At 40.6% G+C, this 72,089-nt stretch overlaps 4 protein-coding genes and 1 pseudogene across 4 annotated transcripts in view; all 5 read left to right on the top strand.

The window, feature by feature from the left end:
- Positions 1-20,310: 20,310 nt before the first annotated feature.
- Positions 20,311-26,301, top strand: LOC148815831 (B-type lectin plumieribetin-like). The gene is made up of 4 exons (XM_088904803.1): positions 20,311-20,368; positions 21,578-21,661; positions 25,196-25,289; positions 25,932-26,301. The coding sequence occupies exons 2-4, from the start codon at positions 21,585-21,587 to the stop codon at positions 26,202-26,204; spliced, it is 444 nt and encodes a 147-aa protein (XP_088760929.1). The 5' UTR covers positions 20,311-20,368; positions 21,578-21,584; the 3' UTR covers positions 26,205-26,301.
- A 786-nt stretch (positions 26,302-27,087) lies between these two features.
- LOC148815830 (angiogenin-4-like) lies at positions 27,088-34,833 on the top strand. Its single transcript, XM_088904805.1, has 2 exons — positions 27,088-27,175; positions 33,610-34,833. Exon 2 carries the CDS (start codon positions 33,616-33,618, stop codon positions 34,066-34,068), a length of 453 nt encoding a protein of 150 aa, XP_088760931.1. The 5' UTR covers positions 27,088-27,175; positions 33,610-33,615; the 3' UTR covers positions 34,069-34,833.
- A 4,176-nt stretch (positions 34,834-39,009) lies between these two features.
- Positions 39,010-39,477, top strand: LOC148815829 (angiogenin-4-like; annotated as a pseudogene).
- A 13,062-nt stretch (positions 39,478-52,539) lies between these two features.
- On the top strand, positions 52,540-67,603 carry LOC148815828 (uncharacterized). The gene is made up of 3 exons (XM_088904802.1): positions 52,540-52,628; positions 59,294-59,401; positions 66,306-67,603. The coding sequence occupies exons 2-3, from the start codon at positions 59,304-59,306 to the stop codon at positions 67,306-67,308; spliced, it is 1,101 nt and encodes a 366-aa protein (XP_088760928.1). The 5' UTR covers positions 52,540-52,628; positions 59,294-59,303; the 3' UTR covers positions 67,309-67,603.
- Positions 67,604-71,100: 3,497 nt separating this feature from the next.
- Positions 71,101-72,089, top strand: part of LOC148815827 (uncharacterized) — a 6,195-nt gene continuing 5,206 nt past the window's right edge. Inside the window, exon 1 of the mRNA XM_088904799.1 lies at positions 71,101-71,570. Coding sequence (XP_088760925.1) covers positions 71,192-71,570 — 379 coding nt within the window. The 5' untranslated portion in view covers positions 71,101-71,191. The remainder of the gene's footprint in view (positions 71,571-72,089) is intronic.

Below are 72,089 nucleotides of genomic sequence, written 5' to 3'. Positions count from 1 at the left end.
AGAGGATACTCTGAGGAACTTTCCTATTGCCTTATCTGGGAAGGGGGTTGGAATGGAGAGGCTTTTCTAAACAGTAAAGTAACTGTGATGACGTTTAACTGTGTGAGAGTCCCCTCTGCTGCAATAACAGTATCCTCTGTTTTGCTGCCAGATTTGACTAAATAATCCATTAATTTGGTTGACGAACTCTCTCCTCGAATTGCCTTTTTGTGTTTGTCTGAGTCAACATGAGCTTGCAAGTTAAGTACACCTTTATTAGCCATGGAGACAAAAGTACCAGGCTTACACACCAAACATTCAGCTTCCCAGTCTTCTCTGCCTTTTCGAAAACATGGAAATTTATTTTTTAGTTCTGCTGTGAATTTACACTTTTTCTTTGGCATTGTGTTTGAGGGTAGGAAAACGAGAAACAAAATAGGGAGCCTTTAATAAGGTAGCCCATGCAGAGTGCTAATGTGGACCTCAGCACTGAAGACCCATGTAGAGATCCATTGTTCACGATAAGGGTTCTGCTCAACTCCGCTCTTGAGAGAATAAACAGCATTCCAAAGGATGAACACCTCAGGATGTTGAGCAAATCACCCCTTACAAAGTAAACTACAGATGCAGCCATTCAAAATGGGTGGGGTATTTCGGGGCATACCCCGGTGGGCGTGTCACGGTATCACGCGGTTAATCGCGTCATTTGACGTCATGCCGGAAACTATCTGGCGTCACCTTGTAAAACCGCCAGGGGGAGCTTAACCTCTCATGTACAGCATTTGAGCTTTTAATTTTGAACTGTGTATTACAGCATGTTAATCATCAGTCATTAAAATGTTGGTATATTTTATGAAAGCAAGATTGCTCAGTTGGACAAAAGTACACAACCTACCTTTATCAGAAATATTTATGCATCAAAGCCTTTTCCGAAGATATTACTAATAGTATTAATAATGAATGACTTTGGACAAGCTGTATACTCAAAGTATAATTTCTTTAGCACATTTGTACAAGCACTTGGAATCTGTCCAAGCCATACTTTGTCAGGCATTTTGTTTTACTTCAACGGGCATAAAAACTCCCTTGCTTTTAACAGGGCGTTTCATAATTTCTAACTACGAAAATGATTTAAAATGCGACACTTATCATTCAACTAGAGCTCAAAATATCACAAGGATCCTCAAGAGCACAGCAAAGAGTGTATTAAAAGACACTTGTATTTATTAACGCTTTCTTTTCCGTATACCAGATTTTATGGAACCACTTCAGAAGGGTGTCAGCCAGTCAGATTCCAGGAATCGGTACTTTAAAGGAAAAATACACACCGGTATTCCATTTCTCCCTAACGATTTTAAGCATCGAAGTATTTAACTAGCATGTGAAATAGCGTGTGAAAAGGTGGTAGTTTTAAGCTTTTCTGCCAATATAATATGGAATCGCGTATCTAAAGAATTTAATAACGGTATGATTATATTCGTGTACTGCTGTAAGTGTAAACTCAAAGTATTGCCCTGGTCAACATTCTTTTTTTCATTGACCGTCTTTGTAAAAGTAACACCACAGCATTTCGCAATCACGCATTTGTTTCCAATCATGCAAAGTACAGTGATTCACCATGCCTTTCACATGCTCATAAAAGAGATTGATTTAGGAACATAAACATATTACTGTATGAAAACTGTACTGTATACAGTATGTATATGTATATTTAATGTCTTAACTGTGCCCGTTTAAGTATTGAATATTCATATCTAATTTTACCACTGAAGGGAAATCTTAGTGCCTGAGCATAAAAAGAATAGGAGCATACTGCAACGCGTGTGAAGGCCATAAACGATATTAATTTTGGAACATAAACATACAGTATATGGCTGGTCTCGGTACTTTAAAGAAAACACACACGAAACATGGTTACATTATGACCAGAATCGGTCTTGAGATATTTTTAACTTGATTTACAGTATTTGAGAGGTATGTCTTAACACCGATACTACAGTGCGTAAATACTGCTCACGTATATGTTTCTAGGTTTATATTATCCATTTCATATGGTCAAATTACTTTTGAGCAACTAATAAGAAGCGCGAAACGGTATGCGTTTTAGTTTCGTTTTGTGCTGGGACCCGTGGATTGATTAGAGATATCAAGTACATACAAGTCATTTTTTAAATGTTGTAGTTCGTCTTGAAAAAATGTTACGAGTACATCATCTATCAACAATTACACAGGTTCTGTTTCCATATTGCGGATTTTGGTTACGTAATATTATTTTCTAGATTTCACATTGTGAATATATGAGTTGGGCAAACAGAGCCGCAAAGAAGTACATTATGGGTTGTTGTTTTTTTTTTTGCAGTTTTATCTAGAACAAGCGATGCTTAAACCTTTGTCTGATTCTTGTGAAACTATCCACATGACAGTTACAGTACCTAGGAGTTGACTTCAGTGATGTCACTGATGGGATGTTTCTAAAAATCCATCCTCTGTAAAACGTCTTCTCTAGTTGTCCTGCATATGTATTCGCTAATGAATCTGTGTGTTCTGAGCCTGGATCTCTACATTTCTGTATGAACCAGCTTAGAGGGCTAAAGACAGCTTGTGTTTAAATTGAGTGTAAGGCAATTTATGCTTCTAAAGTCATGGTCAGCATTTATTATTGTACTGTGCTGTAAACTTGTTCTGTGCCAAGTCACATTATTTTATAGCGTTATCAAATCCGGTGGCGCTGTGTGTTAGTTTCCTGACTCCCATGTCACATGGTCTGTGATTGAAACCTGTAATACCAGTTTAATTCGTCACAGCCAGCACTCCGGTTGTAAAGTAGAAGCAGGCGAGATTTCCAGCGAAAAACACCTCCCCCTTCTTCAGGTGTGAGGGTCTTCTGCTCAGAATGAAATGCTAAAATGTAATGTAGGCTCTGAATGGGTTCAATTGTGATTTGGGCTTGATTAAGGTCGCTGCCTTTCATCTAAAACCCTACTTGAATCCTTCTAAACTAAAAATCAGTGTTAGTGAGTTCTAAATAAAGAGGTATCCAGGTAAGAGTGAAACGGGCGGACAGTCTGGGGAGATCGCCCGTTTTCCATGTAAATAGTTCCCTGGTTCCGCACCCCTTGGTGTTTCTCTCGCTCTCTCTCAGGTCACCTGATCATTAGCTCGAAAGATTTGAGTGCTTTGTGTATATTCTAATGGTAGTGGGGGCAGGGTGTGTGGGAACAGGTTTGGTTGAAATTGCATTGGAGATCTATGTTCTTCACACCTGAAACATTTTCTCTGAAAGCATTTTCTTCGCAGTTTAACCGATCTTGTTACAGCATGTTACAGTTTACTATTATTAACCGTATTAATTTTAAGTGCTTAATGTAAAATCTTGTAAAAATATATTTTCATTGTTTAAATATACATTAAGTCTGACTATCATATAATAAGTTAAATACAAAACTAAAGAAAAAATAGGGTTAAATATAATTCAAAATATTTTGCTAACAATGTTAACTGTTTATGAATAATAAAATGTATTAACTAAGGAGTAGGATGGCACAGTTGTTAGTATGTTTTTTGTTTTGTTTCTTTTTCATAAATACAACAGTAGTACCTGATGTCTCAGTGGCTTTCAAAATTAAATTATGCATGCAAACCTGTGAACTAGAAAGATAACTAAGATATCCATCCATTTATAATGGTGGCAAAGTGGTTAGCATTGCTATCTTGCAGCACTGGGGTCCTAGGTTCAATTCCTGCCATCCTGTGTGTGTGGGGTTTACATGTTCTCTCTGGGTTACATGGTTTTTCTCCATATGTGTGATAGGACTCCCTCTCGCACTCCAAAACATACTGGTAAGTTAATTGGTTTATGGGAAAACTGGCCCTGGTGTGTGTGTGTTTGTGTCTGTCTGTCCTGTGATGGACTGGCGCTATGTCCAGGGTGTATTCTGCCTTGTGTCCGTTGCTTACTGGGATAGGCTCCAAATCCTCTGTACTGGATAAAGAGATTAGAAATGGAAGTAAAGGCACTGTGTGGATGGAACTATACACAGTGTTAGAAACCCACTATGAAATGGCAGCATCTCACTGAGAATAAAATATTTTATACTGCTGGCTTAAGGAAACAGCCTTTCCACCTCTCTTGCACATCAGTATCCATACCTAGTTATTTAAACAAATTGCCAATAATTATAAACATCTTAATATGCTGGCTCTGTGGATCCGCATCAGCTATGTTTGCCCATTCCTTCAATTCATGTGCATCCAACACACAGTTCAATGCCAGCAACTATACATAATCTAAAATACAATCCTTATTTCAGTATCTATGTAAACATATAGTCTGTTAACTTCATCATCTTCATCAAAAGTATGCCTAACCCCATTAGGAAGTGTTCTTGTTATAAGTGTATTCCTCAGCTTTCCCCAAACTATCTTCTTCTTGCCAACATCTCTAGTCTTTTATCCTGCAATAACTCAGCCAACACTTAAATCTCCAAAAGCTGCTTGTGTTAATTTCTTTAAATCACAAATATCATGTGTAAATACTGGCCATGTAATACTCTGCATTGTGGAATAATAGTTTATTTTAAAGGGAACTAGAGAAACTAAGAACTAGAGAAATCAAGAAAGGCTTTTTTTCTAGAATTAATAAATGCACATCCTGTTCACTGGGGAAATTAAATCCACACTGAGCAATCTTCAATATGTTCAGAATATGACAGCAAGAATCCTATCAGGGATGCATTACACCTGTTTTCAAGTCCTTGCACTGGTTACCTATCAGATTTCGAGTCAACTTCAAAATCCTTATCCTCCTTATATACTGTCCTACAACTGTTATTATTGATCTCCGAATTATTGTACTTGACATGACTTCATTCAGCCTTTCCTGAACGTCTATGACAGGCAGAGAGAGTGCTGTTTCTGGTGCGATCTTTTGCAGCTGACATTTCACTGTTTTAAACGAACAAGAAATTAGATTGCTCATAAATCACTTATTCTATATAAACACAGCGTAATTGCCCTCCGAAAATCTTCTTTTTCTTGTTCGTTTTAGAGACCTTGATCGAAACTGATTTTAGATGTCAGAAAGGATTTATTTTCTCTGTATTTCCTACATTGCTTTGTCGAGATTTTAACTTTATATCTAACTTTATATCTAGGCTCAGATTTCAACTATAAATCGTACAGTAATTAATAGCAGTAAATACTGATGTTTATACATAAAAAAGTCATGCCTTGGAGTATAGACCCCCAAAGGAATGCCATAGACTCAAACTGCAAAATAAACACATACAGAAAGAAAGTATTTGTATTGTAATTGCAAATCCTGGTACTGTATGAGTGATTGGTATGACTTTCCTCATTACAAATCTCTTATTAGAATTTAAATTTCTCTGTAACTCCAGGTCAGAACAGAGAAAATGTAACTGCCTTAAGGAGTTTACGATTATGAAAAATAGAAGGATAAGTATGATACGTATGTCTTCTGTCATTTTCTAAGTCATGTTACTGAGCACCAAATCTTATTGAGAATATGAATCCATTTAAGGTTTATACCATTAAAGTAACGGTTTATTCCATGCTGAAAATGTTTGTACCAGACTTTTTTGAGGCCTGTTTAATTGTGTCTGAAGTCTGATGTTGTAAATTTTATTGTTAAAAAGATCCATGAAAATGTCACTACTAAAGTTAGCTGGTACTGTTGGTACTGTAAGTGGCAAGTAGAGCTCATATTTTAGATTTTGTGTAGTTGCTAGCGTTGAACTGTGTGTTGGATGCACATGAATTGAAGGAATAGGCAAACATAGCTGATGCGGATCCACAGAGCCAGCATATTAAGATGTTTATAATTAGAGGCAATTTGTTTAAATAACTAGGTATGGATACTGATGTGCAAGAGAGGTGGAAAGGCTGTTTCCTTAAGCCAGCAGTATAAAATGTTTTATTTTCAGTGAGATGCTGCCATTTCATAGTGGGTTTCTAACACTGTGTATAGTTCCATCCACACAGTGCCTTTACTTCCATCCATTTCTAATCTCTTTATCCAGTACAGAGGATTTGGAGCCTATCCCAGTAAGCGACGGACACAAGGCAGAATACACCCTGGACATAGCGCCAGTCCATCACAGGACAGACAGACACAAACACACACACACCAGGGCCAGTTTAAATCTAACCTCAGAACCTTTCTTTTCAGAAGACTTAGTGTCTGTATCTGCTTCATTTTCTAATTTTGGTAGCACCTCTAACTGCTTGTCTTTCTTATATGCATTTACTTTGTAATCTGTGGTCCTTTTATCTGTTTTTACATCTACTGTATTGCTTTGAGATGCCACCTTTAATGGTGATATATCAAATAAAGTTTTTTATTATTGTTATAGGGAAACATGATCAGATTGTCCCTGGTTCGGAAAAAAAGATCTAAAGTATACTAGTTTGTCACTCTTCTAATTCCCTTTGCTAAATGACTTTTCATACTAATCTGATCAATCTAACTGCCAGTTTTCTGTGCTTTCTCTATCCTGCTAGATTTGCAATTATTCTGAAAATTTTCATCTTGAAATAACTCATTTCTAAATACCTTTTTCACTGTTAACATCTTGCAGCAACTCTGTGACAAAATATACACTCTGACAGTTCATCTTGCTACCAACATTAAATAAAACAAATCTTAAGATTTCTATATTTATGTCTTTATTTAGTGGTTTCATTAGTGACAAAGGCTAAACTTTCTTGGAAAAATGTCTTTTATGTGTTGCGGAAAAAACTGACTTGCTTTAACAAAATATGTTTACCAATCCTTTCACCTGGCATTTTCGTAGTTAGAAATTATGGAACGCTCTGTTAAAAGCAAGGGAGTTTTTATGTCCGTTGCAGTTCTTTTGCAACATGAATATAATTATATCGTTATTAATTTCTTGAGATACGCGATTCCATATTATATTCCCTTTTAATCAAATTCTAAAAGTATGCTTGTTGACTCCGGTATCGCGTTAGTTAAAGACTTCGATGCTTAAAATGTTTAGGGAGAAATGGAATACTGGTGTGTATGTTTTCTTTAAAGTACCGAGACCAGCCATATACTGTATGTTTAAGTTCCAAAATTATTATCGTTTATGGACTTCACACCCGTTGCAGTATGCTCCTATTCTTTTTATGCTCAGGCACTAAGTAAAAGGAGATGCTTCATATTGCTTGACTAATTTTAAAAACTAAGTTAGAAATGCAGACGCTCCCTCGGTGCGCTGCTCTGGTGCGCCGGCTCTTACACAGTGCCTGTCTGCCGTAAGCGTTACAATATACATACCCAACACTGCTTGTACCCATCTGTCATGCAAATAAAACACCTTGAATTGAATTGAATTGAGGGGAGAGGGGGGGAATACTAAAGCCAATACTGGCTCAATACCCTCGATGGGCTTTGACGTGCTAATGCGTTGGTTTAACAGTCCGGGTGTGGCAGGCTTCCAATGTCAACTCGACTCGATTGGAAGACAATGAACGTATTTTGTGATATTTAGAAATATAAATTTGTTTGGTGCGAGTGAGATTTTATTTAATCTCTGACCAAGGGAAACGTTTCATTTTTTCAAAGAAATGTTTGTTAAAAAATAAAGTCATAGTTCTATGGGATTCAATCACAGACCATGTGACATGGGAGTCAGGAAACTAACACACAGCGCCACCGGATTTAATAACGCAATAAAAACGCTATAAAATAATGTGACTAGGCACAGAAAAAGTTTACAGCACAGTACAATAATAAATGCTGACCATGACTTTAGAAGCATAAATTACCTTACACTCAATTTAAACACAAGCTGTCTTTCTGTATGAACCTCTAAGCTGGTTCATACAGAAAATGTAGAAATGCATTAGCCTGATTATGATTAAAAAACACATAATTAAACACGTGTTTGCGATTTAAATCAGGACACGATTTAAATCAATATAAATGTTTATATTGTAACGCATACTGTCCAGCCTCTATTTCTCTATTAAAATTTACTCTGTTGCACACAAACACACACTAGAAGCAGGAACCGCTGTCAGAAGGGAAGATATGTTCAAAATATCGCAAATATCGATCATGTTGCGATATTTTGAAATATAAAAGTCAATTGATTGTCCATAATATCGCTATTCTATTTTTTCGAAGAAATGTTTGTTAAAAGAAAAGTCCAGAACCAGCTGGATTAGAACACACAACCTGCCAGTTACTAGTCAGGCACATAGACCAGTAGGCTACAAGACAGCTCGCATGAACAGGGAGGCGAAACAGCCCTACACAGCCCTGTCGCAGTACACAAATACAATCATACCGTTATTAAATTCTTTAGATATGCGATTCCATATTATATTCCCTATTAATCAAATTCTAAAAGTATGCTTGTTGACTCCGGTATAAAAATAATGTATTTTTTTCTTTAAAGTACCAAGACCAGCTATATACTGTATGTTTATGTTCCAAAATTAATATCGTTTATGACCTTCAGATGCGTTATGCTCCTCTTCTTTTTATGCTTAGCTACTAAAATTTACCTTTAGTGGTAAAATTCCATATAAATATTCAAAACTAAGCGGATTGAAATGTGCACAGTAAAGACATTGAATGATTAAATCTTTTCACTACCAACCAATGCACCACGAGTGCCCCTGTCGGTCATTTTGGCCAGCCAATCACTTACCGCGGTGCCCTGCGGGTTGGTTACTGCACCGCGGGTTTTTACCGCTCATTTTGAATGGCTGCATCTGTATGTGTATGTATGTGTTCATGTGGATACCTCACGAGTGCCAGGTGATCTGGAAACAGAGTCTCCAGTCATGCAAAGCCTTGTATTTTTGCCTTGTTCAAAGCCTTGTGTCCATCAGGGCACATCCTGCATCTCCCTTTTACAGACAGGATTTGGTAGGTACTGATTCCATCATAGCCCCTTTCATCTATAGGTCATGGGACCCTTGGCTGCTTGACAATCCTCACTGGTGCATCATTCTCATTCCCTGGGGAAGGCCAGGCTCTTTTTTGCTTTTCTGGATAGATGAGACCTTTGGCAACATCTAGCCTGAAAGCCTTCAGTTGCTTCAGCTTTACTTGACCAATTGCTGTTGCGTCATACTGATAGAGCAACCGTGCATTATTGATAGCAATGTCTATCAGCTGCCAGAATATAATAATGATAATAAACTTTATTTTATATAGCGCCTTTAAAGGCGGCTTCTCAAAGCCCTTTATAGAATGACAACAACAATAAATAAAAAGAATACACAAGATACAACACAATTACAATACACGTAAGAGACCGTGGATGGTGGTCCTAATATAGTAGGAGCAGAGGGGTAAAGAATGGAACCAGTTAAATAAAGGCTCTACTAAAGAAGAAGGTTTTGAGTCTGAATTTGAAGGAGTTTAGAGAAGGTAACCCTCTGATATCCTTGGGGAGAGAGCTTCTGAGCTTGGGGGCATAACAGGAGAAGGCCCTGTCACCCATAGATTGTAGACAGGCTTGGGGGACAGTTAGGAGACCAGAATTAGAAGAGCAAAGGTTGCGAGGTGGGGAGTAGGGCGATAATAGTTCAGGCAGGTACTGAGGTGCCAAGCCATGCAGAGCTTTATAGGCGAGCATGAGGATTTTAAAGTCCACACGGAATTTGACAGGAAGCCAGTGCAAGGACTCAATGATAGGAGTAATGTGATCACTTGCACTAGACCTGGTCAGGATTCTGGCAGCCGAATTTTGGACATACTGCAGAATATGCAAAGATACCAACAATGGGACTTGGCTGGAGTGTGATATGATACAATCATCACATCAGCCAAGTCCACACCTCCCATGTGATGGTTGTATTCTGCCACAATCTATGGAGATGGGACAGATATCTGTCTTCCCTTCTTTGAGAAGTGCTTCACCTTACCTACAGGCATCACAGAAGCAAATGTGCTCACCAAGGTCACTGTTTTTGTCAGCCAATTTGATGTACATCGTTGTCAACTCGATAGTCAAAACTACTTCTTCCTCTTTTCAGTAGTTCCCGATCATCTTCCAGTTTGCAGCCCATCAAGCGATTATTTCGAATGGTTCCCAAACTTCTGAGGCTCATGGAATTCTTCAAATTGGTTAGCATGCTGAGAGATGTGAAGAAGTTGTCAAAGTAGACCAGACAGTCAGGGGGCTTCTGATGGTTTTGCAAAGATGCAAAACTACATTGGCCCCTAAACCAAACTATCTGAGTGGAATTTGTGTAGCACCATCAAATGTAGATGTCCCTGTGTAGACCAAAATGTCATACATGAAACCAGATACCCCAGCACACACAAAGATCTTAATACCCCATTTCTTGGGTTTGGCAGGTAGGTACTGGCGTAGACTTCCTGCTTTTCGACCTTTGTAAGGCCACATCATTTCATCAATTGAGAACTGATTTTTACTTTCAATTTGAGTGCATTTCTTTCTCATATGGTCTATCAGGGGCCTGATTTTCACCAGCCAGTGTTTGCAAGACTCGGGGACCAGGTTATTTTGAAAGTGGAGCGTTTTGGACAAACATTTGAAACGCCTGATTAGAAATCTGCTACTTTGTCATATCTTGTATCACTGGCCCAGTAATTTTCAACTACAGGCATTTTCACTACACCGATGATCAATTTGATTCCTATGAATGCTTTGATTTCACTGATGTTGGTGTTTATGCTACCAGCAGTCAGTTGGCATGAATACAGATTGGTCTGATCAACAATTAGTTCAAAGATCTCATTATCAAAGAATTTGGAAAAATAGGTTAGTGGAAAAGAGATTTAATCTGGTGCCATGGAATATTTTGGTGCAGCTGACTGGTGTTCAAAATCTGCTTTTTCCACCTAGAAAGGAATAAAATATATAATGGTATTATTGAAAACCATTCACACTCCCCTTTTCTCCCACTATACATTCTATAAACAACATGTATTACTTCCATGGACACATTATCTGTGGTCAGTAAGCAGTCTTGGACATAAAAGATTTATGTCTGGTCTCCAATCCACATGCATACATTCATGTAAGTCAGGGGTGGGGAATCTTTTTTCTGCCAAGGGCCATTTGGATATTTATAACATCATTCATGGGCCATACAAAATTATCAATTTAAAAATTAGCCTGCTATATTTGGTCAAACATTTAATTAACTCACCCCTAATGTGATGGCTGGAACTGCTTCTCTTTGGTGAGGCATGTGATGTTAGCTGGTATTGATGATGTTGCTACTTGCAACTGCTTTTCCAGGTTTGCGTGGGTCAGTCTGGAGCGCAGTTGATTCTTTGTGATGGTAAGTTTTGAAAAGAACTGCTCACAACAGTAAGTTGTTCCGAACACAGATGCATATTTCAATGCATGTCTCCTCAAAGTGGGGAATTCATCAGTGCTTATGTAACGTTTATAGAACTCAAGCAGTGGGAGGTTGTTGTACCTAGCTTTCAGCTCATCATCGCTTTTCCGATGAATGATTTCGTGTTGTAGGTTATCAGGCACATCAGCTGGTCCAGATTGAACGGTGTAGCAAAGATGTTCAATTCCATTTGTTTACCTTTCACGTCCTTGAATCTTTCATTAAATGCCTCAATTAGTTTCGCACATTCACCAGCATATTTAAGTGTCGTAGAAGGCTTTTGTCCTTCCAGAGTGGAGAAATGCACCATGTTATTCCTTTCGAGTTGCACTTTCCACAGCCTTAATTTAGCTTCAAATGATTTTACGTTTGAAAGCAGGGAGCTGAGAAGCTGGTTGGGGCCCTGCAGCTTGACGTTCAGCTCTGAGAGGTACTTGGTAATGCCCACCATGAATGCTAGATCACACAGCCACTTGCTATCATTGAGTTCCCTGACAGGTTTTCCCTTCATCTCCATGAACTGCTTGACTTCATCCCACAGTTCGTAAAAACCGAACTGAACCGAACCGAAAGCCACCGCACTTCACAGTGATAAACAAGATCACCATACTCAGAGTCAAGATCATTCAGTAACTCCTTAAACTGGCGGCTGTTAAACCCTCTGCTTTTGACAAAATGTATGCATGACACTACTGTTGACATCACACTGTTGAGCCACAACGACTGTGCACAGAGACTTTCTTGGTGTATGATGCAGTGGCATATAATTAAATCACTTGGATCAAGACTGAGACGATTCAGTTCTTTCTTGACAAATGCAATTAACCCTTTTTGCGAGCCAACCATGGCTGGAGCTCCATCTGTAGTAAGGCCCTTTAACTTTTCAAATGTTAGCTCAAGTTTTTTCATTGATAAAACAAGTCTCTCAAACAAGTCCTCACCTCTTGTAGTGCCATGCATGGCTTCCAGTGACAGCAGTTCCTCTCGCGTGTCAAACTCTGCAGTTATCCCACGAACGAGCATGGCCAGTTGGGCAGTATTTGTTATGTCCGTTGTCTCGTCACAAGCCAGAGAGAAAAATTGGAAATCTCCTGCAGAATCCTCCAGTGTTTTTTCAATATCTTGTGCTAAGTCACTAATCCGATCTGAGACGGTTCTCCAAGACAAACTAACACTCTGAAACAATTTTACTTTGTCTGGTGCTAAAAACTCCGCAGCAGCCACCATGCACTCTTTCACAAACTCTCCCTCTACATGAGGCCTCAGCTTCTTTGCGATTAGCTCGCTCACTACATAACTCGTCTGAATAACGTTGTCTCTGTCACAACGAGGCCTAGTGAAAGCGGCTTGTTGCGATTCCAAACTCCGCTGAAGAGCATTGATTTTATCCAGACGCATTTGGCCTCCCAATTCATTAAGTTTAGCATGTTTTGAGCTGTAATGACGCTCCAGATTGGCTTTTTTCATTACTGCTAACGCATCGCCACAAACTAGGCATACAGGTTTTCCTTTGACTTCAACAAAAAAATAATAATTTGTCCATTTCTCTTGGAAAGATCGACACTCTGCATCAACTTTTCTTTTCTTTGTAGTCGCCATTTGTAGGATGTCACACCACTTAAGTTTTAATAACTATCCAGTGTGTGTCGCCAGCGACGCGATTATTTTGCTTTGATCGCTGTTCTAATCCTGCATCTTGGATTTGGAACATATCCAACGTTCGTATCATTGACTCTTGAGGTCTTTTCTGTGTACTGTAATTTCCTTAGTCTTCATCTGAGATTCAGTTTTTTCGAGGATTGTTGATCGTGGACGTTTGGATAATGGTTGGATTGAAGTTATCATCTGTGTCGACAAAGAAGTCGACAACATCGTTGTCAATCATTGGAGGCAAGGTCATCAACGTCGTGAGGAATCATCTCATCGCATCTCGTCTCATCATCACCGGATCGCCGTAGTTTCGCCACAGTGTGTTAACACTTTCGCAACGTGTACACTCCCAGCCTGCCTGGCCTCTGAGTCACCACAATACAGGCAGACGGGCCGCGGGCAGCCAACGAGAAGCATACGTGTCTGTCCCGTCATGTACTCGTATGTGTCCTGTCTATCCCGTAATGGACGTTCCTTGCTTGTCCCTCTAAATTTACGTTATTATTATGGTTCACTTAATGCTATGAAAACAGCTCCTAGATTTATTGAATTTCGAGTCCCGCCTGCGGTTGCCTTGGCAGGGCCAGACCAAATGATTTTGGCCCGTGGCCTGGATGTAAGTGCACACACACACATGCACACACTATATAGTGTTACTTTATCAACAGTATCCTATTTATTACTTTACATCACCTGAATTTCTTAATGTTTTGGAAGAGTGTCCTCCTTCTGCTACCTTAACTCTAAAGCTGCTGTCACTACTGCTGCTGCTAGGCTTCTCTTAGGCCTTCTGCATATACATAGTCTTAATCGTCTTCCTCAGTTGTCCCTTGCTCTGAATCTGAAGAGCCATCAGGTGGCAAGACTACTGACTGAATTTCTCTCCTAGGCCTACTATAAAATATCTTTGTGGAAATTCCCTGAAATAGTTAATCAATAATGCACCTTTATGCGATGAAAAAATAGCATTTAGCAACTGTTGTTGTTATTTATAAGTATACAAACATACTGTGGTAGGCTGCAACAATTTAACATTGTAATTTGCTTCAAGTACTTCTGAAGGCATTCAGAGTTCATACTTGCTATGATGTTATGTTACAAAATTAAATCTGCCACCTCTCCAGGATTTGTTTCTGTGCTCCAGACAGATAGGGTCTTATGAACAGTGTTGTGTTTTTTTATCCTGTATTTGACTTAGTTACATTAACATACATACATAAACATACAGTATACTGTGTGCTACATAGAGTATACTGTGTGCTACATACAGTAAATTCACACATTTTAAACTAATAAAACTAAACAAATTTAGTTGTGTGCTAAAGGATATTTTTAAAATATCAAAAATTATATTTGTGAATACTTATGTAATTACATTAAAGAACATAATAAGAACACAAAAGGTCTAAGGACACTAAATATGGTCATGGTATCCTAATATAAATCTTTTTCATGTACATTTTTCATAAATGTATCATTCATTTTCTATGCCTAACTCAGAGGTCTGTCTTTTTTTTTCTTCTCCAGTGACTGCAAAATGTATAATATATATAGATTGAACCTACAATTTTCTCATTCTTTCATAATGTTTCAACAAAATATAGATGACAGTAATGGCATCTACTGTACAACACATATCTTAAATCTTATACATAAGATCACACATTTTCCTGTGCCTTTTGGCAAACCTGGGGGACATGCAGTAGTGTATTGCTGTTAAAAAGAGCCATTCACTCTTTGCTGAGCAGTAAAATTTGTCAAAACACTCAATATCTGTCCCTGATATAACCTTTTAGGCTTTATGAAACTTGACTTTACATACATGTTCTCCTAATTATAACTAAAAAATTTGCAAAATATAAACATAATACTCCTCACTTAAAGGAATCATTTAGGATTATTTCAGACACGCTGTACACTGACCTGGTGCCTTTTGTCAGACATAAACACAAAATTGCTGAAACTTTGCACTTAAAGAGCATCTGCACCAAAAAGTTTCCCTAATGCATTCGTTGATATCTTTGAAACTGAACCTGAACATCATCAATGTAAATAGTGTTTGAAGACTGTTGACAACACAGGGAGATTTATTTTCATTCTCTTTCTAAATGTGAACCAGGTTTCTGGAGAAATATAACTCAGATTCCTCTATTTGCATCTAAACTACAAAAATGGGGAAATTAAAATTCAGTGTTTCAAGTCAGTATCTATTATTTAGATTATTTTAGCCATAGTGTCAGACACAGTCATGACAACTTAAATAGGACCTGCATTTATTGAATAGTGTGTGAGAATGTGAATGCGATTATAAATTCACATACTGTATGTTCAAAAATGTAAAACATTTATTTTTAAAAACACTCTAACCGACACCAAAAATGACAACACGTTCATTTTTTAAGCAATTTGATTCAACTTAATTATTTTCACTAAGCTGTATGAATATTGTAATTGTAATAGTTGTAAACAGCGGCCTTTCCTGTTATTGTTTCCTGTGTGGCAGCACTCTCCTGTGTTGCTGTTGTACAGTAGCTGAGATGCAGGACAAACTTTTAAACTTTTATACTCTGAATGCTGATTCACTGAGTAAAATTATATATCCCAACATTCTTCGTGCAGATCTTGATGGAATACACATTTGAAAATACAGTAATTTGAAAATCCAGACCTGTTATGAAATAAAAATTAAGAAAAGAAATACAAAGACACATGAAGGGGTCCAGGGATAAAAGTTTCACTCGTATACTTTTTTTTTACATTTCATTTTTAATATTCCTTTGTCGTTTTAGTTTGGGACATCGCTGGAACTTTAATCCGTGTGTGGGACTGTAAATTATTACAGTATTAGTTCAGGTGGGCAGCTGCGTCAGCATGCGTAGGCTGCAAAGGAATAAGTAATAGGTTTGTTCCAGGCTGTGGAGCCTTCTTTGTGTTTTCTTTCTTCTTTTTTCATCATTAAAGTATGTTTGATTGATACCTAAAAGTTGTCAAGTACTCTTGCAATTTACTGTTCCAATTTCTAATTTTACAATAAATTAAAACCCTCACATCCTTATAGAAGGATATTAAGGGTGTGGCTTCACCTGTTTGGAAGCTGGATCTATATAAGGATTCAGAAAGTAGAGAGATTGTCTACTCGGGTTCCAGGATAGACCATCACAGTTTTCCAGACATTGTAACTAGATGTCATTATGAGATTGTGATTAGTAGAAGGTTCCAGATTATATGGTTTAATTAGATGTAAGAAGAGACCTTAAGAAGTATAGAAGCTTAGCAAAAGGCTAGTGAAAGCCGTGCAGATTCACAAAAAGTAGCAGCCTTCGTCACCGGTGACATGGCAACAACTGGGTTGAGGTACTGGGTCAAGGCCACTAGTACTAACCAAAAGATCACGAAGGAGTCAAGCGAGCAAGACACCGACAACATTCGTGTTATGAAGGTTATACTTACAGTACATCAGGGTGGGGTGGATCTCTACCTGCGTCTCATAAATAGGGTTAGGGTTAGGTTTAGGGGGGTATTCATGCGCAGATCCTTCATGCTGCACTACTATATAAGGGAGATCTGTCACAGCAGGATGCACCCTGGACAGGACACCAGTCCATTGCAGGGCACACTCAGTCACAAACACTCCGACGTGCACACACACTAGTGCCAATTTTCCCAGAAGCCGGAGCACCCAGAGGAAACCCATGCAAACTTGGGGAGAACATACAAACTCCATGCAAAGAGCACCCCAGGTCTGGAAGTGAACCCAGCACTGCGAGGCAGCAATGCTAACCACTGCGCCACAATCATGAATTTTACCCTTTTCTTTCTTATTATCTATTCACTTAATTCATTTTTGTTAAAAATCTTTTACTTCCGTTGTCTAGAAGTCTCCCATTATTATGCTTTACTTTTGCTTTTGTAATACTGAAAGCTTTTTATTTTAGCATTCAATTCTGTACATCTTTCTTTATCTCTGATAGCCCTCCTAATATCTGTTTTTGCTTGTGGTTCTCTTTTAATTCTTTTTTTGAATGCATCCTTCTCTTTTTTTCATTTTTCATTCTAAAACAGGGGTGATATGTAATGCAATTTGTTTGATTTTGAATGAGCTATCAACTTTTCAAATATTTACAAAGGAGTTGGCTATTCCAGACTATGTACACTAAGAAACAGGAAAATTTCTGTGTTTAAACTAAGTGTTTAAAACAAAACAAAAGCCCTTTTCATAGCCTAGTTCTCCTTATCAGTGTGCAAAAATATGGAAATGATTCTTGCATATTTTTTTTCACCATCCAGTGTGAACCCTGCCTTGCACCTGTTGTTTGGTAGGATAGCGTCCTCTGTGAACCTGAATTGGAAGAAGTGGTTAGAAAATGGATGTATGGATTCACATAAAGTGCAAATTTTAAACTCTAAATTAGCACAAATGTACATTATGTATGAAAGTATATAGTTTACAGTACACAGTATATAGTATATGGTATCTACCTAAATAAAAAGCTTGAGTCAAAACAAAACTCTCCCCCCTTTACTGACCAGATTTTTCCTTTCTTTTTAAAATACAAGATCATTTCGGTACCAACTTGCTTTCTTTAGGTTAATACTGTAGCTACTGCTAGGTGTAGACAGTAGTGCTTGTTGTGGGACACAGCTTCCTAACACTCGTGAAAGCAGTGGAAACTGGACAGTAGATCAAAGCTGATTTAGCAGTGCTGTGCGGATACTGCCATCTAACGTAGTGACTGTGCAAGTTCCACCACAGAAAGCAGAAAATTGTCAGGAATGGAGTTGCAGTTGCCTCTACATTGCCTTACCTTCACCAAGCCTCCTCCCACAGCCCCGGGTTCAAGTGGAAGCCCAGCAGCAGCAGATGAGGCAGCAATTTGATTGGCCCAAGAGGGGCAAAGGTCTCTACACTGCAGGTGTATATTATGACTACCTACTGTATATCTATTTTTACAATTTGCTGTCTTTTTATAAATACTATTTAATTCTGTTTTCCTTTTTTTCCCAATATTATCACTAGCTAATTATACTGTTAATGATGTTTCTGTAAGTGTTGCAAGTTTACTGATAAATGTGACCCCTAGAGTTTTAGTTCATCTCCTCCCTTGTCTTCTGGTCTTCTGTTCTGTATTGACAAAATGTATGGTCACTTGCATTGTTAAGCGCCTTGGGGCAACCTTGTTGTGAAAGGCACTATATAAAAATAAATTGAATTGAAATGAAAGCAGATAACAAGGAATTTTGTATAATTAATGTTTATTCCCTTAAAAGTGACCAGACCACCTTTTTCAGTTCAGTTCTTACCAATATTACTTCATATTGTCAAAATCATCTCAGTCATTGCAGGGGACATTAATTTGGTTAAACAGCAGATGAATATATTGATAAGTCCAATAATAATACATAATACATGTTTTTTAACTGGGCACTACTGCTGAAAGAGATTATTATGTATTACAGTCAAGCTAATAGGTTTTATCTGTCTCATAAAATCACATTTATATTCTCAGACACAAGTAAATACACATTTACTATTGTGAAGTAAACATCAAGTGTTCGGAGTTCAGTTTATGCACAAGTGCAATGAAATTCTCAAACATGCTTCTGGAATAATAGTTTAACTTTCAAGATTTATGATGTGAATAACCAAATGTAATACTCTAAGATCCATTGTGCAGATGTCATTGATGAGTTTAAACTTTGTGCTGGAAAAAGCTTGCTGGGTTTCCATAGCAGCTAGAGGAGAGAGAACTATTCCTTGCATTAACCTCAGCATCCTGCTGACTTTGGTCTATAAAATAGTCTGTACATTTTGTCTTCTTGGGCTTTACAAGTTAGACAAAAGGGGAACTATAACATAGTTAACATAGAAATAACATGTAGGGTCTTTAAGCAATTTTCCAACCGAAATGTGAAATTTCATCCTCCCTTTAGTTATTTCCCCTTCAATAGGAGTTACTTTATGTTTTGCCAGTATTTTGCTCCATTTATGATCCCAGCAATCATTAGAAGTTTCCCAGACTCTGCTGCTTGGCACCATGTGCCACCATGCTTGACAATAGAGATTGTTTTGACTGGGTGATGTACTACATTGTGCTTGCATCAGATGTAATGCTTTGCTAAAAAGTCAAAAAGGTCAGTAGCCATATCGCTGTGCAACTCTCAACTGACAAACTGCTAAAGCTCAGCAGGTGTGAGCCTGGTCAGCACTAGGATGGAGACTCCTGAGAAAACTAAGGTTGCTGCTGGAATAGGTGTAAATGGGGCCAGCAGGGGGTGCTCACCTAATGGCCCAGTATAGTGATGGGGACACTAAGCTGTAAAAAAGCTCCTTCCTTCAGATGAGATGCAAAACCAAGGTTTTCTGTGGTCATTAAAAATCCCAGTGTGCTTCTCGAAAAGAGTAGAGGTCTTACCCCAGCATAATGGCCACATTTCTTCCCGGCCTTTACCAATTATGGCCTCCTAATAATCCCCATCTATAAACTGGCTTCATCACTCAGCTCTCCTCACCACTTATAGGTGATGTCTGGTAGGTGTACTGGTGCATGCTAGCTGCCGTCGCATCATCCAGGTGGGGCTGCACATTGGTGGTGGTGGAGGGGAGTCCCTATTACCTGTAAAGTGCTTTGAGTGGAGTGTCCAGAAAAGAGCTATATAAGTGTAAGCAATTATTATTATTATAAAAAGTTCACAAAAACTTGTTTGCTGTATCACTTATATGCTTTCTGCAAACCCAGTAGGATTCTTCACACCCAAGCACCCTGTTTTACACTGAACTCTGAAACTTTCAAAGCCACCCTTGGCCTCAGGGTGGGGGGACACAGGTGCAGTGGGCTGGACTGTCAACCTCAAATGCAGAGAAAGTAAATGGGAAGGGAAGCCCATAAAATTGAGAATTTTACATTTTTCTGTCTTTTTATCCATTTACATGTTTTCTTTTTTGCTGGGAATAATTTACACCAATGGTTTAGAAGCCTCCCATTATTATGCTAGATATATATAGCTGTACTTTTGCTTGTAATTGTAAACTTTTTTTGTTCATATATTTTAGAGCTCAATTCCATACCCCTTTCTTTATCACTTGTAGCCTTACTATTTTTTTCCTTTGATTTTCTTTTAATTATTTTTAATGCATCTGTCTCTTTTTATCATTTACTCTGTAATAGTGCTCATATGTTAACCTATTGGTGTGGCTCTGAATGAGCTATCAACTAATCAAATATTTAAAGAACTAACTGTTCCAGAGTATGTACACTAAGAAAGAGGAACACCTAAGTGTAAAAAACACAAAATCCCCTTTCATATCCCTTTCCTCCTCACTGCTTATATATAGTAATGATTCCACCTCATTATTTTATTTCATCGCCTGCAATACATTTAGGCTGTAAGTACTCTCTGTGTTTTTATGTGTACGTGTGAGTCTTTTCTTCTATGTTGTGATCCATACAGTGTTACTTCATTGATCATTTGATTGCCTACAAGCAGAAGGCAATAGTTTAGTATACAGCACTCTACAGAAGAGCTACAGTATATTACTGTGAGGTCAACAAGGCAGAGAGAATTCAATTCCTTCACTATAAAACCATTTCCTATGCCTTTTCAAAGATTGGTTCTGTTTGCAAAGACTCAGATGCTCTGAGATGAGCTGATTAGTTATGCTGACATTTATTTAAGTTCTTTAACAGCAGCAGAGCATCTAAATCAGAGATGATTGTACTTCATAGTACAATAGTTCAGCAACATAATATCAGGCTACATATTAAACCTCTGAAGAAAATTTAGCAATTCACAACCTAACCATTTTCAATCTAACCATTTCCACGATGCTTTGTAATTGTATTCAGTTTTATACAACACGTCAACACAATACAAATTTTCTTTTGTTGCATTTTGGAATAATTCTCTATTACTGTTATTAATTTTTTCTGTACAAATACTGTACAAATATCTACACATGCAAAAAACAATCTTGCAAAGATATTATTACAAAAATGTTAATGGATGAATATCAGGTGTGTAAACTTTAAACCCTGAATTGTGAAACAGTGAATATGTATTACTTTATTTACTTAGTACGCCTTTAGAATTACTGATTAAGAAAAAAGTACGAGACCAGAAGGTATATTGTTACTTCTGTCATGTGGGATGCTCAACCAGATGTTCTTATTTATTATTAGTTATTGAAGGTACTGTAGCGTTAGTGATCCAAAACAGCTTTTAAATAAAATGCTTGAGTCAGTACAAAGTCAGATCTTAAAACATAATAGACCCCCGCAATATTTCACAGTGGGCATGAACATTTCATCTTGAGCTTCACCTTTTTTTCCATCAAACATAACACTGATGATCATGTCCAAAAAGCTCAGTTTTCGTTTAATCTGCCTATAAGACATTACAAGTGTTATTTAAATGTAAAAGTTATATTTGCCTCTTCCTGTGGTTTGTCCCCTGAAGATGTTTCTTCCTTGTAACCCAGCTATTAATACTGCATTCACACATGTAAATGTGAATTTCCAACACTTTGTCTGCTGAAGATGGCAGTTTGTACATTCGTATACAGTATGAACCTTTCTTTCTTCCTTTGATTGTACAGAAACAAGATGACCCAGAAGATGGCTGCGCTGATGCTGTTACTTCTGATCATGACTGTGGTACCAATATCAGGAAAATGTGTTCAGTAAGTGCATTCCAATACAAAATATTTTATTGAAGCTGTATCACGATGTCAATTACAAATACTTTTGATAGATTAAACATTTTGAAATACCTTCAACAAAAAAGTCATTATAAGCTTAACTACATGGAAATTTTGGGGACAGTGGAAGGAAATTGAACATTTTTGATAATTTTACTGTTAAGATTTGTATTTCAGATAAAACGAAAAAGCAGCCAAAAGTACAGAATATCAGCTTTTGTTTCAGGATATTTTGTGCATATACTCTATATTAAACCATCTTAAAAAATGTTTTTTTGAGTTCAATTCATCTAGAATGCTTTGCTTTTGTCTCCCACTTTACCCTGCCTCCATAGGCACCCAAATGGTGCCACGTCTACCTCTGAATATAGCTGATATTTCTTCTTGTTTCAGCACTTAACCATTCAGTGATAACAAACTTCAGAAAGCAGTAACTCGGTACCCATTTCTATCCTGCTTATGCTTCAGTACAGTTCACCTCAGGCTACCCAACCAAGGGCTTATTTGCTAACTTCTATTCCATCACCTTCCTTATTCACTTCTTACTGTACTTCATTTGTGCTCCTCTGACACATTGTATTACCAACCCAACTCAATCACAATTACTTTAGTTCCGTAATGGAAGAAAGCTGGATCGGTATTTTGAGGGACTTTCATCCAGTGTGATTTCCTCAGCCAGAGAAATTAGAATGAAGCACTAAAAAAACTCTATGCTGTCCTTTTATATCCGTTGTCACATTTCATCGCAGTTAGAATTTGACTGAACTATTGAATTGAGGCAGACATTTGGGACAAGGTTATAGGTTTACATTAAACATTTGCGATGCCAGCACACTGAACCACTTATTACAACTCACAGTCAGCATGTCGCCTAAAAATGTACACTTTTGAGTGGACAGTCACTGAGTCTGACAGATGAAAATCCTCCACACTCCAATTTATTCCCTTTTCGGAAAATCCTGCACAGTCCACTGTTCCGTCGTGCTTCTCACGGAGATTTCAGTAGCACAGTCACAGTAATTCCTCTTCAGATACACTCTTCCATCAGTCAATTTTAGGAACTCCCCCACCAGGCCTCCTCTCAAATACTCATTTTCTCTATTATACTAATCACAAACTTATTTAACCTAGAGCACTTAATCTGGCTTAAAGCTTTAATCAGTACTAATCACCTTCCATAACGACACTGGAACATTTTAAACTAAATACTAGAATTTTCTCCCTGAGTGACTCTGAGATGCAAAACACTCTGTATCTTTTGTACACTAATCATCATCTCTCTGCTGGTGTTAAAGCATAGCAGCCTGTGGAATTTCATCTGCCCTATTGCTCTACATTCACTTCTGAGCAGTCAGTGTAGGAGCCTGGATAAGGACTGGTTACCCTTTACCACTTCCAGGCTCTGTGTGCCCAATTACACACAAAGCCAATCAGATCTGCTCTTGTCTTCATGTGGAATCTCACTCCCACTGGATGCCAATTATCTAATTAGGCCAAGTGTGTTTCATTTTCTCTCTAATAGGAAGTCTGCAAACAAAGCCACTTCTTTCATCCTCACACATACATTTAGTTATGTTAATGTTTTATTAAGACTTCAGTGAAGATCTAATGACATTTTAGATACTGTACAATCACTATAGCAGAGGGGATGAAGGCTTGTGGGATCAGAAACACATTGTGTTTTCTTTCTTCTCTTTTCAGCATGGAATAAACCTTGTTCCTTTGCAGCCTACACATGCTGACGCAGCTACCCACCTGAACTACTTCAAGATATGTTAGTTTTGGATTTTTCTTTGTAGCTTTTACTGAAATGTAATTAACTTAATCTAACTTGATTCACTTAATTTAACTGCTGCAGCAAAGGACTTCATATAGAGATACTGTATGTTGACAGAATACACATTTATTTGTTCCAAAACACCTAAACCCTTGGGATTTATTACATGTGCAACTGAAACATGATAAATGTGATATAATTGTCCTTCGGATGAGATGTAAAACCGAGGTCCTGACTGTCACGATTGTAGTCCCTCCTCCTTAAGGGCGCTTCAGCTCTTTCACTTCGGACCTGATTTTGTGCACCTGCCCCTCGTTCCAGCCTCCTTCCAGCCCCCTTTAAAAGACAGACGCCCACTCAGTTCGGGGCTCGTGCAAGCCTGAGACCTGTAATAGCCTGGCTCTGTTATGTTTTTAAGTTTCTGTTCTTGTTCCCCCTGCCGGTTCCGTTCCAGTTTTTAACTGTCAGTCTCGGATGGACCACCCGGCTTTGGACCTTTTGCTTTTCCTCGATTTCACATTGGATCGTTTTGGATCGTTTGCCTCGACCACACCACCCCCGACCACCAGCACTTCATGGACACGCCCCCCTGTTTTCTTCCCCGCTTCCTGCATGCCTTTTTTTCCCTTGTATTCTCATTCAACACCAGATTGTGTCGTCCGCATAAGGTCCAGAAAGAACGCTTTTGTGACACTGACTCTCTGTGGTCATTTAAAATCCCAGGGCGTTTCTCGAAAAGAGTAGGGATGTAACCCCGGTGTCCTGGCCAAATTTCCCATTGCCCTTACCAATCATGGCCTCCTAATAATCCCCCTCTATGAATTGGCTTCATTACTCTGCTCTCCTCCCCACTGATAGCTGATGTGTGGTGAGCGTTCTGGCGCACTATGGCTGCCGTCGCATCATCCAGGTGGATGCTGCACATTGGTGGTGGTGGAGGGGAGTCCCCATTACCTGTAAAGCTCTTTGAGTGCAGTGTGCAGAAAAGTGCTATATACGTGTAAGCAATTATTATTATTATTATTATTATTATATAATTATACTTTCTACATTACTGTTGGTAGCATGGTATGTGCAAGAAAACAATATTTTTGTTTAATCTGCTAAAAAAAATATTTAACAATGTAGAATTTGATTAAATTACAAAATACAAAATGTAAGGAAGAATTAACTTCAAATGTCTTTTCCTTAGAATCATACCTACTGTATGAAGTTAGGACTAAACGGCAAAAGAAATTTGGTTGACTGACTAGCAGGAGGGGAAACTTTTAGGAATTAGGTGTGTATGAAGAGAATTGGGAGAATCACTTCAAGTCCTCATCTACCTGTTTAAAATGTTATTTAAAAATTGTTTACTCCAGAATTCCCCAAATTGAGTGTCAACTGGAGAAGAGATGCATCCTTCACTTTCAAAACTACATACTGCATCTGCAAGCACCTTGGAGGTCACAGACGTCACTGTGTCGCTGAGAGCCAAGCATCCTGACCAGCATCCTCACCGCAGTGCTCAACCATTTATGACTCACTGCTTGAGGAATCCTACTCACATGACCGAGGCTCGAACCAGTGATCATAGAGAAATTCACATCACAAGCTTGCTAGTGTAGTACTCGTATCACATTAAGTATGAGAAGATAAGGTGGAGATTAATGTCAGATTGACACGGAGGACAAATTTACACAAATTGTGCGTGTCTTACTTAGACAATTATATTTAGCTTGTTAAACGATGTGTTCCAGGTGTGAACTTTCGCATCAGTTGGGGAAAGATGAACAACTGAGAAAAGGAGATTATCTGCTTTCAGAAAACGGCAATTTCAAAGCTATATTTCAGGTAAGTGACTCCTATTTCACAAATCAAATTAAGCAAAGATCATAAATTAAACCAGGAATTGCATGATTTGTCATTTGCTTCCTTACATGCAGTATGAATCTTTCATTTTTATACTTCTATTTAAAACATTCACCAAGTCCATATCAAGAATGAAATTGTCCATGACATTTTAAGATATTATCTAAAGATTAAGAAACAGCTTCATGTGAAAAAAATAAGCTATTTTTTGTTTTGGCCTTTTATTTCATAGGAATGATACTCAAATACTACAGCTGTTTAATTACTCACTGTAAATTCCTTGAACTCTTTCCCATGTGAAAACTAAATTCAGCACAGACTGTGAATTATCACCAACTTTAGTCCCTAATTTAGTTCATACTGCAGCAGAGTGAATCAGACTATACTGGTTATACAGTTACTGTAACTGCAATTATTGTCGTTGACAACTTCTTATCCGCCTCCAGAAGCTCTGGTAATGTGTTTCTACCTGCAGTTTGAGCTGCTTCTTCCATATATTGCATTTTACTACTGTTTTCAATTTATGTGAGCCCCATTTTATGAACTGATAGTTACTTTGCTTTTTTAAGTTTCAGGTTTACAATTGAGAAAACTGTAACTTCTTTATGTTGTGAACTTTTCAAGGATGATGGGAACTTTGTGGTGTATGGCTGGAAGCCAGTCTGGGCCAGTAACACTGATGGGTTACACAATGCTGATCATCTGATTATGCAGAGTGACTCGAACTTGGTGGCCTACAAGACTGATGGTAAAGCCATGTGGCATACAGGCACCTACACCGACATCAACAGCTTCAAAGACTGCGTGCTTCAGCTGAGAAATGACGGCACCTTGATTGTTGAAAGAGATGGTCATGAAGTCTGGTCCTCTGCAAAATCCCAGGGTCTCAAAGTTTAATGGAAAGCTCCATTATAAATTGTTCTGTTTTCTCAACCTCTAAAAATATTCACACTGGAAAGCACACAAAATGTAATAAATAAATACATGAAGCATATTATGTATCTTTTTCTTATAGTTTAGACTCAAGTTGGGACTGATTAAAATCTGGAATCACAGCAACTTTTACAAATTCTTTGTTCATAGCTGCAATACTGTGTAGGGATGTCAACTGGGTTCAGAGTTCTAGGACATTGAGAGATTGGAAAGTGGGATATTTATCCATCCATTTTCCAACTGCTTCATCCAATTCATGGTCAGGGTGAGTCGGAGCCAAACCCAGCAAAGGATGGGACGCCAGTCCATCACAGAGCAGATACAGACACAAACATACTCACACCAGGGCCAGTTTTCCTTGAAGCCAATTAACCTGCTAGTATGTTTTTGGATTGCGGCAGAAAAGTGTAGCATGTGGAGGAAACTCATGTAAACACGGGGAGTGCATGCAAACTCCATGCAGATAGCACCCCAGGTCTGGAATCGCACCTGCAGTCCTGGAATTGAACCTTGTGTAATTTGCAGTTGCGCCACATGGAGGGTCTGTTGCACTTCTTTACACTAAAGCTTCAGGTACCTGGAGCACTCCTGCTTGTTCTCATGAAATATTAATTAATACTGGATTTTGTCTGCAGACATGTCTTCAGATGTTGATGAATTTTCCTTTGTCTAGATGTTTCCCATCATTATCTTGAATGCACTTTAGTTTAGTATTTTTGTTTGCATATTTCTGAAAGAAACTTTCATGAGATCAGTGTAATATTGATCTGAATGGGCTATCAGCTAATCAAATATTTAAAGAGCCATCTGTGCCAATTCCTGGAGAGTAACAAGAGAAAAGTTTCTGTTACAAACACAAGAAAGTTCCTTCCATAGTCCTCCCTCCTCAAACCTACTGAGCTGCAAATATTTCTCACCTGCAATACATTTAGACTGTAAGTACTCTGTTTGTACTGTATATTTATTCTTTTTTCTTCTGTCGTGCTCCATATAATTTTTGTTTATGATCTTTTGGTTTTAAATTCAGACATGCTCACCTAAAGTAGTTCAAGGAGCTGTGTCAGTATGCGTAGGCTGAAAAGGAACAAGTAAAGGTTTATTCCATGCTGAAAAGAGGAGAAAGGAAACAACGTTTTGGCTGTGGAGCCTTCACACCCGAAGAAGGGTCCACAGCTGTTCCTTTGCATGCTCGCCTAAATACATATTTCATTCATCTTTTAATACCAAGTGAAATATATATATATAGATGAATCATACACTTGGAATTTTGATCAAAATGTATGCAAACTAGTTGAGGCCATATAAGCTTGCAAGGTTGTCTGCTATTGAATACAGTTCATCTGCATCTTCTCAAAATATAAAATAATACACACTCAGTGCTTTTGGAATCAGCTTCCTATCTTTCTATCTTTTCTCAAAACCAATGTGGTTTTCTTTTTAATTCTTATAGGCAATGCTAAACAGTATATAGTTTTATCTTTCCAGTTTTTATTTCCATAGTCATTCACTTTTTTCTTAAAAGCTTCTGTATGCTCCATTAGATCTTTAGCAAAATGCCTTTTGAGATTAATAAGAAAATCCTGCCTAATAAATGAGAGAACCATCTGATCTCCATGAGTAAATTCATCACAGTTAATTAATTGCTAATAACTGAAGAATAGCTTAAACTACCCTATCTGTTAGTGTGTAAGTGTGATTGGGGGAGCCTACACACTGAAGCTGAACTTTGCCCAAGCTCTAGCATTCCAGATGTCAGGAAAAGATGTTCAGCCTTGTCCTGCAAGAACTTGCTGCAGGAATACAGATGGACTATTTTTCCTGCACTTGTCTGTTGCTGTCAGCAGCTCTTCACCCACAAGTACCTTTGTCCGACTGTAAAACAAGTTGCTTGACCTGTTTCTGTAGGGCTGCTATTCTGTTTGCTCTCTGAACCCAGGGCCTACAGTATATATATATATTCTTTTATTGGCTTTAACCTTTGCCTCCTGAAACTTTGGAAGCCTCTCCCTTCCCTCTCCATTGGTCTCCCATTAATTAGCACAACAGGCTTGAAGAGGCCAGTACACAAGACTGACAGCCCAACCCTAACCCTAACCCTTCAATTCTTCAGGTTTACAGTAAAACTGGTACCTTAAAAAAATAAGGCCGAAACACAGGTAACAGACTAAAATGTACTGTGCTTATGCCATATTCTCCTGTTTTTTTTCAAGAATGCTCTGTGGTATCACACAACCAGACAACCCGATATTACTTGGAGAATCCTAATTTTTCAATTAGTGTTTCATGTCACAAACAGTAGAATAATTAATTTAGTAGTCATCTTAATAATACACCTGGCCATGGTGAGGTGTTACTTCATACTGTATGTGACACAATAGGGAGCATGATAGCTCGGATCTTTAAAACAGGTGGGTCTCCAGGATGCAAAAACAACCATAAAGGTAAAACAAGGCTCTTTTATTAATACAGTGAGAAAAAATGCAATTAAAAACTAAGTTTCCCTTAGTTGTAAGAGAGACAATTATCTGTACTCTCTCAATACACAATCAGGCAACTACTGTAAGTTGCTCACCAGCCTCAAAAAACCAAAACTCTCAGATCCAAAAACCTCTTTTCCAAAAATGTCCATGGGCTCTTCAGTTAGTTTTTCCCTCAGGATGGGAGCATTTCAGAGGCTCTGTTCTCTTTCAAGACAGCAGAGGCCAATAGAAACCGGGACCCACTTCCTGTGTTTAAACTGTTTGTTACGATCCCTGCCTCCCGGCAACGGAGGAGGCAGAAGTAGGCGTAGCCCCTATCCACCTGCTTACCTATCAGTTTTCCTATTCACCACCACACCTCAGCTTACCACCCTCAGGCCAACGGTCAGACAGAACACATGAATCAGGAACTGCTGACCTATTTACGGACTTATATCTCCACTACCCATGATAATTGGGTGTCCTTGCTCCCATGGGCAGAGTATGCACACAACTCATTGTATACCACATCTACTGGCATGTCTCCCTTTAAGTGTGCCTTAGGTTATCAGCCTCCTCTGATCCCTGACTCCCACCCCAACACAGAGGTACCTTTGGTTCAAGACTACATCACTAACCTGCAGACCTTCTGGAGGAAGGCCAAAGCCACCCTTCTTCGCACCTCAGCTCAGCAGAAGAAGGTGACTGATCGGTGCCGTCGTATCCCACCCAGACTTCAACGTGGTCAGTTTGTTTGGTTGTCTACCCGTAACCTTCCTCTTAAGCAACCTTCTGGCAAGCTTGCTCCCAGGTACATTGGTCCTTTCCGTGTCCTCGCCCAGGTTACCCCAGTAACTTACCGGCTGGCCTTGCCTCCTACCCTTCGGATCCACCCTACTTTCCATGTTTCCCTCCTTAAACCCTTTCACAGATCCACCCTGTCTAAACCGCTACAAAGACCCCCACCGCCTCGAGTAATTGATGGACTCCCTGCTTATACGGTCAACAAAATCCTGGATTCCCGATGGTCTCATGGATCCCTACAATATCTAGTCGATTGGGAAGGCTATGGTCCGGAGGAGTGCTCATGGGTTCCGGAGAAGGATATTCTGGACCCCAACCTCATCCAAGACTTCCACCGTAACTTCCCGGATCGTCCCGCTAGGGCGTCAGGAGCCGCCCGTAGAGGGGGGGGTAATGTTACGATCCCTGCCTCCCGGCAACGGAGGAGGCAGAAGTAGGCGTAGCCCCTATCCACCTGCTTACCTATCAGTTTTCCTATTCACCACCACACCCCTGTCTCATCCTACTTAAACACCTGTCTTTCCCTACCTCTTTGCTCAGTATTGGTTTTCCCTTTCGAGCTTCCTGGTTGCGCTACTTCTACTCTGTGTTCGTCTTGGCTTTCGGTTTGCGGTTTTTCCCTTTGGACTTCGGCTTTTCAGATCTCGGCTTGGATTGGTTACTTTCGTTCTGTTTCGGATCCCTGGCTACCCCTGGATTATCGGATTGCTCTACCGTTTACAACTTCGGATCACGCCTTGGCTTCGGTACTCGTTCCCTTTCAGATATCTGGCTTCCCCTGGACTCTTGGCTCGTTCCTATGATTACGACTTGCTTTTGGATTACGGCTTGGCTTTGTTCGCTCCTGCAAGTGGGTTCACTCACTGGTTCGGTCCCTCTTACCGAACCCATAACACTGTTACCAGACTAATTGTCTTACACCCATTGGTCGGGTGATGGAAGATGACAGGTTGTCCCATATTGCTCTCTGGGAAATGTGGTTCTGCCATTTGCTCGACATTTCCTCTCTTACTACTGTATATGTCTTTTTTTGCCAGAGCAAACGCGTAAATACAGCTACAGTACAATTTATTTGTAAGGTAAAACCTCCCAAACCCCCCTTACTGTGTATGTTCTGAGAACCCTAACATAAACACCAACCATCCAACTATTTTATCCAATTGAGGAAACTCACTCTTTTGCCTCTCCTCCCTTGTCTCAGTTTTCAGTTTTGAACATTTAGAGGAAGACAAAACAAATCTTTATGCCTTTATGCAACAACATCTATACTACATAGAGGATGAATGTTGGCAGGAATGCACCTCTGACATGGATATCATTCATTGCTATTCATGTTTGTGCTTGTGTGTGCTCCAAACTCTATGGAGAGGGTTAACATTGACTGGAGCAGAAGTGTGTCCCTCAATCTTCACCTGCAGGAGCCCTGTACATATTAGAAGTTACTCTTTCATTGAATGCTGAGTGAGTTCTGGCAGAATAACCCAAAACTCAGATCCCAGTGGAGCCCTGCTGAACTAGCTAAATGACATAATCCAGGATTTACTGTACATCTATGTTGATTATGCAACTATTCTGTATTCATTCCCTTTCCACTGGATTCAGGCTTAACATTGCACGAATAAAAACAAATTTTCACAATAGAAATTGTGGTTATTGGCAGCCATGGTGTGAATGTTGAAGGCAATCAGGATAAAAAGAACTTATAGGGTCATTACCTAAAAATAATTAATGACACTTGTAGCGGCGAGGCTTATTAATAAGACAGAATTAAGTGTTTCTGTGCTTTCCCAAATGAGGCCTCATCTCTCTGTTCATCCCTGTGGTGCAGCCACAGAGAAACTATTCATGCAGGCTGAGTTAAAGATGTTTTCCTTTGATAAGGGACAGCTCCCAAAGGGGGATGCACTTAGCTAAGCCTGGCTATCATGATCAATGGTCATCCATTGGCGCCTATCTGTCTAGGGAGTGCCAGATGGACATCTGGACTGCATTCCTAAGTGTCAGGAGTAAATGACTCATATCTCACCTTGATCAAACAATCAGGGACTGGTAGGGCCGAGTAACCCACGTGGGACTCTGATGCCCATGGAACTTTCAGCCAATGAATGAGCTGAAGTTCCTCCAGGTAAAAACAGGCAACACAGAGCTCCAGGAGAATTCTGTAGACTATTCTAAAGGGAATTCAAAGGAGAATTCCAGGGCAGGACGGCCCAGTAGCAGAAGGCTCCCAAGGGCAGGACATTCTCGCAGCCCGCCTCCTGACCATCCTGAGACTTAGCCCGGACAACCACGGAATGGCCAGTGTGTCCGAGTGCCAGAACTTTCCTTTGTTCTAAGAGTCTAGAGCGGAGGTTGCCAGAGAGTAACCAGAGGATCCACCCAAGGTTAGCACCAGCAGCAATCCTCGTGAACAGGTCGGAACTGTGGACAGCTGAATCACTATTCAGAACTAGCTCTTCATCAGGAACGAACCGGTCCTCTTCCTGACCTGCTGGGATCCACAGTCATCTTTTCTCCTGTGCACAAACTGTGCTAGTTAAAGCCAACACTAACTAGCCGGTCAGTGAGCATCAGCAGCGCACCGTCACAAGCCGCACAGCACAGCCTGGCACCTAGCCAGAGAGCGCGGATTGGACAGCAACAGCCTGCAACTGTTTCTTTGTGCCCGCAGGAGATCTGAATCCCCAGAGATTGGATGAGTATTCAACTTCAATGCATTACTGCTCGAGAATTCAATTGTTATCCCAACCAGTTGATATCAATTTAATTCCTAAGAGTTATGTACTTGTTTTGAGTATCTAATGTAGAAGTTATAACCAAGTTCATTTACGAAACGGTCTAAATGAATGATATACTGAACGTATGTCCTCTTGATATATGTAACTCTTTGTAACTGACTGAATATATACCTTTTGTATTCTGATAACCCTCTCGATAAGATCTGTTAGGTTTATATGCATATTCTATGTATTAATAAATGTATCCTCGTGTATTAGTACCTGTGTGTGTGCATTGTTTGAGTTATATCGCATGGTTGGATTCAAAAGCCATCAAAAGAATCAATTTTGTGATTTATTGCTACAATTAATAATTGTCCCAGTAAATGCTCAAACCCTACAGAACTGGTGCCTTCAGAGAGCACACTACACACTAATTTTCAGAGTAAGAAAAATTACCCTAAATAAAATAAATATATGGTATTGCTATCTCTCATAAATAGCTTAGTATATATAAACTTTTATACTGTTCTGTTCCTGTGATGAACCTTTAAGGTCTTGTAGTATAGGCCTTGAAGGACTATAGTAAAATACACCTTCCCAGACCTGCTATATTGTTTTAACCTTGGAATTGTTTTGATACTGAATATATCACACTATTTTTGCAGCTCAGAAAAAAAGAGAAAGATAAGCATGATGAACTCCTCTTTTACGCAAACTTTCTGATGTTTATTGGAATTTAAACTCTCCACCATACAGGTGGAGAGTTTATTAGTACAGAACCTTATTAGTGTCACAGAGAAAAATAAATAGTTTTGCATTTCAGGGAGGTTATATTGCTTGTAAACTAGAAAAATGATAATTTATTTGTGAACAATATTGCCTTATATTAATATCTTGTAATATACATGCAATAATACTGTCCCATACAATCTAGCATTGACTTTAACAATAGAAGAATATCATCACACTTCTCTTTGTGCCAGTTAATTAGTCTAAAGGACCACATGTACTGTCTTTTGTATGCATGAAGCAGAACACCCGGTCAGTGAGCATTCCTGGGTGAGCATTCCCAAATGTGTTTTCAACATTTATGTGAAAAGCAGAAATGACACGGCTTTACAAAGGCATGTTATTCTTCATGTGAAACTTCAGAAACATGTACTGTACATACTGTACTGTGGATTTTGCCTACTCCACAAACATTGACCAGAATACATTTAAAATGACAGCAAGAGTTATACCTACAGTTGGCTTAGTGTTACTGTTATTGCTGGTCATGGCGCTAATAAGCTTCTGTATGAAACAGCAGAGTAGAGCACTGTCAAACAATAAACGTAATGGAAATTCATAGAGTTTATGAATTTTTCTGCCTCCTTCTGATTATAGAGAAACATGATGACCCAGACGATGGCCATTCTGCTGCTCTTCCTTGTGGTAATGATTGCAGTGCCTGTGTTGGGACGCTGTCCACCCCCTGATAATGAGATACGCTATCAGAAGTTCTTAAGACAGCATTACCATAGAGGAGGCATGAGTGTCAAAGACTGCAACACTGCAATGAGTCAACGGTGCTTGAATAAGCCCTGCAAGGAGATGAACAGCTTCATCCTTGATGCCACAACAAACCAGATTCAAGATGTCTGTGACAAAGCGGGCACGCCCCTGGGTGAGGGCGACCTACGCCAAAGCACCCAGCCCTTCCAAGTTGTCACCTGCAAGCACTCAGGGGGGTCCAGTCGCCCCCCTTGTCAATACAAGGGGTCCAAAAGCACCAGATACATTGTCATCGGCTGTGATGCAGATAAATTCCCTGTGCACTTTGAGGAGGGTATTATTCCAGAATAGGATTCCGGGTTAGCCTGTTGTCTGCTTTATTCTGATCAGTAAAGCCATTTAAAAATTCCTAACCTTCTCCTTCCATTGTATTTAGGTGGATTTAATGTATGCAGCTCTGTGAAGGGGCAGTGTATAACCCAATGTTCCGCTCTAACATGCTTTTGTCAGAGAAACATAAATCCTTCTTGACACCATATTTTAAAATATTGTATATGCAGTTGGCTCCAATGCGTTTGTAGAGTAGTGGGTGGATCATTCCCTCTAAACAACTATCAGGTAGAAGAGACATCTTTGGAGTTACCAATCACTTTTTATGAATTGAATATCAATGTTGTGATGAAGGAAGACTTTCTTATATTAATGCAAAAGCTCTCGAATTGTTAAAAAATAACTGGCTTGTGCTCTCTACTTAAAATAATGAACCTCAGTGGATCCCAGCAAGTGACACAGCAAGACCCAAAACAGCTGGGTTTGAATGTGTTGGGCACAAGGGATCATACTGGTTTCCATCTACATTGAGCTCAAAATTATTTCTAGTTGAGACTGTGGATAAGACAATAATTTTGGAGGGTGAGAGGAGTGATTGAAGTTACAATGAAAAATTGAGGTGCTAGGGCAATGCTTTTTTAAAATATGATTGTTTGAATTATTCTTTAATGTACTACCTACTGTACTGTCTAGAAATACTAGCATATCATAGAATACATAACAATAATTATACTATCACATTGTTGCAAATTGCCAACTCCCGTTACAGAAATAAACCATTCTGTGATTCTGTGAAAAATCAAATTGTCCAGGTTGTTTATTGTCCTCTCTCTCAGATGCTTTCTGGGAAGCATCTTCCTATTCTGGAAGCTTAGGGGCACAATGGGAGACCGCACCCTGCATTTCCAACACAGGGCACAAACATAAACAATGACAATTTAAGGACAGCAATCACCATAACCACCATATCTGTGAGTTGTGAAAGGAAGCCAGAGCACTGAGACAGAACAATAGAAAGATGGACATGGGGAGATCATGCAAACTGCACACAGAAGGCACCCTTGGCTGGATTTAAATCTGCAAAAAACCCTGGAGCTGAGAGACGTACTGTGCATACTGCCTCTGGTCTCATCATGGCTGTCAAAATTTGCTTTGTCACTGATTCTTCACGCAATGAAACTTGCATTAGCTGCTGCTGTACAGTTGAGGAAATGCTGAAAAGTGTTTAAATACATTTGGAATATTTTTATTCTGTAGATCAGTTCTAACAGATTATGTAACTATAGATTCCTCTAGGCTACATCCCTAATCCTGAATATTCTTTTCAAAGAATGAAACTACACCCTCTGCTTTTCTGTTTGTCCAGAGCACTGTGTATCCACTAATGTTGTATTAATCACAGTGATGACGGCCAACCCCTCAGCCACTGACTGTAGCCCTGATCCAGCATACAATAACATTCTTGGCACGTTTCGGTGACCTGTCAAAGTTGGCTTGTGGAACCCCTCAGGGCTCCTAAAATGTGCCGGTGGTCCCCTTTCGGAGAAGCCTGATCATTTGCAAAAAACAGTCCTTCACATAGGTATTAGTTTCCAAAATATCTTCAGCTCCTTTTCTCAAGTGGAACTCCTCTTATTGCACTAAGAGAAGTGGAGCAGACTAATTCCTCACAAACTCTCGAGTTCTCCATTTCTCTTCTCCCTTATAAAATATAACTCTCTCCTCTCATTCCCTGGATCCCCTGGCACACTCAGTCAGGCTCACCCATCCATGGCCAATCTTCCCTGCACTGAAAGATACATGATCCCTGTCTCTTCCGAGATCTACTGGCACATCTTACCGTCTGGCACCCAGTTTCTAACTATAAATGGGGCAGTGTGGTGGCTCTGTGGCTAAGGATTTGTGCCTGGGGCTGGGAGGTTGCCAGTTCAAATCCTGTAGCTGGCAGAGGAATCCTACTCTGATGGGCCCCTGAGCAAGGCCCTTAACCCCCAACTGCTCCAGGGGCACTGTATAAATGTCTGACCCTGTGCTCCACCCCCCAGCTTCTCTCCCTGTCTGTGTGTCTCATGGAGAGCAAGCTGGGGTATGTGAAAAGATGAATTGATGATGCAAGAAATTGTATATGGCCAATAAAGTGATCTTATCTCATCTTATAAACACTTACTCCTCAATATGCATATAAGGTAATGATTCCTCCTCAAACATACTGAGCTGCAGACATTTCTCTTTCCTCACCTGCAACATATTTAGCTTGTAAGTATCCTCTGTTTTTGTAGTGTGTCTCTGTGTTGTCCTCCATACAATATTTCTTTATTGATCATGTTTTAAATTCAACCATGCTCATTTAAATACATATTTTCTATATATTTAAATACCAAGAGAAATATGTAGTTAAATCACTTGAATTTTGATCAAAATGTATGCAAACTAGTTGAGACCATATAAACTTGTTAGGATGTCTGCTATTGGGTAAATATTCTGTGCATCTCCTCAAAACAATAGATGCTCACTGTACTTCAAAGTAGTCAACTTTTCCACCTTTTTCCAAAACCAATGTGGTTTTCTTTTTTATTCTCATAGGCAATTCTGTACAGTATATTGTTTTGTCTTTAAAGTTTTTTATTTATATAATCATTCACTTTTTTTCTTAAAAGCTATTGTATGCTCCATCAGATCTTCTTTAGCTTTGCTTTTTGAGATTAATAAGACAATCATCTTAATCATCAGAGAATCATCTGAACTCCATGAGTTAATTCAGTTAATTAATTGCTAATAACTGAGGAATAGCTAAAACTACCTATTTTAGTGTGTTAGTGTGCTTGGGGGAGCCTACACACTGAAACTGAACTTTGCCAAAGCTCTAGCATTCCAAATGTCAGGAAAAGTTGTTCAGCCTTGTCCTGCAAGAACCTGCTGCAGGAATACAGAGGGACTATTTTTCCTGCACTTGTCTGTTGCTGTCAGCAGCTCTTCACCCACAAGTACCTTTGTCCGACTGTAAAAGAAGCTGCTTGACCTGTTTTTGTAGGGCTGCTATCCTGTTTACTCTCTGAACCCAGGGCCTATATTTGTTCTTTTATTGGCTTTAACCTTTGCCTCCTGAAACTTTGGAGGCCTCTCCCTGCCCTCTCCATTGGTCCCCCATGATTGAGAACAACAGGCTTGAAGAGGTCAGTACACAAGACTGACAGCCTAACCCTAACCCTAACCCTGCCATTCTTCAGGACTACAGTACGGAACCAGTCAAACTCTAAACCTGTCTGAAGACTCTCTAATCCTGGATGTTCCTGTACATCTGAGAGAAAGGGTTTGTTCTATTTCATATGTCCTTGAATGAATTAAGGGGCAGCATGATGGCAAATGTTAAGTAACTTCTTACCAGCAAACAACAAGGATGCACAAACATGCAAATACAGTAGATATACCATTTGTAATCCTGAGCAATACTGTAGGAAACTGTTCTATGTCACGAATCGCATTCAAGCATCCATGTGCTCCTGCATTCCCACAAGCTCTTCTCACCCCAAACGTTCACACACCAATCTTCTCAGTACTATTTAAACCCTCACTAGTCTTCCTTTCCTTGCTCACGATTGAGGTCTCCTCCCTGAGCTCCTTACTTGTACGTTCCCTACCCGCATTTACTAGTGTTAGATTCCTGGCAATTCGATTCTACGCTTCTCTCCGACTACGTTTCGCCTCCCGATTTGGTACGGACGCTCCCTAGACGCCTTCCCGGATTTTGGACCCTGCTTTTCTACTTGACCACATCTTCGCATACTATCTCCACTCCAAACCTTCCTTTCTGAAGAGCCTCACATAGGATCCCAATCCTCCGAAGTCCGGTCACTCTAGGCCTTGTATTTTGCTACAAACTGTTGGCCAGCAGCCATATCACCCTGCAACTCACGACTGGCAACCTACTGAAGCTAAGCAGGTGTGAGCCTGGTCAGTACCTGGATGGGAGACCTCCCGGGAAGAACTAAGGTTGCTGCTGGAAGAGGTGTTAGTGGGGCCAGCAGGGGGTGCTCACCCTGTGGTCCATGTGGGTCCTAATGCCCCAGTATAGTGATGGGGACACTATACTGTAAACAGGTGCCGTCTTTCAGATGAGACGTAAAACTGAGGTTCTGACTCTCTGTGGTCATTAAAAATCCCAGGGTGTTTCTCGAAAAGAATAGGGGTGTAACCCCGGTGTCCTGGCCAAATTTCCTATTGGCCCTTACCAATCATGGCCTCCTAATAATCCCCATTTATGAATTGGCTTTATTACTCTGCTCTCCTCCCCACTGATAGCTGGTGTGTAGTGAGCGTTCTGGCACACTATGGCTGCCGTCGCATCATCCAGGTGGATGCTGCACATTGGTGGTGGTGGAGGGGAGTCCCCATTACCTGTAAAGCGCTTTGAGTGGAGTGTCCAGAAAAGTGCTATATAAGTGTAAGCAATTATTATTAATTTGTTCTGTTAGTCATTACAAAAATAGAGACTAGTTGAGACTAGTAGAGAAAGCAGAATTGCACTATATTAAAAAAATGTTATTCATTGTTGTTATTGTTAGCGCTCATAAATACCATAGTAATTGTACTCTTTGATACTGATTAGGTTCCTGTGAAGACCCTGTAAGTGTCATGGGGGGAACTACAGTAAAATTAATTCACCTTCAGAGACCCAGTTTATTGCTTTAACTTGTTTGCATCAATTATATCATAGTATTTCAAAATTTCATTGTACCTTTGCAGCTCAGAACAGAAACATGAGAATTCTTTTCACAGAGTAAGATGGGCTGGATGGCTGCCTCTTATTCACAATCTTACTGATGTTCATTGAAATTTAAACTCTCCTCCATACTGGTAGAAACAGCATGGCACTGTCAAACTGAGTGAAAGTAAAAGTGAGCTGAACTCAGTGGAAAGGAGCCCATGAATCTTTCTCCCTCCTTCTGATTATAGAGAAGCATGATGACCCAGATGATTGCCACTCTGCTGCTACTCCTCGTGTTTGTGATTGTAGTGCCTGTGTCCACCCCCTGTCCACCTGTCCACCTGACGCTGTCCACCCCCTGCCAATGAGACCCCCTATCAGAAGTTCTTAAGACAGCATTACCATAGAGAAGGCATGAGTGTCAAAGACTGCAACACTGAGATGAGTCAAAGGTGCATGAACAACCCCTGCAAAGAGAAGAACAGATTCATCATCGATGCCACAAAAAAACAAATTCAAGAAGTCTGTGACAAAGGGGGCACGCCTGTGGGTGGCGACCTGCACCAAAGCACCTCACCCTTCCAAGTTCTCACCTGTAAGCATAAAGAAGGGTCCACTCGCCCCCCTTGTGAATACAGCGGGGTAAAAGCTCCAGATACATTGTCATCGGCTGTAATGCTGAGAAATTCCCTGTGCACTTTGATGAAAGTATAATTACAAAATAGGATTCCAGGTTTAGCATCTGCTTTATTCTGATCAGTAAAGCCATTAAAAATCCTTTTGCTTCTCTTCAATTTAAAGAATGAAATGCCGTGAAAGGGCAGTGTGTTATCAGATGTTCCCCTCTAACATGCTTTTGTCAGAGAAACATAAATCCTTCTATCCACCTTATAGTTCAAAGTACTGAACATGCAGCTAATTCCAATGAGTTTGTAGAGTAGTAGGTGAACTTTCCCTCATAACAACTTTCAGCTATAAGAAACATTTTGGGAGTTACCGCTTCCATTATATAAATTAAAATCCTGCGGTATGACGAAGGAAGACTTTCTTATGTTATGTGAATGTGACAACTCTGGAATGGCATACAATATTTCAAAACTTGTTGAAGTTAAATTACTTTTTTCTTGGACAGTTGTGCAACATTTCCACAATAACACAGTACACATATAATGTAAACGTCTGGCTCGTGGTCCCTACTTGAAATGACGTCCCAAAAAGTGACACAGCAAGATCTGAAACAGTTAAGGAGAAGAGCAGTGATTGATATGATTGAGAGTGATTCAGGTGCTATAATTGTGTAAATGAGATGCTGTACTGTAGTTTTGAATTATTATTGTTTGAGTTACTTATTAATGTAGTACCTACTGTCTAGGAAGCAATACGATCACCTATTACTACATTGGAAATACACCATTCTGTGAAACATCAAAGAGTTACCAGGGAGTTGGGATGTATCCCAACAAGCAACGGGCAATGGGCAGGATACACACTGGAGGAGACGCCAGTACCTCACAGGGCACACACGGACAAGACATGCACCAGGGCCAACTCCTACAGAAGCCAATTAACCCACCAGTATGTCTTTGAGCTGTGGGGGAAAGAAGGAAGGAGGAAACCCATGCGAACATGGGGAAAGCAGGCAAACTCCACTCTGGTAGCACCCCAGTGTAGGGAAAAATAACCGGTTCAGGGACGCCAAATATGTAATCATAGTGGCTCTCTGAAGGCACCAGTTCTGTAGGGTTTGGGCATTTACTGAGACAATCATTAATTGTAGCAGTAAATCACAAAGTTGATTCTTTTGATGGCTTTAGAATCCAACCACGCGACATAACTCAAACAACGCGCACACACAGGTACTAATACACGAGGATACATTTATTAATACATAGAATATGCATATAAACCTAACAGATCTTATCGAGAGGGTTATCAGAATACAAAAGGTATATATTCATTCAGTTACGAAATGTTACACATCAAGAGGACATACGTTCAGTATATCATTCATTTAGACCGTTTCATAAATGAACTTGGTTACAACTTCTACATTAGATACTCAAAACAAGTACATAACTCTTAGGAATTAAATTGATATCAACTGGTTTGGATAACAATTGAATTCTCGAGCAGTAATGGAGTGAAGTTGAATACTCATCCAATTTCTGGGGATTCATATCTCCTGCGGGCACAAAGAATCAGCTGCAGGCTTGTTGCTGTCCAATCCGCGCTCTCTGGCTCCGTGCCAGGCTGTGCTGTGCGGCTTGCGACGGTGTGCTGCTGATGCTCACTGACCGGCTAGTTAGTGTTGGCTTTAACTTGCACAGTTTGTGCACAGGAGAAAAGATGACTGTGGGTCCCAGTAAGTCAGGAAGAGGACCGGTTCGTTCCTGATGAAGCGCTAGTTCTGAATAGTGATTCAGCTGTCCACAGTTCCGACCTGTTCATGAGGCCTGCTGCTGGTGCTAACCTCGGGTGGATCCTCGGGTGGTTATTCTCTGGCAACCTCCGCTCTAGACTCTTAGAACAAAGGAAAGTTCTGGCACTCGGACACACTGGCCGTTCCGTGGTTGTCCGGGCTGAGTCTCAGGATGGTCAGGAGGCGCGCTGCGAGAATGTCCTGCCCTTGGGAGCCTTCTGCTCCTGGGCCGTCCTGCCCTGGAATTCTCCTTTGAATTTCACTGAATCTTCTGAATCTGAATCTTACTGAATCTCCCAGGCTCTCTGTGTTGCCTGTTTTTACCTGGAGGAACTTCAGCTCGTCGATTGGCTGAAAGTTCCATGGGCATCAGAGTCCCACGTGGGTTACTCGGCCCTACCAGTCCCTGATTGGTTGATCAAGGTGAGATATGAGTCACTTAGTCCTGACACCTAGGAATGCAGTCCAGATGTCCAGCTGGCACTCCCTAGACAGATAGGCGCCAATGGATGACCATTGATCATGATAGCCAGGCTTAGCTACTTGCACCCCCCTTTGGGAGCTGTCCTAGGACCTTAAATCACTCTGCACTAATGGTCTCTCTGTGGCTGCACAACAGAGATGAACAGAGAAATGGGGCCTCATTTGGGAAGCTCAGAAACACTTAATTCTGCCTTATTATTAAGCCTCGCCGCTACATATCCCCCCTTTTTGAAGGTCACGAGGTCCCGAGGCATTGTTGCCTTCAAAACAAAACAGAGTTAAGTGATGTTCCTTGCCATTAGAACATTAATCTTAAATGTCCACATTACTCCTCGAGAATTCATACCGGAACCAGCATTGGATACAAACAGGATGAATAACATCTGGAGTATGTATAAACACGGTAGGAGACATTGTTTCAGTCTAGGCATTACACATCAGGAAGTTCACTGTCAATATCTGATACCTCTGTAGTAGATATTTGGGGAGAAGTCACTTCCTTTCTTTTGACATGCTACCTTTGACTCATTCATGCTACCCAGAGTACATCTTGATGTGAGAGTACATCATTCAGAGTACACTGTCAGTCATGATCCAGCTACCCGGCAGCAGTGTTACAATAACACCAGTTCCTGTTCCCAGCCCCCCGATAAACCACAACACCTGTGTTGGGTATCTGCTAGGGTGGTTTGGAGGTTTGTTCCATTAAAGCAAACTCAACTACCTGTACCTCTTCAGGGCTTACTGTTTCTTGGATTTCTATCCAATTCAATAGTGTGGCACCTGAAGGCATCCATGACCTCAAGTTTGGTCTTATATTGTCTGGTTCCAGACCGTACAGTGTTAAGTTACCATGCTGTACTATGGCCTCCTCTGGAACTTAAAGGAACTGTTTTATTAGGTAGCTGCATCATGCCTGTCACAAGTCACAGTGTCAGTTAAAGTGGTGTGCTGACCAGCCATTTACTTCCCACCTGCTCTTCATGGGGTTCATTAACCTTCCTCTGCTCGTTAGTAGCTTTACACCCTTCATTGGTGAATCGTTTAGACACAGCCAATGGATAGCTTTGGTAGCCATACCCATCTCAAGATTTGGAACCGAATTCAATCTTGGTTTGCCTTCTGGGTGAGCTATGAGCGATGGGGTTAATGTCACATACTCCTCTACTGAGAAGAGTGGAATCAAGTGGGTTGGGAATTGTGCCATGGTTAGACTGGCTACAGTGGCACTAAACTCCCTTAACAGGTCTTGTGTCAACATTCTGGCCTGTTGCACACAAGCATAAACCCACTGTATAACACCAACAATCATGTCCACTGGTTGGGGAATAAGGTTTAACCCTGTTGCATAGGAAATTGCCTGTAGGGTTTTCCCTAAGCTTTCCAACTTTTGCTGCTGTCGATACAGTCTGTCACTACCCTCTGGTCTCTCTGACACCTGCCTTCTTGGGGCAGTCAGGGTGAGAGTGCCAGTAGCACACAAACCTACCAGAAAAAGCAAACGTGCAACAGTGGCGGCAGCAATCAGTCCTCCCAAAAGTCTTTTAGGGTGGCTGATCCCAGTCATCTCCTTCTGGGTGACTGTTGCCTTTCTAAGCTGGCGCAGCGTGTACATGGTGTCTTTCTCAGTATGCCATGTGGCATCTTGGGCACCAACTTCCTGGAAATCTGGGGAGATCTGACGCAGCGGCTGATGCTGCTCCTCCATTTCCAGGGCATCTGCTTTTTCGATTTGTTCATGCCTGTGCTCTAGGAAACCTGCAGGGGGCGGTGCAGCGGTGGAGCATGCCTGACCCTCGGCTGAGTGGTCATCTGGAGCACCTGAGTGATCTGGGATTGTTATCCCATTCTCACTGTTCAGGTCCACCCTGCACACTTCCTGATTGAGGAATCCCTCTATCGGCATGTTTACAATCGTTAGCTGGGCGTGGGTGTAGGACACCTGCTCGCTCCCCCCTTCCCTCGCTAAGGGTTCAGGGAGCTGCCCCAGCACTGGGATAGCTAGTTCATTGTCTTTGAACTTACTATCACCCACCAGGCCCATGTCAGTGCAGGCGGGGATTTTGACACCCCTCTTTGCGATGTCCTGCACTGGCAGGCGGGTGACTTGACCATCCAGCTCCAGTCTGGCTGAACCACTTGTTGTCAGACTCAGACTGACAGACTGAGCTGGTGGCTGTAAGAAAACCGGCTCGGCTTTCATTCCCTGTCCCTTCTGGGGGACTGGGTGTGTTGGCAACCCTGCCGTCGAGGCAGGAACAATCAGGTCAGTCTCACTCACTACCTGGTAGTTGTGAGAAATAATGTTACCTGACTGCAGGTTCCCTGGGTCACAGCAGAGGGAATCGGCATCTGGGATCAGGTGTGTCCACAGCGCAGTAGTCTCAGCGTCCAGCTGGACCTCCTGTCTAACCTGTGAATGTTGCACCAGGGGCACCTGGCGGTGGCCCCGTGACAGCTGCTCAAGCAGATCCTCACTGATAGAGGACCTCTCAGGGCTAAGGGTGAGGGCTACATCACCAACCTGCTCTCCTGCCATCTGAATCCCTTCCACCACTGCAGGGTGGTGGTCCTGACCCCTCTTGGGTGCCAGGGTGCACAGGGAAAGCTCCTTTTCATCACCAAGTGGGGAGATCCGCTCCTCTTTAGGGATGTAAAAGGTGTGTGCTTTACCTGGTGGATCAGGCGGCTGCTCGGAGCACCGCTCCTGTGGCATGGAGGCTGTTGTGACCTCAGCCGGGACACGACTTCCCTGTATATCCGGGGAACAAGGAAATATTTTTATTTCTTGTCCAGAGGGAACAGAAGGAATCTTCACATAGGCTTCTGTGTTCGGTGGGCACTGTGTGAGCACAGTCTGCCTCTTGGCCCCCCTTTCCTTCTGTACAGAAGGCTTAGGAGCCTTGACCTGTTTCCACACTTTGCCTTTCTGGCGATCCACCAAAGGTTCCACTCTGAGTCGCATACCCTTTTCTTTTTCAACCCGTTTGAGCTTGCCGTGTGACATCAAACACCTTTCAACCTCAGTGTCAATCAGTGTCTCACTGTGTAAGGCACCTCCCATGGCAGCCTTGAGGTAAAAGCTTCTTGCTTTTCCTCTGTGTTTTACTGCCTGCTCTGTGACTTTAGGGGTGGAGTCAGCACTTACTTGGGAGTGGCTGACCTCATCCAAGCAGGAACCCTTCCGCTCAATCAGATAGACTGAGGGAGGGAGAGGGGGCGGGTCTCCGCCTCCTCCAGTGGAGAGTATCAGCTCATTCACGCTTCCGGCAGCCTTTGGGAGCGGTTGTCCCTGTCCTAATAAAGCTTGTTCAAGCCTGGCCAGGCGGGTGGCTACTGAATCCTTTTGTTCAGCTTTATCTAGCCCTTTCCCTTCCCCAGTGTTCTCATGGCACTTAGGACGCTGGGTGCGGTCCTGTATGCCTGCTTTGGAACGGGGCTTAGCCAGCTCAGGAGCCTGTGCTCCTTCGAGCAGGAGGGAGTTAACGCTAACGTTAGCACTTCCCAAACTGAGTTTCGGTAAGTCGGACCACATCGCTCTCCTGTTGCTTCCTGAGTACAAATAGAAGCTGAAGACCTCCCCCATTGCGAACAGGTCAGTGCGTTGTTGGTCTGAGGAGGCGGAAAGCAAGTTAATAGACTGCTCTGTGTCGCATTCAGAGCTCCCGACACAGATTTAAATGAGTATACGGACGCGGTCAGCAGCTATATTAAATAGTGCACCGACATTTGTGTACCAGAAATGAAAATTAGGCCATTTCCCAATCAGAAACCGTGGTTCAACAACGACATTCGCAATAAAATAAAAGATAGATCCACCGCATTCAAATCGGGGGACAAAGAGCTGTACAAGAAATCATGGTATGCATTAGAGGAAGCCATAAAACGCGCCAAACGGAGCTACAGAGTGCGGCTTGAAACGCAGTGCGCTGACACCCGGAGGCTGTGGCAGGGATTACAGTCAATCACAGGCTACAAGGACTGCCAGCCAGGAGATTGACACGAACAATGCATCCCTGCCTGACGAGCTGAACCATTTCTATGCCCGCTTTGAACACGGGCAATGCTGAGAAGACCAAGTGTGCAGGGCGAGTTTGTTCTGAAACTCTCAGAGCAGGCAGGATGCAGGATGTGCAGAAGACTCTGAGCAGGGTGAAAATCCGTAAGGCCGCAGGGCCTGATGGGATACCACCTTGCGTCCTGAGGACATGTGCAGCCCAGCTGACCACAGTGTTTACGGACATCTTTAACTCCTCCCTGTCACAGTCCATGGTCCCCACCTGCTTTAAAAAAAAACACTATTGTTATAACCCCCAAAAAGGCAAAAGTGACATGCCTGAATGATTACCGCCCAGTAGCATTAACATCTGTGGTGATGAAATGCCTGGAGAAGCTGGTGTTGTCACACATCAACTCCTCCATCACAGAGTCCCTGGCCCCCTTGCTGTTTGCCTACCAGAACAACAGATCAGTGGATGATGCTGTCTCCCTGGCTCTGCATACAGCCTTGGAACACCTGGACACTAAGAACTCGTATGTGAGAATTGTTTGTGGACTAAAGTTCAGCATTCAATTCCATCATACCCAGTCAACTGGTGACAAAGCTTAGGGGATTAGGTCTGTGCAACTCTGTCTGCAACTGGCTGCTGGACTTTCTTATCGAGAGACCACAGGTGGTGCAGATAGGCAATAAAACATCAACACCACTCACCCTGAGCACTGGAACCCCACAAGGCTGCTGTCTGAGTTCAAGGTTGTACTCCCTATTTACTCACGACTGCACAGCAAGACACAGCAACAACCGCATCATTTAGTTTACAGATGACACCACTATAATAGGACTGATCAGTGATGATGACGAGTCCACTTACAGGGATGAAGTTGTACAGCTGCTTAGGTGGTATCATAGCAATAACCTGGACTTGAACATAAAGAAAACGAAAGAGCTAATAGTGGACTTTCGGAGACACAGGCCATACATTCACAGCCCACTCAGTATTGATGGAAACAGTCACCAGCTTTAGGTTTTTGGGAATTCACATCTCTAAAGATCTAACCTGGACTGTGAACACTGACTCTATCATGAAGAAGGCTCAGCAGCGCCTTTATTTCTTGAGGTGCCTCAAGCGATGGGGGATGCCAATACATGTGTTGGTGAACTTCTACTGCTGCACCATGGAGAGCGTCCTCACCAACGGGATCACCGTGTGGTATGGCAACACCTCTTTGCGAGAAAGAAAGGCAATGCAGAGAATGGTCAATATGGCCCAGAAGATCATCGGCTGCGGTCTCACCGAGATTAAACAGCTCTATGAGGACCGCTGCCGTGGTAGAATTCTGGCCATCACAGAGGACAGTCACCACCCTGGGCATGAGCTCTTCACCCCAGTGCCCCCAGGCAAGAGATATAAGAGCATACAGACACTTACCACTAGATTCTTCAATAGCTTCTATCCACAAGCAGTGAGACTGGCGAACACATTTAGCCATCCCCCTCAGACCACACCTACACCATCACCATCTACCTCTTTATGATTTCTTATCTATTGCACATCACCAGTCATTGTTTACACGTCTGTATTGTTTACATTCAAACTGTCTACATGTTTACTTGCACATTGTCTATTGTTTGTTTGTATATTGTCTTGATGCACTGTTTGCACTTTGTTTTGTTTTTTACACTTGTTTTACAATCGGGAGTGTGGTGTCTCCGGGGGAAAGTTTATGTAAATGAAAGTAGTACTCACACCACACTTTTCTTTCCTGAGTTTCATGGTGTTCCTTCCTCCAACTATCTTTCAAATACAGTCCGTAATCCGTTCCCTTAATCCTGATCCGATCCGAGTTCCAAAAGTCCGTAATAAAGCCAATCCGCGATGTATCATTATCCAGTGTTCGTAAACCAAAAACCATAAACCTTTTCTCCTTTCAGTAGTTATTCTTTAGCCCGATCTTTAACATACACCTCTTTCCTCTCTCTTCCTCCAAACTGCATTCACCTTATCGGCTTCCGCCCTGTTCACTGCCTCCGGGGCACTTATATTTCGATTCCTGATGCGGCTCAGCTGTGTCTCATTGTTTCTCAGGGTAGACCCTTTCCATTTACCGGTCAGCTGATTCTTTTTGGCAGCCATTTTGCTAAGGTCCATATCTAGTATTTTAAGTAGGTCATTCCGAAAATACCTGTTATGAATGACCCTTCCCCTGGTCATGTTACAGGAGACTTTCTGTAAGTAAGAATTCCATTGTACCAGTACCGGTTACATATGGCAATAAAGTTCAAGTTCAAGTTCAGTTCAAGTTCACCATGACAAATATCTGCATTTGGTGAACTAAAACAAATAAAATAGATTTGGAATGTATTTTATAACCATGTTTTCCTCTGGGCTACATCCCTAATCCTGAATATTTTTTTCAAAGAATTAAACTACACCTTCTGCTTTCCCATCTCTCCAGAGCACTGTGTATCCGCTAATGTTGTATTTATCACCATCACTCTCCAGAGAGTATTATTGTGATAACTTTTATTTCATATATTTAGTTGCTAATACTCCTAATATTTACAGATTCAGTCTGTTCCCCACCAGAGAAGCATGCTTGAGGAGCTGGTTAACAAAGTACTGGCCAGGGAGGAGGATAATCTCCTGAAGGCATACATGCAATGTGAAGCTGATAAGATTGGTGTTCAGGTTGTCCTGAGGTGGCTGAAAAGAACTTCTGGGAATCAAGTGAGTGCATCAGAGACTCAGAGAGTCTGTCACGCTTGTAAAACCCCTCCTCTTAAGGACGATCCAGCCCTTCCTAGTTTTGTCTTTATCTCCTCCACCTGCTTCCGGTTCCTGCCCCCCGTCCTATAAAAGCCAGACGTTCCTGCCAAACCGGGCTCAGCTTTGGAAGATGGACGACTGGAAGCCCGCCTACCTGCGAGTCCAGGAGCGACTCAACAGCATCAGCTTCAATGTTGTCCTGAACCTCTGAGTCCAGGACTGGGAGCGTCTGGTCCCGTGACCCCCCTTTTTATTCCCCCGACCCTCCACCGGATCCCGCTCTGGCCTTTTTTTACTGTTTTTCTGTGTCAGGATGGATCTCCTGGTTTTGGACATTGGAACATTCTTGGATTTGGTACAGACTCCTTTGCTTTCCTTTGGATTGTTTGCCTCGGACACACCCCCCTGAACACCAGCGCACCTTGGACACCCCTTTGCATGCTTTTTTCCTCGTGTCTTTCTCACTCCTCCCCTGATTGTGCTGTCTGCATAGGATCCTGAAAGAACGCTTCATGACAGAGCGTGGATCTGGGTGGTACAGTAGTTCAGCATTGCTTTCTTACAGCGCTGGGGTCCTGGGTTCAATTCCAGACTCTGAGTGCTATATACAGTCAACTCAAGAATTATTGGGACCTTTTATGAAATTGAGCAAAACTGAATGTATAAAATAAACAACACATACAATGAGTCATATTTTGGGGTCAAACATATGGGGAAGCTGTATACTTTTATGTTAATGCAATCATTTTTCTAACACAAAATATTTTATTCAGTAGTACAATTTTTTCTGCAAAACATAGGTTTCAAAATTATCGGCGCCCCTACAATTAATATTTGGTGAAGCCTCCCCTAGAGAGGATAACAGCACTGAGCCTCTTTCTGTAAAGCGTGACAAGGTTGTAGCACACTTTTGGAGGGATCTTGGACCACTCCTCCATGCAGAACATTTCAAGATCCTTGATAGTCTTAGGTTTGCGCTTGTGAACTGCTCACTTCAATTGAGACCACAGGTTTTCAATAGGATTCAAGTCCAGAGACTGGGATGGCCATTGCAAAACGTTGATTTTGTGTTACCGCAACCATTTCTGTGTTGATTTTGATGTATGTTTGGGGTCATTGTCTTGTTGAAAGGTCCATCTATGGCCAAGTCTCAACCTCCTGGCAGAGGCAGCCAGGTTTTGGGCTAAAATATCCTGGTACTTAGTGGAATTCATTATGCCATTGATCTTAACAAGAGCCCCTGGATCCTGGAGTGCCTCCAGCTTCCCTGTGACCCTATACTGGATAAAGTGGTTAGAAAAAAGATGGGATGGGCTCTCAGACGGATCTGAGTAGGCTGTAGTGGGAGTTAGTGTGCAGGATACACATCTGCCTCCTAGAGTGTTGGATAAAGTTTCTTCACTGAAAATGTTTTTTGAAAGGTAATATATTACTTTCACACTGTAACAATGCATACAATACACTGTGCACTGTGGTGACTTTTTAAAATAAGTTTCCACCAAAGTTTTGTTAATTTAAAGTCCTTTTAGCTTAAGCACAAGTAGTAAATGGAATTGATTGCTTTTAACAGAAACATTCCATATGCCTGCCTCCTTTTTGTATTCTGCATTGGCTTCATGATCTTTCCTTGTGTCTTAGATCCTAAATTTTAAATAAAAAAGATTTTGAGAATAACCGCTACTGTCATGTCAGTTTTTAGTGAAATATTATTTCATTCAGTTATTTAAACGGTTCTAATCTCCTTTTCATGATTTTGCACATGATTTCCTTTTTCTTGATAGCTTTGTTTTGTGACTCCCAATACATGCATTGAATTAATACTTTGAGACAACCAAAGCTGTTTTGTTTGATAACTTTTTTAATGGTCAGGAGGGCCCTCTTTACAGCCTAAGTCTCAGTGTAGGACTGCTCTCCTCCGCTATCTCTGTGAGCTTGTAGTAGAGTAAATCCAGTATTTGATCTTTGCACAAGATAAACTGTCATGGCCTGATGACTTGGAGTGCTTTCACCTCTCCACTCAGACACATTTCATCATTATTGTTATTTCCATCTGGCGGCAATATTTATCTCTCTGGGAGTCAAAAGCTGGTAAATTCTAAATGCTGACAGAGGCAATAAGAGCTCAAATGGCAAACACAGCATGACCTCAATGATCTGTGTTTAGAAAAACAAATGCTAATATTACAGTTAAAGTGAAACAATTGTGCTGCAAGCCTAATGAATAGGTTTAAATCTAATTTAGGATTGATATTACACTAAAATGTGTAAAAGTAGAGTTTTGTTTTTTTGTTAACTGTACCATTAAGGTGTCCACATTAGACCTACTGGATGATTGTCTCTTTGTGGAAAAAAAATATTAAAAAACAACATTTTAAAACCATATTTTATGAAGTATAATACAAAAGTATAAACTGTGTGAAAAAGTCTGAAAAGTATTATGCACAATATTTCAATATACTGCAACAATATGGCCCAGGTGTAGAATTACAGAAGGAGAAGGCTTATACTTTGTAATTTGAAAAACAGACTTTTACACGTATTGTATAACCCAGGTTCCCTGAAAGCTCCATGAGGCCAGGAACCTTCACCTGTTGTTTGGGAACCCCTGCATGTTATTGATAAATATACTTTATGGAAATAATAAATTAAATGAAGAGAACTCCAGTCCTTGAAGTCTTATCCAGTATCATAAAGTATGTCTAGTATTACTGTATATCTGCACTATATTACTTACTGTGAGAAATCAATTTTTTAATTGTTCACAATGAGAACAATATTAAGATCACTTTATTGGCCATATACAATTTCTTGTATTAGGAATTTGTCTTCTCACATACCCCAACTTGCTCTCCGGGGGACAAACAGACAGAGAAGGTTGGGGTCAGCATTAAGAACCTTGCTCAGGGGCCCAATGGAGTAGGATTCCTCTGCCAGCCACAGGACTTGAACCAGCAATCTTCAAGGCAATAGGAGCAGATCCTCAGCCACAGAGCCATCACACGAGCCATTAACACTCATTTTTGGCGATGTAATAGTATCCCCTCTAACCTGCTTGATTGTCTCTCCAGGGTTGAAGATGTAACTGCTCTATTTAATTAGTACATAATAACATTTGTAATGGATGTTATGGGTGGCTGACTGTGCTTTCCCCCCCACATCAAACACACAATTAATCATCAAAATAGTTATTCACATTTGGAGGGAATGCTTAACTCTCTAGGAGTCAAGACACAGAAGAAACAGGGCTAATGTAACAAAATCATAGTGAACATTTCTGTAAATATGCATTAGTAAAAGTGAAACAAAATGCTAAAAGATGAGCAAAGCGAATATGCCTTAACATCGAAAGCAGAACCTGTGTGGAAATATAGCACTGATAATATTAAATACTGGGTCTAAAGCAGGATAAAAACTTTATACATTATAATATAAATATACATTCATAACTATCTATCATAGATGCAAAGTATACTTTATTTACTATTACAAGCAGACTTGTGACAAATCAAATTGACATATGAATTGAACAGATCTTTACTTTTGTCGCATTAATGAGGTAACTTCTTCTATTAATGTAGATCATTCCTTTTGCTTCAGACCTTAAATAATTTCTTGTCTTGACATCTAGACATCCCTCCCATAAAATCCAGCTGGAAATGGCGTACAGTATAGTGTACATGTATAGTATAAAATGCAGTGACTGAAAGACTGAAAGAGCAGTGTAGCCAACAAACTTGTCTGATTCTGTGTTTGTCAAAGAAATAACTATTTTTTGTAGTATGGTGACTAAAACTGTACTTACAGTATTCAAAATGAGGTCTACTAGTGTTAACTGCTAATCTTGAGTACTTGTAGCATTCAAATTGCTTTTATTTCTTTTATGAAAATACAGAACTTTGTTTTACTGCCTGCAGCCTGAGGTTCATTGTTTTGTCCATGCTGCGCTCCTGATCTGGATCCTGACTGAATTCCAGTGAATGTTTTTCATGCAGTGTATTATTGACATGAATAAGCCATCAACTATAAAAATATTTAAAGAGCTGACTGCTCAAACCCTTTAAACAAACAAGAAGGAACATTTCCAGTTTAAGCAAACAAAAAAGGCTGATTTGTCTCTTCCTCCTCAGTTTGCATATAAAGAGATAGATCTATCTTATATTTAATGAGCAGGTGTCATTTTGCTTCGATCTCCTCTACACATTCAAGTGTAAGTAGTTTCAGTCTATGTTCTCTGCCTTATCTTTTGTGCTCTTTTCCATACATTTCTCTGCATTTTTTTAGTCCTTGTCCTTTTACTATGTTCACTTAACTGTAGAATTTGCTATTAGGTTTCTGCCCTCTGCTCACTTACACTTTTCATTGTCTTAATCGTTTCTCCTCTGCCATATCAAATTAATTTATGTTTTTAGAATTGTATACTTTAGCATAAATGTTTTTGTATTTAGGAGAGTTCTGGAAGGCAAGAGAGCTGGCAGATAATATTTTAGTTCTGAAACTTCAGAGTTCTTTCTGTTGTACAGTACGAAGCCTTCTAACTTAGTATGAGGTCTCTGTGCAGACCAGCTCAAATGGAAGGAACTGTTAGCACTGCTCAGTCACATGTTCTCAGTCCTGGGTAATAAAATAGGTTCTAAAATATCCTGAATGAACATCTTGTATATAGATTTATAACATTTTCCAATTTAATGTACTAATATGAAGATGTACTTTTACCATATATAAATAGCATATATAGTATAAATATGTATGTTGAGGTGTTGTAGTGTTCCCAGTGGGTAGGCAGGTCTAACAGGGAATCAAATGGTTTCCATTTTCTGAGGCAGATGTGGTACTGTACATTATCACCTAAAGTTCAGAACCACTGGCAAGGCAAGAACTCCTTTTTTTAGCCCCTTTCAACCTTGGGTTGGTAGTAGTTTGGTCAAATTGTAATTAATGCAATGTCACAATAAATTTATAGAAATCGTGTATTTAATATTTGGCGTGTGGAAATTGCCAGTAGAGGTTGACAAGACCCCCTGAAGAGATCAAAGGAACCGATACAGAGTTCTTAATAACAGAACTTGTAGTACAGGAGCTTTGGTTATATTTAACACACCTCGTTTCAAGCCCACCAAAGGGTAAAAAAACATAGTGCTCTTTATTTTACAGCACTGGGGAGAATCAACACCATAAACACATGCTTTTTATGGAAGATTTTTATGCTACCTGTGTCATAAGAACCCAAGCCCATGACAAATTCAAATGACCTATTCTACCAGAATACGCATCCATCCATTTTGTAAACTCTTGTTCCAATTCGGGGTCACGGGTGAGCTGAAGCCTATCCCAGCAAGCAACAGGCACAAGGCAGGGTATACCCTGGACAACACACGAGTCTGTCGCAGGGCACACACAGACTCAAACAAAAACACACTCACACCAGATCTAATTTTCCAAGAATCCAATATATTCCACCCCCAGGGCCAGAAATGAACCCAGCACTGCAAGGCATCAATGCTAAACACTTCACCACTGTGTCACAAATGACATTAATATCTTTTACTATTACCATTGTGAGCTAGGCCCGAAGTACTTGAAGAATTGTCCCCACATTATGTCCAGATGGGTCCTGGTGCTCCTCCACTCACTATTCTGAGCTCCTGAGGTGGAAGAGTCCTGAAATCACTGACTCCAATGACTCCAGCCCTACCAAATGTCAGGCAGCAGCTACAGATGCAGCCATTCAAAGTGCGCGGTACAGACACGTACCGGAGGTAATTGGCTATGGCGTCGCGCATTTTGACGCAAGATGACGCAGGGTACCGCGGTACGTGATTGGTTGACCGACAGGGGCACTCGTGGCCCGTTGGTCTGTCGTAGAAAGATTTACTGTAAACGTCTTTACTGTGCCCGTTGTAGTATTGAATATTCATATGGAATTGTACCACTGAAGGGAAATCTTAGTGCCTGAGCATAAAAAGAATAGGAGCATACTGCAACGCGTGTGAAGGCCATAAACGATATTAATTTTGGAACATAAACATACAGTATATGGCTGGTCTCTGTACTTTAAAGAAAACATACACAAAACATGGTTTCATTATGACCAGAATCGGTCTTGAGATATTTTTAACTTGATTTACAGTATTTGAGAGGTATGTCTTGACACCGATACTACGTAAATACTGCTCAAGTATATGTTTCTAGGTTTATATTATGCATTTCATACGGTCAAATTACTTTTGAGCAACTGATAAGAAGCGCGAAACGGTATGCCCAGGGCGTTTTAGTTTCATTTTGTGTGGGGACTGCTTTAACTATATCGCCGTGGATTGATTAGAGATATCAAGTACATACAAGTCATTTTTTAAATGTTGTAGTTCGTCTTGTAAAAATGTTACGAGTACATCATCTGTCAACAATTACACAGGTTCTGTTTCCATATTGCGGATTTTGGTTACGTAATATTATTTTCTAATTTCACGTTGTGAATATATGATTTGGGCAAACAGAGCCGCAAAGAAGTACATTATGGGTTGTTGGGTTTTTTTTTGCAGTTTTATCTAGAACAAGCGATGCTTAAACCTTTGTCTGATTCTTGTGAAACTATCCACACGACAGTTACCTAGGAGTTGACTTCAGTGATGTCACTGATGGGATGTTTCTAAAAATCCATCCACTGTAAAACGTCTTCTCCAGTTGTCCTGCATATGTATTCGCTAATGAAGCTGTGTGTTCTGAGCCTGGTTCTCTACATTTCTGTATGAACCAGCTTAGAGGGCTAAAGACAGCTTGTGTTTAAATTGAGTGTAAAGTAATTTATGCTTCTAAAGTCATGGTCAGCATTTATTATTGTACTGTGCTGTAAACTTGTTCTGTGCCTAATTACATTATTTTATAGCTTTATCAAATCTGTACATTGTCTATCGATAATGTTTCTGTAGTGCTTTTTCAGCACTCAGTATGTGAGCGTGCTGGTGGTGCTGTGGGTTAGGTTCCTGACTCCCATGTCACACGGTCTGTGATTGAATCCCATTGAACTATGACTTTATTTTTTAACAAACATTTCTTGAAAAAATGAAACGTTTCCCTTGGTAAGAGATTAAATAAAACCTCACTCGCACCAGACAAATTTATATTTCTAAATATCACAACATGATCGAATTTAAGTCTTTTTAATAACAATGAATAGTCACCTATGCGTTACAAAATAAACATTTATATTGATTTGAATTGCGTTTTGATTTAAATCGTAAATACGTGTTTAAATATATGTGTTTAAAGGCGATATACTGTATAAAAGCGCTGATTCTTATGGAATGTGTTCAGCCGGGGATTCAAAAAATTTATTTTTTTTAATCGCGTATCTAAGGAAAATTGCAGTATAACTTTGTTCATGCACATCATTATACAGTATCTCATTTTGTATTTCTATAAAAAAAATCATTTGCCCAGCCACTATTGTTGTTATTGTTTTTATCCTGCAAAGCGCTTTGAGGAGCACAGCTTTCTCACCACTTAGATTACTTTTTGACACCATCCTTACACAAAGCAGAAACTGATTGGATTTTCCGATGACATACAAGTGCAAAGATTACATATTTTAATCGTCTTTTTTCTGAACCAGGGAAAATCTGATCATGTTTCTCTATAACAATAATAAAAAACTTTATTTTACATATCACCTTTAAAAGTGGCATCTCAAAGCAATACAGTAGATGTAAACCACAGATTACAAAGTAAATACCCAGACAAATGCAAACGCGTTTTTAATAAAATGCTTTCATTCATTCAACAGAGAGAGAGCGTAAAACCTGGGTGTAACAGCTGTTCCTTTTTCTGATCACTCGCTCTCTGGATAAACGTCTCGCCTGTCCAGTTCTTTGATTTCCTAATTTGCCGATTATGCCTGCTGCGATCCACTCCTACCCTCACACCTAAAGAAGACTATTTTAAATTTCTTTGCGCATCCTTAAGGTGATATCACATAATATGGTGATATGTAAAATAATGTTTTTTTATTATTGTTATAGAGAAACATGATCAGATTTTCCCCGGTTCAGAAAAAAAGACCTAAAGTATACTAGTTAAGAAAAATAAATCTAAACGGGGAGAAAGCTATGCTGAAAGTTTATTAAGATACTTAGAAGACAAAGATATCCATTTATTTTAGTTAAAAATTCATATATCATCTTTAAAAGTGGAATCTCAAAGCAAAGTAAATACCCAACACTGATTGTACCCATCTGTCATGCTAATAAAGCACCTTGAATTGAATTGAATTGAGGGAGAGGGCGAGCGAGATAACCAGGACGTAAGGCAAATAAGATACACTCCACAGGCATTCACAACAGCGACATATGAAACGTTTGCACATATAGTTAAGTTATTACTTGGTTTTCAAAGTGCAATGAAATAGAATATTGTTGTTGTTGCTGTTCTTGTTGTTTTTATCCTGTAAAGCGTTTTGAGAAGCCACCTTTAAAGGCGATATATACTGTAAAAGCGCTGATTCTTATGGAATGTGTTCCGCCGGGGATTCAAATTTTTTTTTATTTTTTTTAAATCACGTATCTAAAGAAATCTCAGTATAACTTTGTTCATGCACAAACAGTGGCATGTTACATTATTAATTTGGGTGTCTTAATTCGATGTATTTAAAGCAGTGAACTATTGTAGGTGTAACATAACATTCAGAAATACAATCGAGAATAGTTTTGTGGTGTTTGTTTAGATGAAACGTTCCTAAAACGTATAACGTAACAAAATTAAAGACGATTTAAATCTAATCTTTCCACTGTAATCTGTCATCGGAAAGTTTCTGCTTTGTGTAAGGATGGTATCAAAAAGTAATCTTAAGTGGTGAGAAAGCTGTGCTCAATGTATTTAAGGGACTTAAAAGTAAAAGGAGATGCTTCATATTTCTTGACTAATTTTAAAAACTAAGTGATAAATGCAGACGCTCCCTCTGTGCCGCGCCGGGTGTAAATATCAAAATATACATTCGTCCCGGGCACAGGCCGAAGAGCGCCCGGCTGGGGCGCGTGGGGAAGAGCAGGACAGGAGTGAAAGGCGGGGTTTAGGAAGGTGTACAGTCTGGGCAGGTATAGATTACACTTTTCTAAAACGTATTTGAAAAATAAAAATGATTACAATCTAATCCTTCCACGTTTGATCCCAAAATCCCAAGAAAAATAAATCTAAATGGGTAGAAAGCTATGCTGAAAGTTTGTTAAGATACTTAGAAGACAAAGATACTGTACCAATTTATGTTGCATTAGTTTGATTATGATTAAAAAACACATATAATTAAACACGCGTTTGCGATTTAAATCAAAACACGATTTAAATCAATATAAATGTTTATATTGTAACGCATACTGTCCAGCCTCCATTTCTCTATAAAACTTTACTCTATTACACACACACAATAGAAGCAGGGACCGTTGTCAGAAGGGAAGAAGGTGACTATTCATTGTTATCAAAAATGACTTAGAATCGATCATGTTGTGATATTTTGAAATATAAAAGTCAATTGATTGTCCATAATATTGCTATTCTATTTTTTCGAAGAAATGTTTGTTAAAAGAAAAGTCCAGCACCAGCTGGATTTGAACACACAACTCGTGAGTTAGTAATTGGGCACGTAGACCAGTGGACTACAAGGGAAGTCGCACAAAGAAAGAGGCGAAACAGCCCTACACAGCCCTGTCGCAGTACACGAATATAATCATATCGTTATTAAATTCTTTAGATACGAGATTCCATATTATATTAGCAGAAAAGCTTAAAACTACCACTTTTTCACACGCTATTTCACAAGTTAGTTAAATACTTCGATGCTTAAAATGTTTAGGGAGAAATGGAATACCGGTGTGTATTTTTCCTTTAAAGTACCGATTCCTGGAATCTGACTGGCTGACACCCTTCTGAAGTGGTTCCATAATATCTAGTATACGGAAAAGAAAGCGTTGATAAAAAAGCCTGGATTCTCATGTATCTCATACAAGTATCTTTTAATACAGTCTTTGCTGTGCTCTTGAGGATCCTTTTTGAGGATCGTTTTTTATGCCCGTTGAAGTAAAACAAAATGCCTGACAAAGTAGGGCTTGGACAGATTCCAAGTGCTTGTACAAATGTGCTAAAGAAATTATACTTTGAGTATACAGCTTGTCCAAAGTCATTCATTATTAATACTATTAGTAATATCTTCGGTAAAGGCTTTGATGTATAAATATTTCTGATAAAGGTAGATTGTGTACTTTTGTCCAACTGAGCAATCTTGCTTTCATAAAATATACCAACATTTTAATGACTGATGATTAACATGCTATAATACACAGTTCAAATTTAAAAGCTCAAATGCTGTACATGAGAGGTTAAGCTCCCCCTGGCGGTTTTACAAGGTGATGCCGGATACTTTCTGGCATGACGTCAAATGACACGATTAACCGTGTGATACTGCGTGATACCGCGACACGCCCACCGGGGTTTGTTGCGAAATACCCCACCCATTTTGAATGGCTGCATCTGTATGTTGTATAGCATCTATTGCACATTGCACAAGGTCTCCCATTCAAAGCCCAGCAGTGCTTAGCTCGTAAGAACAATCAAGAATGGCAGTATTTCTGAGTTTTTGGCCATATGTTTTAAATAATATTGGTGAAATTTATGTGTCACTTCAAATTTAAATGATAGAATTAAATAGATTTACAGTATATGTAGTTCAAGTGGGTTTCACACACCTGAAGAAGACTTCACAATATGTTTCTTTTCTTCTCTTCTCAGCATGGAATAAACCTTTACTTGTTCCTTTGTAGATTTATATGTACAGTATAAAAGTTCAGTCAGAATTATTTTTATATGTGTAATTGGTGTGGTGTGTTTCAGCAAGAAGAAGATGCAAATCAGTAGGTTGGCCCTGGTGCTGCTTCTGCAAATCAGCATCGGCACTGCAGAAGAAGTCCATCCAGAGGTCATGAGAAAGCTGGTCAAGGAGTAAGTATACGGATATAAAGGTCATTCTGTGAGATTAAAGCAAAGACAAAGCTGGACATCCCCCAGACCAATGTCGACCTTAACCGCTTTTACCGCAGGATCCGTCTCAGAGCACATTTTGCCGACAATTCCTCTTCACAGGCAGCTGATAACAACCCGGTTATTGATGTCATTAACAACATTAATCCCAAACAGAGCTGTTGGACTCCCTCCTCTGGCCGTTTTCCACCAGTTGATTATTTCATCAACCAATGCACTAATCAAGCTCCCAAGGCACTCTCTATACCCAGTAAACATAGGTCTAACCTCACCCAAGGAGAAAATCAGGCGCACCAGTCTCTCCGCAACAGGGATGATATCGTCATCAAACCAGCGGACAAAGGAGGTCTGTTGTGGTGTGGCGTAAGGATCTATACATCTCTGAAGCCTCTAGACAACTAACTGACACTTCTGCCTACCTCCCTCTCCAACAGGACCCTACCACTGACTACCAAAAGGAAGTGATATCCACCATTTCTCTTCTTATCAGCAGTAATGAGCTCCCCCAGGAGGCAAACCGGCTCATCATGGAACATCCACAGGTATCTCAATTTTACCTCCTCCCCAAAATCCACAAACCGGACACCCCTGGACGCCCCATCGTATCAGCATGTAACTGTCCAACTACTTACATCTCAGCCTTTCTCGACAGCCTCATGAGGGATACCCCAGCAGTGTGATTTACAGGGCCCTTGCCCGAGCCAAAAACACCCCCCGGACCATCAACCCGATCAGGAACTCCCGCCGTAACAACCGCATTCCTCTGGTGCTTCCTTACCACCCTAACACACTTCCTATCCCCAGGACCATTAACCACAACTTTTCCATCCTACAGGATGATCCCTCCATTGGGGCCCTCTTTTCTGATCGCCCTATCATCTCATATTGCCGACCACCTAATCTGCGTAACCTCCTTGTTCACAGCTCCCTTGACCGCCCTCAACAACCATCCACACCAGGCACTTTCCCTTGCGACAGAGCTCGCTGTATATGCCCAGCCATCTACATTGGAGAAACAGGAAGGAGACTCGGAGACCGTTTCAGAGAACACGTCAGGGCTGTAAAGATTAAAGATCTCTCCAAGCCCATTGTTTCTCATTTCACCTCTGACGGCCACGACCACTGTAATCTCTCCGTCTGTGTTCTCAAAGACGGTTTTCCAAACTCATACATCAGAAAGACCACCGAAACTAAAATTATTCTGCAGCTAGGATCACACCTTCTCCCTTCCCTTAACGACAGACTACTGTTCTTTTAAATTTTCTCCATTCATTGGAAGTTTCATTTTACACCTCTCTGCACCCATTCTGACTTCACACCTCTTGATTGGCCTCTCTTTCTGTCCCCTGCTCCCGCCTCTCACTCCTCCTCCCTCCCAACCTTTGTTCTCCCGCTACTTTACCTTTGCCTACTGCCCTGTCTCTCTCACACCTGAAGAAGGCTCCATGGCCGAAACGTTGTGTTCTCTTTCTTCTTTTTTTCAGCATGGAATAAACCTATTACTTGTTCCTTTGCAGCCTACGCATGCTGACGCAGCTACCCACCTGAACTACATTATCATTAGTTGACTTTCAGTTTTAAGCAGTGAAATTGATTGCATGGTACAGTCATTCTGGTTGAAGGGTAAGTGTGAATGCCCTCATGGTTATATTAGGTACAAATATAACATTATGACTAAATGCCAGTCAAAAGTCCATGCACATTCTTCTGCATTGAACATTGTCACAGTTTTCTTAAAGTTGCAGCTCAGCTATTGCTAGTGTAACAGGAGGCAGGTAGGAAATATGGATCCTGTGCAGGACTCAGGAGAGAGATAGAGAACACCATTCCAAATTGCTAAACAAAATGTAATTCAGGAAACAAGCAAGAAGGTCAGAAAACGAGAGAGACAACTAGAGAGCAACAACCAGAAACTAAAGACTAAGTTGTAAACAAGGGGCAAGCTAGAAGGTCAGATACCGAATATAAACTAGTCAAGAAATAACGCACACTTGGGAGCCCGAGGAGAATCCGCTATAGTGAGCGTGGAAGTGAGGAAAGAAGGGAACTGAAATAGTGACGGGAGTGAACGGTGATACTGCAGGTGCAATACCTGCCACGTGAGCGTTTGTAACACACAGTGCGCATGGAAATGCGAGACAGGTCAAAGATGCGTAACAGGTAATTTGTAGTTGCTATCATTGCACAATGTAATAGGTTTTTCATATAGTCAAATGATCATTGGTACCTTGTAATTCGGAAATAATTTCCTATCTCGAATAAGGAAATACCACATGACATATTTTTTGCTTGATGGTAGCTTTTCATAAGTAAGAAATCATGTTTGATCATTTTAGAAATGCAAACTGCAAAAGAATGAAGTGGAGAACTGGGAACAGATGGATATACAATCATTATAAGGAAAGACGGTCACACTTCAAACACATAACATTACAGCCTCAAAATTAATTCATCCCTAAAACAATGAAGTTCAAGTTGATGATTAAAAGGATTATAGGACTAATGGTTTGTTTGAGATATTAAGAAAAAACTGCAGGTAGAGAATAAAATATGATGATGCAGAAATAAAACATGATGAAGATATTGCAACATGCTATAGAGAGGCTAGGACAGATAAAAACTCATAAATCAACCACTGTTCTCCTTTACCAGGGCAGAATGTTGCAATCTTGAACAAGCAGCTCTTTGGCCTTAACCTTCCAAGGAAATCACCACCCTGTCTGTGGTCCCCTCCTCTTTTCCACAGTTTCCTCTCACTCTACTTTCCCTTTTCCTTCCTCTCCATTCCTCTGCCCTGTTGATTCAAGCACACAACATCAGCCAGCACCAACGCTGCACTGTGTGGATGCCAGAGTAAAAACAACAGATTCTGACACAGAGGCGCTCAGGCATAATTCCACAGATGGTAGCTCCTTAACCAAGCACCGACACCAACTGTCTCTTTAAAATGCGATTTTTGCTCTCACTAAACCCATTCAAAGCAGCAGCAGGATGAAACACTTAGGTCATGGCAATGGTGCTTGCTACCACTGCTTATCCTCCCTAAACCTCAGGCTCCTCAGAGGGTACTCCAATGTGGTAAATATTTTCACAGTCCTTCTCATTCTTGACTGGCAAAACAGCCCAAAGCTTTTGTCACTTGCAGAGCCCCTCTGCTGCAAGTTCCACTTGCTTCCATATGTAAGCATATCTCACTCTCTGCATTCCCTTGATCTTCACTTTTGTTTCTCATTGTCTGAATTACCAAGCAGTCCTCTGCTCACACAGCTAATGTTAGTCCATACCACCCACCAGTGGGGGTTGGACAGGAGGAGTGACATTTCCAAGAACAAGGGAGTCATAGTTCAGAGGTAGTGGCCAGTGCGCTCCAGAATGGACTCTGCTTCACAGGGATACTCACAGGGATACTGGACATACAGGGAGGATGGTCCCTATGCGGTACCTAAAGAGTTAAAGTCTGAGTCAGGTTCAGAGATCCGTGGGAAAAAGGCAAGAGAGAAGGTATCCAAACCAGAGAAGGGCAAGGCTGAGGTCGAAGTCGAGAAGGCAGGTCCAAGAGTCAAAAGGGGGAGATCAACGAGTAGGCTTCCAAATCCGAGGGGCGAGACAGTAGACGAAGTTGAGGTTGAGTTCTGTGGTTAGTAACTAAGAGTTAGAAGGCAAAGAGATACGAAGGCAAGGCAGGTGAACTAACATACAACCAATACCGGGCGAAGAGCAGAGGGTTCAGAGGGGTTTAAGTACTGTGCGAGGAAGAAGGTGCATTGATTGAGGAAGTGTCGTGGTTGGCTGATTTGCAGGGGCGGTGTCTTTTGGCAGAAGTGCTCAGGGCTGGAGTGTAGTTAGTGTGGGTGCGTTTCTGTGTGAGAATACGGTGAGTAGAGGGCGCGGGCTGAAAGGTCTGCACCTGAGCCAGCAGGGTGGTCAATGGGGAGAGTGCCAGGCACCAAGCTGGGTATGTTTATCAAAGCCAAACCCTGGACCAGGCCAAGCAGTTCGCCCATGGAGAACCAGATTCATTGCAGAGTCCCCAGCTACACTGCCACACTCAGCAGGCTGGAGCAGTACTGAAAATCATAGCATCAGATGGTCCCCCAAAAGAGTCTGAGCATGCCAGGGAGCAGGGAAATGACAGGGAAAATCCAGGCAGACAGGGAAACGGGAACGAGGCAGAGAGGACAGCACTGGAAAAGCAATCTGGTGATTCGAGCATGAATCACAGGGCAGGGATGCAAGTAACCTGATGCCGGATTGCCAAGGAGAAGCTTAGTAGAGCTTACAGTAAATAACTCAGAGCGCTTGATGCAATATGGTATCTGGTCTCCTCAGCAATCAGTGCAAAGCACTGAGTGTAGAGGTGTGGCCCTCAGCCACTACATGAGAAAGACAAGTCTGCGGTCACTACAGCTGCAACATGCCTGTTGCTTCATGGCAGAGGGGATGTACAGTAACTCCTGCTTTTAAAGAGCTCTGGCTTTAAAAAGCCAATGTTTCAATTGTTTAGAAGTTTATTTGCATCAATTCTTCTGGGGTGTGTTGGCAAAACACCTAAAACACCTTTTACTTCAAACAAAGTATTCATCTCACTTTTAAGTTTGTACTCTGCCTCAGGCTCTTGCTGTATTCTCCTAAATGTTTAAAGACTTAACAGATTTAAAAGGTTCTTTCAGATCATATTTAGAGATTTAGAGAGGACTCATGTTTTCAGTGTTTTTGGGTATATTCTTGGTGGCCTCCTTGACCAGTGCTCTTCCTGCCTGGATACACCGTTTCTGAGGACTCCCTGTTTGTCACACTTTCATAGTTATTCCATATTTTCTACATTTCTTTATAATGGACTTTAGTGTGCTTTGGAGGATATGTAATGCCTTAGATATTTTCTTATACTCGTTCTCTGAATGATGCTTTCCAATTATCCCAGGTTTACTTTGAAAGGTCCTTTGTCTTCATGATGTAGCTTTTATTGGGAGCTGTAGTAATCAGTTGTGGGACCTCCAAGTGAAACACCCTAATTGCACACAAATTCATTCAACAAATTATGTGACTTCTAAAGATGTTTGGTTACATCAGAGCCTATTTAGGTTAATTATAGTAAAGGGGGTGTATACTTATACAATCACTTATTTTCTGTTTTATATTTGTTTATAATTTATGTAATAGTGTCTGGTTTTACGTGTACTGCCTGAGCACCGGCAGAGCACTTCTTTTCCTTAGCCAGGGAATGAGCGTTGTCGTAAGGTGATTCTTCTTCATTATATATGACATCGGGTTTTTCCATTAAAGGGAAAAAATAATCGTTCCGTAGCTGTTTCGCTACCACGCTGGTTCAAAGCTTGAACCCCGTCCGCGATCTCGTGGGGATCTTAAATAGTAAACTTGAAGTGCCTCAGGTGTGGTAGCTGCGCATTCCCACGTGCCGCGGAGTAGGGAGTGCAGTGGGAGGTGTGCTCCACCTTTAGGAGAATCTGTAGAAGTATGTTTTCAGTTTTACATTAAAGAGTACTTTATGTTGATCAATGGCAAAACATTCCCCCCAAAAAATACATTGTGATTTCATATTGTAACTGTTATGCCAGACCTCTTGGATGGAAAAAGGGGCATGACGAATTCATTATTTCTGGATCCTGTTCAGCGGTGAAGACAAAGGAGTTTGCTGGATGGTGATAATGGGAAATAGAAGGAGGGACGGTGGATGACCGAGATGTGCAGATGAAGCTGGCAGGAAACCAACAAGGAGGAGAGATGCACAGGAAAGGCAGACGGATCTTGGATGAGGTCAAGGAGGGTTGATAGGTGATTAGCAGTGGCAAGGTCTGTGAACTGGAGCTGGGAGACCAGAAACTAAGAAAAAACTGCAGTTACCTTCTGGAAACCTGAAATAGAGAGCAAACACACAAACACGCCGTGGAATTGGATGGAATAATTATGGGAACACTGGGGCTCATCAGGGCAACACAGTAACACAGTAAAATGTGAAAAAGTCCAAGGTGTTATTTAGCAGAAGTTCATGATGAGGTCAACTTCTAATCTTACACTTCTGCTCTCTTCCATGTGGTTTAAATATTTGCTAACTGCCTGCCAACGCTGCGCACATTTTTCTATTGTCCCTCTTCCCACGCTTGGCTCTGCCTCCCTGGTTCCTTCCTTGTAAGCGAGGGGATCTTCACCCAACATTCATTTTCTCACCCAGATGAGTACTAAATATGCTAGACCTTTATATTTGTCAGCTTGTTTTATCATGATTACAATTTCACAGAACTACCAAAGTCACAAAATATCTGAATCAGGAAACTTTATTCCTGTCAGCTGGACCTATGTTACTGGTTTAGCTAATGAATAAGCTAATGAAATGATTCAATTCAAACACTATTAAGGCAAAAATAAAAATAAAAACAGAAATGGTCCAGTTCTTCTAAGATGTAGGCAGGACAGCAGATTAATTAAAGAATATGTTATCATATGTTTAGACTTCCAGAAAGATCTTGATAGGTTTCATCACAATGATTTAAGTCTCAGTTTAAAGCCACAGAATTTAAGACAGTATACACATGAATTGAGATCTTAACAAATGGGTAGCAATGCATCATTGTAACGACCACAGTGTCTATTTGGGATGATGTGAGCAAATTTCAATATCTTGTCAGCTTCTCTTTCTGGATATTTTTATGTATACTTGCTAAATAGTGTTTTTGTCTTAAAAACAGTGTTTTTCTTATTACTATGTTTTGTGATGGGTCTGCAACCAGAGCTTTAAGCAGAAGATGGATTTATCTAATTCTTGTCTCAGAAATTTGAATTATGTTCTTCTCCTTGACAAAAGTTGATATTTTTTCACTTTCTTTTTGCACCCTTTTCTCTTTCACAGCTTCCTCATTACAAACTACCAGAGATCTGGCTTTCTAAACCAGATGAGCTTTATGATTGGCCTGAGCCCAGAACAGTGCAGGGATGCAAGCAGAGTCAGGTACTATATGGATGGAAAGAATGAGCCTATCCCCAACATTGCAACCTCAGTAAAAGATTTCAACACTGCAAACACAGCCAACTACATGGCTGTCCTGCCAGATCCACATCAGAAATGTTCTGAATTTAAAATGCTGAGGCAGCCAGAAAGTGGATGGGACGTGGCGGCAGGGCAGCAGTCCAGGGAAATGACCGGGGCTGAGTGGCTGGGAGGGAAGTTGCAGCAGACTCTTCAAGGTGGAGGATGTGTGGTATTCTACACCACCAACAGTCCCTGCTTGAAATACTGTTTTAATGACACAAGTGACCGAAGGATTGACAAGCCCCTCTCTGAGGACCCCTTTCGATCCTGGAAGGACAGACAAAATGTTGCCTTGTACTTTGTGTATACCCAGACCTACAAGAATGATGAGAAGTGCATGGAGAGTGTCCAACAAGGGTTTAGTAACTTGGCCAACATGGACTTCCATATTTGGAACTGTCCTTATGAAGTGCAGAAGATTTGTCCTGAGTGCAAAGCCATGACCTCATGCAACATCTGCAAGGACAAGACGACCTGGTGCAACAATTGCAAAGAGAGGATGAGACGGTGCAGAGACTGCCAAGTAGCCGGCTATGACAAGGCATGTCAAACTTGTGCAGAATTTGAGAAAGATTGCCCAATGTGCAACAGGATCCCCAAAGAAAAACAAATAAAATGTAAAGACTGCTACGCTCGTAGGCAAAATTGTGAGGAATGCAAAACCATGAGAGTGTACTGTGAAACCTGTGTGAAGACTCAAACGGAGTGTTTCGAGTGTGAGAAAACCAGGGACCGTGCCTGTGAGGACTGTCGGAACCGTCACCTCGAGTGCGACAGCTGCCTGAGCACACGCATCAAGTGCCAGGTGAAGAACTACAATTGATCACGGAATACACTGGACATGAAATCAGGGTGGAAAATGTTGAGTTTTGGCATTATGTTTTCAATTCTAAAGCTTTGAATTGGCTTGTTTTAGTGAGAATGCCTGTGAAATCTGAGCAAAATATTTTGATTTCGAGTTTATGCTACATACAGTTATGCTATAAAACAATCTATATGTAGAAAACTAATATTAGAGGGGAAAAAAAGATTAATGTATTCACTTTTTTATTATAATTTTGTTAATTAATAACAAAATAGAATTCCTGTTCATTAAAATGATTAAAGCTCCTAAGCATTTATTCCAATAGTCCATTTTCTATTCACTTCAACCAATTCAGGATTAAGGGGGAGCCAGAGCCTATCCCAGTTAGCAACAGGCACAAGGCAGGGTTCACCCTGGACAGGACAGTAGTCCATCTCAGGGCAGACAGACAAACAGAGACATGACACTAATTCCCTGCCAATTTCCCCAGAACCTAATTAAACTACCAGCATGTCTTTGGGCTGTGGGAAGAAACCAGAGCACCCAGAGGAAACACTGGGCAGTTCTGGACAGTTTCTATCACTTATTTATCTTGAGAGAAAAGCTGGGCTCTGAAACCTGCTTTTTCTGTCTTGCTGCATTGCAAAACCATAGCAGATACACAACCCACACATTACAGAGATTTTACTGTAGCTGTTTGCAGAGAGGAAGACCAGAGTAAGTCTGCCTGCTATGTTATCTGTATACTTCTGCAGAAGAACAGAACTTGCAATCAACTTGCATGTCTCCTGCAATCCTGCACACAGAGTATAAGGAAGTGATGATACACATCATGTTTAACAGTAATTATAAACATCATTAGTCTCAAACAGATACAAGAGAGTTTGCAACTGCATGTGAAAGGAAATGTAATAGTGATGCAGGTACAATAAGTAAAAAGCAACACTTGAGTTAAATGAAACTAGTGACATTTAACTGTTTCTTGAGTCATAACTATAACCATAGTACAGGACAATTGGTACTGTATGCAACTAGGGTATTTTATAATAATCTCCAAAGGATTAATTATGTTATTGTTTACATAAACATGCACATTAAACAAAGTTGCAGGTACACTTTCACCGGCGCAGTGGTAATTCAAATATCTTTAGTGAAGACATTACGTGAAATCTAAACCACACAGATTGAGCCTAACATTTAGCATGACAAGTACTCTCTCTCTGCTGGCACAAAGAGGTACGGCACCTTCCATTGCTTAAATAGTTTAATTTCAAATCAAGAAAATAGCATCCTACTTTGTTTATTATTTATATAAGGTACTGGATGTGGCACCCCATCCGTTACTCAATTCCTGACATCAAGAACATCCAACGTTGTTAGAAATAAGGCGGTGTCAGGAAAATAGCACATAGAGATTGGGAAATAAAATAATTAAAACCCAAACGTCAAAGATATACCCTAGCTGTAGGTGTAATTTGAGGCACCAGAGCTGTGCTAGATAATATAAATAAATCAGATGCAAACTAGGATAATGTGTTTTGCTAATAATAAAAACCACATATACCACATATACCACGTTTCACTACTTAAAAACAAGGCATCTAAGAGGCCTGGACACCAAGACCAACAAGAGAAATACTTTGCTTCCTAAATGAACAGAATAAGTCCCAGTACTAAATCTCCCTTTCTATAAAACTGTCCTCAAAAGTGAACAGGAATCTCCCTATTCTAAGGGTTCCTAACCAAATTAGGAGAGAATCTGTCTTTTTAGTGAGAGTTTTTAGCTTGAGATTTCCAAAATAAAGCAATAAGTTTCCTAATATACAGCAAGCTCTCTTAAACAAGATTCATGTTCCTTGGCTAGGATCTGGTCCCCACGACATACAAAAAAAACAGAAAATAAGCTCACTGTCTGTTCCCAAGACTGAAACAGGAGATCACATACTGGGCTGAAGCTTTGAGTTTCATCCTACCTATACCAGTAGGATCGGAAGCTGTTCTGATTCTGACAGGTGTTAGAATTCTCAGATTTGCAATTTTAGGGATAATTGTTTCTCTAAACCCAGAGTACATCCTACAGTGCATCTCTGTCTCTACTGGCACTGGGAGCACAGCTTGTCCTCTCTGAGACTCTCTCTCATCGTCTTAAGCTGTTTTCTGGGTGCTGAATTTTAATTCTTCACTATAATCGACCAGTGTAGCTTCCTAGAAAATCTGCATTGATTATTTTTGCATACTGGCCTGCAGAATTTATACAATGACTTTCACTTTCATCTTATATGGTTGTGTCATTCTGACGTTTCTTAAGTGCCTTAGGTTCAATTAATTTCTTCAACATACAGTAAGTAAACTACTCTACATACTGTAACATTCATAGAGTAAGTGCATATGAACTCCAACCATTGTGTTGGAGGCCTGTGAGGACTGAAGTTGGATCCTTTGCAACCTTTGTTGTACTTTGATATCCTTTGTTGCAACATTTTCTAAAACAAAGGCTTATAACAGATAATAAAACTAATAGATTATGAATGCAGTAAAATGAACAGAAAATGTAATTTTTCACTGTAAAATAGTAGCCAACAAACAATTCTGGTAATAAGAACATAATGTAATTCTGATACACATTCATTCATTTTCTAAGCGCTTCGATATTGATATTAGGTGAGCCGGAGCCTATCCTCTCAAATAAGATAACCCTAACCCTAACCCTTACACTCATATAGTAGTTTTCTGGACACTCCATTCAAAGCGCTTTACAGGTAATGGGGACACCCTTCCACCACCACCACCCCAACTGTTCCAGGGGCACCATATAAATGGAGCTCTGACCCCAAGCTTTTCTCCCTGTCTGTGTCTGTGTGTCTCAAGGAAAGAGGTATGTGAAAAAGACTAACTCCTAATGCAAGAAATTGTATATGGCCAATAAAGATCTTCTTACCTTGGGGGAACCTTGTTGTGAAAGGTGCTATATTAAAATAAATTGAATTGAATTATCTATCTTATCTTGCCTAGGTGGGAATTGCACAAAGTCATTTTATAGCTGTGGATATTCCTACATCTGGAACAGCAGCTGTTTCATTATAAGATGGGGGCAATGTACAGTATATTTTTGCAGACTTTGTATAATAATACGATTTGGTATAATAATAAATAAAAGGGATGATTCCATTATGCTGTCCTTCTGGAATGCAACGTTTGAAATCAGTCATTGGAAATTAGTTTGGACAACCCAACAGATACTGCCTTGCAAACAAGGTTAAATCACATTTGCAATTGTTCATACTGGAGCTTTAATTCTATTTAACACTTTCGAGATTCAGACAAGAACAAGAACAAGATTTACAGTATGTGTGTTCTGTGAGCTAGGAAAATAAACTGAGATATTTGTTTGTTACCTGTATATATATATGGTTGTTCTGGACTTGCAGAACATTATCTTTAAACATTTAAATGTGAATGTTAGATTTAAGGAGTTCATAATATAGATTTAAATTATAAATGAAAAAAATAATAATACTGGGTTGATACCATATTCACAAAACAAAATGGTCTAATGCTACTCCCTCCTTTAATGCTTATATGGTGGAAATACGATTATACTCCATCAAAAACCTGAAAAATAACAAGGTAAAGAACAAGACTAACAAAAAATGAAAATCATTGTACTGCGGCCCTTCTATATGGCTAGTGCGGTCCACTGTCACGTGACAGTCACACATCATCAATGTGCGCCAGGGTGGAGGGGGGGGGGTGTGGAGCTGGCCAATGAGAAGGCAGCCTGTGGGACCCATTCAAACAGCTTTCCCCGTCGCAAGCAAGGCACAGAGTGCCGCTGGATTGTGTCAGTGGAATGGACCCTAACCGAGCTTTCAAACCTAAAACTGTAGACCAGTAAGTCAGGATGGCAGAGTCGGTGGTGGCCTTCCAGAGCCGGCTCTGCTCTGTCATGGAGATCCTGCTGCGAGTCGCGGTGCGGGAGATCGCAGACCTGGTGGAGAGCGGGGCGTCGCAGTCCGTGTTCGTCTTCCAAGCTCGGCTCGCCTCTCTCTCGGACACCCTGCTGAAGCTGGCAGTGCGAGAGATCACCAAGGTCTTCGAGGCCAGTCTAAACGATTTGCGACTGGAAATCGCCAAGGAAAGGCTGGGGCCGGCGGGGAGGGAGCCGGGACCCGAACTCGGACCCGGCGCCGGGCTGAGCGATACCGGGAAGAGTGGCAGCGCCGGTGGGGATCAGGACTGTACTGAGAGCAGCACCGGACATCGCGGAGAAACACTGACTGGTGAGATCAATAAACAAATTTCCGAGCCTAAACTGTCACGTCTTGTACCGCACGATGTAGGAGTCGTAGTAAAACAGTAGTTTTCTTTGAACTGATTGGTCAGTTAAATTTCCACTATTTCGGTTCTGTTTATCCCTACTTGAGTTAAATTATATAATTGTTTTAACAGTTTAGGAGAACCTTTACGGTACTAAAATGCAAGAAAGTGAAACAGTGAAAAGCTGCAGATATGTGTGTGAGACGTGCTGGAGTTCGACGAGGCTAGATTACTGTACATATCCTCAGGAAAGGGGAATATGTATGTAAATAGGGACTGTCCAAATTGCATTTTTATATGAAACACATTTCAGAAAATCCAAAAACAATTTTCAAAACTTACAATAACACAAACTGGCATGTTAGACAACGAGTAAATAAGACAAAGGCAAAACGTGAATTCACTGGCACTTTCTGCATATTTACTCCAACCTTGCCTTCTGATCATTAAAAATCTCAAATTATTGCATTTTACAAGACATT

Source organism: Atractosteus spatula, chromosome 24, assembly GCF_055471065.1.
Source record: "Atractosteus spatula isolate fAtrSpa1 chromosome 24, fAtrSpa1.hap1, whole genome shotgun sequence".
Taxonomy (NCBI): Eukaryota; Metazoa; Chordata; class Actinopteri; order Semionotiformes; family Lepisosteidae; genus Atractosteus; species Atractosteus spatula.
The sequence above is the reverse complement of the archived record's forward strand: the minus strand, read 5'-3'. Positions and strand labels throughout refer to the sequence as shown.

Bases quoted from the DNA above. Each gene is read 5' to 3' on its own strand.
- LOC148815831 (XM_088904803.1), top strand. From the start codon at position 21,585: ATGACCCAGAAGATGGCTGCGCTGATGCTGTTACTTCTGATCATGACT. The intron at 21,662-25,195 runs GTAAGTGCATTC...GATGTGTTCCAG, and splicing joins ATATCAGGAAAATGTGTTCA to GTGTGAACTTTCGCATCAGT. The intron at 25,290-25,931 runs GTAAGTGACTCC...GAACTTTTCAAG, and splicing joins ATTTCAAAGCTATATTTCAG to GATGATGGGAACTTTGTGGT.
- LOC148815830 (XM_088904805.1), top strand. From the start codon at position 33,616: ATGATGACCCAGACGATGGCCATTCTGCTGCTCTTCCTTGTGGTAATG.
- LOC148815828 (XM_088904802.1), top strand. From the start codon at position 59,304: ATGCAAATCAGTAGGTTGGCCCTGGTGCTGCTTCTGCAAATCAGCATC. The intron at 59,402-66,305 runs GTAAGTATACGG...TCTCTTTCACAG, and splicing joins ATGAGAAAGCTGGTCAAGGA to CTTCCTCATTACAAACTACC.